We start from the raw sequence: 72,089 nt of genomic DNA on the forward strand, positions 1-72,089 counted from the left end.
ATTTGGGCGTTTCGTTCACGCTCAACGGCTTCTCTGATGAGAATTGGGATATCAATATTTGTCTGGGTTGTGTTTATTTGTGGATTGGGTTGTGGATTGGATTGTGGTTGATTGGTAGAGATGTGGTTAGTAGCTATTGGATGTTCAGGTTTTTGCGTTGTGTCCTTTTTTTTCAAGGTTGGATATTCTTTCTTTACGGCGTCCAGGGATGCTACTATGATGTTGAGGGATGTTGTAATGGTTTCGATGGTAGGGGATGTTTCAATGGTTTCAATGGTATCAACTCTTTCAGGCAGATCCAGTTTGGGTCTGCATGATTTGCAGATATGTGGAAACTCATTGGATGATTTTAGGTATTGAATCATCTGCTCAGGTAATCCCAAGCAGTCATGATGAGTGTATTTTTACACAGAGAACATTTGATGGAGTTTTCATTATCCTTTAGATTTTTGTAGCATTTAAGGCATGTGCAGGAGTCTTGTGGTTCATTGGTGGGGATCATCTTCTCTTTAGGTTGTGGTTTGACGTAGGATAAATATTCTCCTTTATTGTTATTTATTCCTTTCTGAAAGTAAACTAAGGTAGCCCTATATTGTTAAGAAAGCATGAATTACAATGCGATGTATGCTAATAGACTTAGCAGAACCATCAGTTCATAACTATGACAGATGTTCCTTTTTTTTTCTTTGGTGATGGAGTCTCATGAGTTCAATCATGCTGTCTTATTCTCTCTATTCCAAAATAGAGGATTGTGCTCTTGGCAATATACAGTCTAAGGATAGTCTTTTTTAAAAAAAATTCCATAAGAGGTTGACTTAATCCAATGAGCTATGAATATTCCAATTATCCCTTTCTGGCTAATACCTCGATCATATTCACATTACTCTGTTTATTTCCATTTATGATGTGAAATGATCTTTATATATGACTCGTGCCTAATAACATTTTTTCAGCATTTTATGATGTGTTTATTACATTTGGGAAATGGTGTGAATGCCTAAGCTATTGTCTAAAGTATTAAAAGATTAGCAAAATCTTGATTTTTTTTTAAATCCTAGATCTAATAGATTTAGAGATAAGTATTAATTGAATTAATCTTTGATCTTGGATGTTAACTTTAAAAGAAAAATAGACAAGCTTGGTACAATATAACAGAGCATAAATAGAGAATGATTGTCTTCTCTAAGTGAAATGTAGTATATCTTAAGATGATAATATAAAGAAGGGATGCAATTTCATAACAGCCCTTTTTGTGTCTAAGAAAGAATAGGCATTGCTACAAATATAGAAATATAAAGCTAGAATACAGATATAAACATGTTGTTAATCTGCAGATGGGGGCACGATGACTCACTAATGACACTGAGCTTTTCAGCTGGAGACCTGACAGCCAGGGTTCGAGTTCTGCATGATGGGGTGAACGTCTGTTGCTCGCTCCAGCTCCTGTGCACCTAGCAGTTCAAAAGCATGCAAATGCAAGTAGATTAATAGGTACCACCCTCCCATGCACTTTGGGTGTTTAGCCATGCTGGCCACTTGACCACAGAAATTATCTTCAGACAATGCTGGCTTCTTCAGCCAAGAAACGGAGATGAGCACAGTGCCCTAGATTCGAACACAACTGTCAGGGAAACCTTTACCTTTTTAAATCCGCAGTTACTGAATCTCTTTTGGCACTCACGAAAAACTGCTAAAAAGGTAAGTTTTTTACTATCTGCATCTCATTGCAACTCTGTTCCAGTCTTACCGGAGCACACTTTTTTCAGCCTTGAAAAGAACAATTTTAACCTTGTTGTGAGCACGTTTGCTCATTAAGAGGTAAAACATGAAGATTCTGTTATCTCTTTTCCACTGCTTGAGATAAGAACAGGAGGTTAGAATTTTGACCTAAGGATGCCTTTGATCATGAAATGACTTATTCTTCAATTGAAAGAGGTGAAAAGTTCAAAGTTGGCAAACTTCCTTTGCTGATTGGCAAATATAATAGAATAAACTATACAGAGATTGAGGTCAGCCAATGATGGATTGCCTTCAAGGCTTAATAACGAGACATGAACTTAAGTTCCCAGAAAGAGGAAAAATTTATATCTGAGATCTGGCCATAGATATCTTTTATACTAACATAAAGGATCATGGAAAGCCTGTGAAAGAGCAGTTGGATGCCAAAATGCTATTTTATTAAACTTGTATCTTCTTCTGTTTTTTTTCTCCCTCCATTGTTGTTTTAGAACCCATACCAAAATGTTAACAAAGCAAACGATAACATTATAAATTATCCACAAATTATAATCAAAAGAATCCGGCTAAGATTTTGATCACTTTTTCCTGTAAAGAAAAATGAAGAAAAGGAAAAGAGATTCCTGGCGTTTGGTAAGGGTGCAAGATCAACCTTTCCGCCTTTGAACAGATTCTAAAGCAGATTTGATGTAGCCAGTTAATGGGTGTGTAATGCCCGCAATATCACAAAACTTTGCTGCATGTAAGATTCTTCAGTGAGAAAGATCCACCATTGGATTTACAGGTCATAGATAATATTGTTCTTCCCCTTATAAGTAACGGGAATGAACTCAGTCCAAGATGCTAGAATCAAGGTAAAGAGTATCCAGTCTCTTCTAAATGAGTGAGCAAATGTAGACTTTTGATATAAAGTCTACAGATAAGCTCACCACAAGTCTGGGTTCACACTTTCAGAAAGGAGGACCTGAACTTATCATATATATGTGTGTGTGTGTGTGTGTTTTCATAGATTTTCACAGGTACAGGTTTGCAGGTCTTGGCGTGTTTGGGTCTTACACGGGAAAAGACCCAAACATGCCAAGACCTGCATATATGTGTGTGTGTGCGTGTGTGTTCCAGCATAACTCTGGAACGTCTCGAGCAATTTCAACCAAACTTGGTACACAGATGACTTACCCTCTGGAAACAAATACTGTGGGGGTAAGACACCCCTAACACCCCTCGGTGTGTGTGTGTGTGTGTGTGTGTGTGTGCGCACACAACTTAAAATGGCTTCTACTGTACAGCACAGTGGACTCGCCATGGTAACGGCTTCACAGTACTCCAGTACTCCATATGGGGCACCCTCTCATCCCTCCAAGGAAACATCAGGCAATTGGCCAAGTGCAATCAAAAAATGAAACACCAGCGTAGATACGAAACTCCCGAGGAGAGGAATAGAAGACTTGTGATGTTGTGTGAGAGACAGTACAACAGCATGAGTCCCGACTACAGGATTTTCCTGTTTAATACAGGATTGAGATAAATAAATACCCAGGTAATGCCGAGTTATCGGCTAGTGAATTATTTAAATCATTCACCCAAATCAGAGAGTGTCAATGTTCTACCCAAAGGTTTATTGTTTTATTTATAGCACTGGTTTGGGAAATATCCTTTGGTCAGTTTTGCAAAGAAAGACAAACACAAGCCTAAAATAAAACTTTAAAAGTTATCACAGATTAAGGCCAGTTCTTAGAAAAACGGACAATTTCTTCTGTCTGACAGGAATTCCTATTGTGAAATTTTATTTTAAAGAAACTTTATACCAAAGGTTTCCAACCATGCTGCAGAACTTCTGGAAAGTTCATAATGGAGCAGATTACCAGTTCCACCACGATGAGTAAGATACAATGAACAACCAAGCAAAGACTTGGTTATACATGTGAGGGAAAAGTAGGCAGAGGCAGAGTTAAGAGAGGACTCAGCCTAGAATCATTATGTGTCCAAAAACTCTCCCAGGTCCAACCTTCCTGAGAACTCCATTAACTCTTATCTAGCATCAATTTAGGTCTGACTGCTAGTTGATCAGATTCTTTTGCATAAGCTTCCACAATAAATCTTCTGAACTGGAACTTACTCCAGTTCTTGATTCTTCATACATGTCTCATTTAAGGGATGACCAAGCCATAATTGTTTTTTAAATGTTTTTTTTATATTCTAAGCAGTCAAGAATTGATGGATACAAGATGGGAAGCAAATAAATTTCAGAATAAATGGAATGGGAGGGACCTTAGATATATTCTAGTCCCACCCATTGCTCAAGCAGGAGATACTACATCATTCCAGACAAGTATCTGTCCAGTCTCTTTTTGAAAGACTCTAGGGATGAATATCAGACATTAATACAATTGAGCAAGTCCAGAAGTATTTCAGGAGAAGAGTACTACACTCCTCTGCTCGTAACAGAATACCCTATATCATCAGAATTGAAATTTTGGGCTTGGAAAATCTTGAACTACACCACCTATGGTTGGACGTAAGCATAGTACACAAAATTATCTGCTACAATGCCCTGCCAGTCAATGACTACTTCAGCTTCAACTGCAACAATACAAGAGCACACAACAGATACAAACTCAATTTAAACTGCTTCAAACTCAATTGCAGAAAGTACATCTTCATCAACAGAGTGGTCAATGCCTGGAATGCACTACCTGACTCTGTAGCTACATCCTCTAATCCCCACTCTTTTAACCTCAAACTATCCACTGTTGACCTCACCCCATTCCTAAGAGGTCTGTAAGGGGCATGCATAAGTGCACCATCGTGCCTACCATCCCATTTATTCGTCCCTATTGTATTGTTACTCATGTTTATACTTATACCTATTATCTTGTAAGTGATTGACAAATCAAATCAAACAAATAAATAAATGAAGCACTCAAAACTTCTGAAGGCAATCCATTCCACTGGTTAATTGTTCTAACTGTCAGGAATTTTCTCCTTAATTCTAGTTTGCCTCTCTCCTTGTTTAGTTTTCCTCCATTAGTCTCCTATCTTGACTTCTGGTGCTTTGGAAAATAGGTTGACCCCATCTTCTTTCATAATAAATAAGCAAATTCCATGAGGAGAGTCAGAATATTTCAGTTCTGTCTCCTTTTATCAGAAAGTTCTTTTGTCAGTTCTTTCCCTCCAATATTTTTTTCCCCAAGAGGAAGTATTGATTAATGGACCGTGATTTATAGGTGTGTTGCATGAAGAGCCCATTTTGTTCTTCTTGAAAGAGGAAGCACCACATGAGATGTGAAATTGTTAGCATTACAGGTCCTTTTGGACCCAGCCGGTGTGATAGTTTTATTAAAAATGTGCCGATTAGCGGCTTTATTTTCTGCCATTTCCGAACACTTTTCTCTGTGACCTTTTATTGCAAAGGAACTGTGGATCCATTGGGAAAGTACAGGCTGTTATTGGGAAGTTGAATAAATCTTCATAAATTTTTATGGGATATTACAAACCAGAGTTATCTTATTGCTACCCAGTCTGATCCTAAATTGTAATGATTCTGATTATTATTTTTTCATACAGCCATTATTAAGGGAGCTCTGGAGGAACTCCTAAAATAAGAGGGACTACAGAGAGAGCGTCGATTCAGATTACTGTGGAGTTAGCAATTCTACTAGGAGATAAAAAGCCTTTAAGGAATGAAATACTAAAAATTAATCTGATGTTAATGAAGGAAATGAGTTTAGGTTAAGAGCCGCAGACTGAGATTTTAATAGTAATATTGTAATATTTTGTAGAATAACAAAATAACAGAGTTGGAAGGGATCTTGGAGGTCTTCTAGTCCAACCCCTGCTCAAGCAGGTGACTCTTCCAGAAAAATGGTTGTCCAATCTCTTCTTAAAAACCTCCAGTGATGGAACATTCACAACTTCTAGTGGCAAAGTCGTTCCTCTGACTAATTGTTCTAAAGGTCAGGAAATTTCTCCTTAGTTCTAGGTTGTTTTTCTCCTTGATTAGTTTCCACCTATTGCTTCTTGTCCTGCCCTCAGGTGCTTTGGAGAAAAGCTTGACTCCCTCTTCTTTGTTGCAACCCCTCAAATATTGGAACAATCAGTTTATTTTCAGCCTGTGCCATGAGCCTTATATTAACCAGGTACAATTATTATCAATGATTAATCACTTCCTCTTCCAGTCTCTCAAGGCTGTGGCTTCAAAACCAGCTTGATTTGAAAATCACCTTATTTAAAAATAATAATAATAATAATAGAGAAGCTTCAAGGTCTCAACAGCCAAATAGAAAGGAGAGCAGAAATAAACAAATGTAGGTTTTTCTGGGCTTTGAATGCCTTAAACACATTTTTTTTCTGTCTTCATCTTTACCATAACAACATTATTTACTAGGGAGCAAGTGTAAAAATTAATGTAGCAGGACTTTGCTCTCCCCCATTTCTCCTCTTTCTGGGTGTTTTGGAAATGTAATGACCCTTAGATCTGATTTTTATTCATCTCACACCGAACTGCAGAAATTTGAAAGGGAAAAAAAATAATTTAAAATAAGATTTTTTGTGTTGTCCTTTCATGCCCTCTCATATTTTTAAAGCAATTCTATTTTTTTTTTAAATTTCCCTAGATTATGCAGCATGCATAACACTTCCCATTGAATGAAGTTAAGGTGGGATAGTGGAACACTGATAAATTAGTGCTAACACTTCGCTATTGAAGGTCTTTCATATGTGTTCACAATAAAGCATCTCATCTATTCCTTACCAATTCTATGATTCTTAATTCTTACCTTTTAATCAAAATCTTCTCCCCAAGGTAAGGCCATCCTTCCTATCATCAAATCTCTGATGCAGTTTAATAAAGAAAGTAGTATCAAGGTCACCCAAAATCTTTTGTGAACTCAGAGAAGACTGAAAGCCAAATCTCAGCTTTAAGTATGAAAAGATGCAACTTTGCTGACTTCTTATTTTCTTGGGAGAAAATGCATCACAGAATTTGTGTAGATTTGAAAACAGCAAGTCAAGAGTGGAATAGGGTGCCATTATAGAGGCTGCAAAGTCTACAGTAGATGGCAGTGTCTAATCAATCTTGACTGATCTGGAAAAAGTTAAGAGAGTTGAACGTGGTTAATAATGACATGGGAAACCACTACAAGCTTAGTGCTGAAGATTAGATTGGGAAGTTGTAAGTAAAACCACAAAGAAGTCATCCCACCTTGTTACCAAAGAAAGCTAAGAGAAAGAAAGCTGGTGAGGGATTCACACAAAGTTGAATCCATTTTGAGTCGGCCCAATCTTTACTCCTGAAGCTGTAGATGACTTGTGAGCTGATAAACCAAATGAAACAGAATCAGAATAGAGCTGGAAGGGACATTGGAGGTCTTCTAGTCCAGCCCTCTGCTCAAGCAGGAGACCCTACACCATTTCAGACAAGTGACTGTCCAGTCTCTTCTTCAAAACCTCCAATGATGAAGCACCCACAACCTCTGAAGGCAAACTGTTACATTGGTTAATTGTCCTCACTGTTTGGAAATGGTTAACATTGATGGATTCCCTCATTCACATTGTTATAAAGAGTAAATACAAGAACATGCATGTTGGTCATTTAATGGCGAGAACTGTACTTTATTCTTAGTCCTTGTGTGGAAAAATGGCAATAATCGTGACTAGGTTGCATATCTGAAGACTACCTCCCTCAAAAACTTTGCCATCAAAACCTGCATAATTCATAAGCTACATTGCAGAGTCCGACCCAATACATACATAAATTCATAAACACTGAATAATTCTACTTCTCCGTATTTTGCCAGGCAATTATCTAGCCTCTGTTAATAGACAAGCATTTGGGAAAAATGCATAAATATTTACACAGATTTACATTAATAAAGATAGTTTACATATTAGGAGAAACTATAATAATAATAATAATAATAATAATAATAATAATAATAATAATAATAATAATAATAATAATAATAATAATAATAATAATAATAAAAAATCAGGCACTATTTTGATTAAAACAGAAATCAAGAAAAAAACCTCTGCTATGCCCAATCCTAGATTTCAGTGGGTGTATTTGCTCAGTTTTTTCCTACTACTTGGACCTAATTGGTCAGTTTAATTACAAAGATTCTATTAAAATCCTGTTCTTTAAGATCTCTACATCTCTCATCATACATTAAGAAGAAATGTGACTGAAGCAGTGGAAAAAGCTGTATTCAGGAGGAGGAGGAGGAGGAGGAGGAGGAGGAGGAGGAGGAGGAGGAGGAGGAGGAGGAGGAGGAGGAGGAGAAGGAGAAAGAGTTGTGAGGCTAAGAAGATAAAATGAAAATGGAAGAAGCTGAAATAAGTGTGCTGTGTTAGAAGACATCAAAGTTCATACCGTGTTTCTTCAATCACAAAGATAAATAGACCAATTCACTTCTCATTAACAGAAGATTTAGCTTGGTCAAGCACCATTAACTTCCGTGGGCTTAGTTGCGATTTACTCCAGAATAAATAGGAAAGAAAAGAAAGGAATTGGGTGTCAAGATTTATTCATAAACAAATCTTTTTTCAAGGACCAGTCTTTATCAATAAATGTTTGGGTGAAGAGGATCCTATAGGCTATAACTTTCCATCTGTGACAGAAGAAGGTTAAAAATGGTCAGGAGCTAAGATTTTAATGTGACCTTATGTCAAGATAATCTTTCCTGCAGTTCTAAAAGATGGTCAATTGGAAATGCAGAATTAAATGTATTCTGCACATCTTTAGATCTTCCAAAATTGAGGGGCCAACTTCTTGATGGAAAGAAATTCCATTTTTTCAATTTTTACTACAGAAAGTTTTTTTTCCTCCCCAATTATTAAATTACATATTGTATTTTGTGAGCTGTTCTTTGCACATCATGCCATTGTAATGTGGGGAAAATGTAATGTTGTAAAACTCAGCCCAAGAAAAATGGCAACTAAGTAATTTTTCTAAGGACCAATTTCATCCTGTTTGCTTGCTTACTAAGATTCTGCTCCGTTAAACTAAAAGTTGCATTAGTCTATTAGTCTATTAATTTGTCTACTAGTGTATTAGAATAACAGCCAGGAGACAGAGGCTTGAGAGTGATCTCACAATTATTCAAGTTCCTTTATGGCATCTCTAGCACAGACTGAAGATCTGTGCTAGATCTCAGATATCAGAGATGGATTAACAGATTAACAGATAGTCAGAGTTGGAAGGGACCTTGTAGGCCATCTAGGCCAACCCCCCGCCCAAGCAGAAGACCTTACACCATTTCTGACAGATGGCAATCCAGTCTCTTCTTGAAAGCTTCCAGGGATGAAGCTCCCACAACTTCCAAAGGCAACTTCTGTTCCATTGGTTGATTGTTCTCACTGTCAGAAAATTTATCCTTATTTCCGGGTTAAATCTCTCCTTGTTCAGTTTCCATCCATTATTCCTTGTCTGGTTAATCAGCTTTGCATTTGATCTAGTATGAAAAGTGATTTTTCTGAAGTAATGTTGGGGGACAAAGATTTTTTGGCATCTGTACTAGACTTTCTGGGTGGTCCAATTGATTCAGAAATATCTTATTCAATTCAGTGGTTCATACTGAATTGGTGACCTAATTCAGAAGAGGTCTATGGAACAGAGATTCCATCAAATTGCCTTCAGAGCAAATCTTTGAAGCTGATCTTTTTACAGACCCAACAAAGGCCATTCTAGACCATCTTCTCAGATATCTAGGTTTCAAAGCACTTTTAACCTGTTTCTTATGTGCATTGTTTTTTTAAAAAAAATATATATTTAGGAACCTATATTAAAGTAACACAGATGGTAGTGATTGATCTTCTGGAGAGAAGGAACAATTTGCATAGGATCACTATTGATTCAAGATCAGAAAATGACCCATGAATTCCCCTGGGCACATTTGAAGACCTTATGGAACTTTTACCCTCAAGAGATATGGGAATTCCAGCCCCAAGAACGGATTTTGCAAAAATCCTCAAGGTAATCGTGCCTTCCATCGAGGACCTGTATACTGCATGAGTCAAAAAGAGGGCTGTGAAAATATCTACAGACATCTCACATCCTGGACATAAATTGTTTCAACTCCTACCCTCAAAACAACGCTATAGGGCACTGCACACCAGAAACTAGACACAAGGACAGTTTTTGCCCGAATGCCATCACTCTGCTAAACAACTAACTCCCATAACACTGTCCAACTAGTTAATAAGACTGTATTACTATTATTATTCTCATCCTTCCTAGTACCTATCTCTTCCAACTTGTGACTATAACCGTGTTGCTGTATCTTTACAATTTATATTGTTTTATTGTTCCCTAGTATGATTTCATTGCTTATTAGCAATGAAGACATCTTTGAACAAGGATTTATTTCATTGCTTAGTGACTATCACTAAGTATTGTATCTTATGATTCTTGATGAATGTATTTTATTTTTTCCAAGTGTGAGGTCCAATCACACTGACTCTAAAGGTTGATTGTTCTTCGGGATAGGTGTGCAACATTGCAATCACTGCTAGCTTTTTTCTTGTAAACACCTCATTTGGCTTAGTTTGACTTTTAATGTTCTGCTGCTCAAATTCTCCACTAAAATGAAGTCTAATATCCCACACTGCAATGACCATATGGAGAAAGTTCAAGGATAACTTTAATTTCCCTTACTTATCTTTATTGTGGTTTCATTCACAAGAAATTTAAACGTGGTTCTTTTGTGAGTTTTCACTGAACTAATTGCTAAAATCTTTGCAGCACACAAGGTTGTAACTTTCATTTTATAGCAAGAAAAGGAACACAAATAATTGATATAATTAAATTTAGCTTTAACTGTTTGTATTATGGCTTTTATGGATATTTTATAAACCCCTGGCAATCCATGTGGAGTTGGCACTATATAAATATTGGAATAAATGATAAATACCTGCAGTAGTAATACAGAGATTCACACAGAGAGAAAGTGAGACATTCTGATGAGAAGAAGATGAGTTACTGGCTGCAATTACTATTCAATTCGATATATGTTGCAGGAAAACAAGCGTATTTGCTTCAGTAAAACATCTGACATGTGACAAGTGGGTATCATAGATATGGGGGAAATAATTGATGCCCATAAAGGCTTAAGTCAGCTGTTTTACCTCTTTTTCTCCTTAATTTATGAGTTAAAAAAGAAAATGTCACAATGACATAGCTCTCAGTGCTGAGTAGAGAAATTGTCCCGAAGATGTTGACAACAAATTACAATATTGTGCTATAGATCCGTATATTTTTTTCCATGGTAATCACCTCTGAAGCACTCATCCAGCATCACAAAGAGAATAAATCCTTGTTAAAAGATGTCTTAAAATAAAATAAAAAACTTCTTTAAAAAAAGCGGAGAGCAAGGGGAGATTGGAACATTTGCTAACACTTCTAAGCTTAGTGGGAGAAGAAATGTCAGGTTGCCTGATTGAGAAAAGATATAAAGTTTTGTGCTAAATAGAAGAGGAAGGGGGGAATCTTTTGATATGGCATTGCAATATTTTGAAATCACATCCTTTGAAGTTGTTCATATCACTTGCATTATGGGATCAAATTTCATATTTGGGGTGGTGGGTGATCCAAGTCCAGCAAAGAAAACTCAATATATTTAAGGGTTTATTTTTCTTCCTTATGCATTTTCCCCCATATCCCCCTTTCTTTAGGGTGCAGGGTATTTTGCTTATTCCATACCATTCCTTCTCTGTTCCTCATTTTTAAATTAATATACAGGGAGTCCTCAACGTACGACTGCAATTGAGCCCCAAATTTATATTGTTAAGTGAGACATTTGTGAAGTGAGTTTTGCCCCATTTTGTGTCTTTTCTTGCCACATTCGTTAAGTGAATCACTGGTTAAATTAGGAACGTGGTTGTTAAGGGAATCTGGTTTCCCCATTGACTCTTTCAGAAGGTCACAAAATGGGATCACGTGACCCTGGGACACTGAAACCATCATAAATGTGAGTCGGTTTCCAAGTATCTGAATGCAAATCACATGACCATGGGGATGCTGCAATGGTCATAACTGTGAAAAATGGTCATAAGTATTTATTTATTTTTTTTGCAGTGACCATTCTGTGTAACTTCGAACAATCACTGTGATGACCCAGGGAGGGATACAAAATAAACACAGTCACAAAAACCCAGTGAAGTCCTTTTTATTCCTTCACTTTGCTTCAAAGCTCCAAATATCCTTGACTGGAGACAAAAAACTCCCCCACAAGCAGTTACGAAAAGGAGGAAATGCCGTTTAAACTAAAAATGCCTATAAATTATAAAGAGTAAAAGCAACACAAACAACATTGAAGCAATTAAGGGAACCAGGCAAGATAAAGGCTTAAGGACGTCCACAGATATTGGAACATACACTGGGAAGGATGCCAAACTCAGAGAGGAATAATAGACTAGAGATATTTCCATGCTTTGTTTCCAGCACTGGCCCATACGCATGTCCGTCCTTTTAACCAGTTCTCACAGCTGCAGCCCATAAAGAGGATCAAGGCCCTTTCCTCTCCTGTAGACCACTCCATTCATGTCTCTTCCTTATCATCTCCTCCCTGCAGGCCCTTGGATGGAGAAGGGATAGGCCTGGGTCTTCCTCTGACTGCCCAGCCGGCCTCTGCCCACAACCTCTGGAGCCACACTTCCACCCCCTGTTGGCTGTTCCTCCTCCCCCCACAGAGTCAGTCTCCAACAGGGGCATGACAGGTCACTACACAAACTGTTGTAAGTCAAGGACTACCAGTACTAAATGGGGAGAGCAAAGATGTTCAATCTCAATGAGTTGGAAAAGGTCTTCATTTTGAACTCAACCTATCAGGTAAATGTAGACAGGAAACACGATCAGATGAGCAAATTCTACTCTATTGTGAGGTTGCATTAATAGAGTCCTTCAAATCTGAAAGTACAAAGCTCCTACTCTCTCATAAGGTAAAGGTTCCCCTTGCACATACGTGCTAGTCGTTTCCGGCTCTAGAGGGTGGTGCTCATCTCCGTTACAAAACCAAAGAGCCAGCACTGTCTGAAGATGTCTCTGGGGTCATGTGGCCCAAGGCGCATGGAACACTGTTACCTTCCCACCAAAGTGGCCCCTATTTTTCTACTTGCATTTTTACGTGCTTTCAAACTGCTAGGTTGGCAGAAGCTGGGACAAGTAACGGGAGCTCACTCCATTACATGGTGCTAGGGATTTGAACCACCAAACTGTCAACCTTTCTGATTGACAAGCTCAGCATCTTAGCCACTGAGCCACCACGTCCCTCTTCATAATCAACTATAGTGGGTCCATCCTAAGTTTCTTTCTGTGATTGTTAAACAACTGTGTGCTTCTCCTTCTCTCCTGTCTAATTGTTCCTTAGAAAGAATCTTTTCCCCTCATCCTTCATGGTCATTCCCATGTACTATTGCAGCCTCCTACTCAGTGCAGAAACCTAGATTAAAGAATCCCTGGTAGATGGTAGCTGAGTTTTTCAGGAGCTTCTATAGCAACATACTCAAACTGGTATTAACTTAGGAAGCCCCTATGCTTACTGCATATATCGTCAAATAAGTCCATCTGCAGATAAGCTAACCCATAATGTCCCAAAGGTGCTTTTTGAAGAGTCAAATGGGTTTCGTGGTTTTTCTTTGAAGACATTTCGCTTCTCATCCAAGAAGCTTCTTCAGCTCTGACTGAATGGTGGGTAATCCAATCAAAACTGAAGAAGCTTCTTGGATGAGAAGTGAAATGTCTTCAAATAAAAACCAGAAAATCTAGTTGTCTCTTGAAAAAAAAAAAACCTTTGGGACAACCATGACCTGGATGACTGAGAATCTCCATAGACAATTAACCCACAATGTTTTAAGCCACGAAGGACTGAAGATGTGTCACTGACCCAAATTCTTCATGGAACTTTGACAAGTTTTCTGTCTAGGTGAGGGACAATAAAGACAATTGCTTAGAAGAACCTCAGCATATCTTTCTTGATTTTTAGAGCCTAACATAAGCTCAGATATCCAATGTGGACATCAATATTCGGATTTCAAATTATGTAAGCTTGTTCAGCTACATAGAATGATCTGTTGGTGAAGTGCATGACCATCACTGTTTCCCATCTTGGAGGAGAACATTAACAGCAGGTTCTCACAGTCCCTATGTGAAAATCTATGCATCCACAGCAGGCTTAAGTAGGATGCATATCAAGATTTGATGTACTTCACACTCTCTGAAATAACAGTGTGCACTTCAAATGTAGGTGCAATTATGTATTTAAAGGTTACTGAACAGCTTCACACAGAGTCACTTTTAGGTCGGCCATGTCATAGAACCCATTATTAGTTGCCATTACCATGAAAGACAGGCTGAAGGAAAGTTTCCCAGGTAATTGCTAATGAGGGCATGTGTAATTTGGCCCACACTGTTTGATGAATGATGTACTGTATTTTTCTCCTCTGTCACTGGTAGGGGGAGCAGGTTGCAAAAGCAACCTTTTTAAATTGAACAAGTTTAAGAAGAAAAGAAAAAAAGAAAAATTAAAATCAAATTTAACCAAAATGCAAAAGATACGTTGCTATGGAGTCCTTTGGTGCTTAGGTGCTAAGAGACTACACATCCCTTGTGGGAGGAACAAGCTAAATGAACAAATAGTAAGCAGAATTAAGAAGAGATGCAAGAAAAAGCTACTTTGGTCTAGTGCAGGGCTGTCAAATTCACGGCCCTCAAGCCAGATGTGTTACCTGCTGGCCACGCCCAGGTCTAGTTTAGTGAAGGGGGAAAAAGTCTTGATGCGTCATGTGACACTGCCGTGACACCATGAGTTTGACACCCCTGGTCTAGTGGTTAAGGCACTAGGCTAAAAAACCAGAAGAACATGAGTTCTAGTCCTGCATTAGCCATGAATGCCAGCCAGATTGACTTTGGGCCAATCACCAGAAGACTGGGAGTTCTCGTGCCACCTTAGGCATGAAAGCCAGCTTGGAGACCTTGGGCCAGTCCCTCTCTTACAGTCTAATTCACCTCACAGGATTGTTATCATGGGGAAAATAGGAGGAGACAGGTGTGTTGAATATGTTCACCACTTTGAGTTGTTTGTAAAAATCAATAAAGTTAGGAAATAAATTAAATCAATCAATCAAATGAGAATGGTTATTGAGAATGGTCATTTTGGAAAAACTAGAGATGAATTTGGCAGCCTTCTATAAGAGAATTCTTCCTTCCTTCCTTCCTTCCTTCCTTCCTTCCTTCCTTCCTTCCTTCCTTCCTTCCTTCCTTCCTTCCTTCCTTCCTTCCTTCTCTCTTCAATTTCCATAGTTGCCAAACTCAACAAAGTGACTCTTGGCAGCTTACAATTCTAAAAAACATAAAACAATGAAAAAAAACCTAGCTACTATAGAAAACCCTGACTACAGAATCATCAGAGAAGCCATATAAATTGATAAAAGACCTAATAGTATGAATAGAAGAGATGACTCCACCAGACTATCAATCATCTGGAAACCTGAACTCACAAACAAAAAAATCTCTATACCACAATCCAGGCAAGCACCTGGACACAAACAGAACCCCCCCCCAATACCTCCAGCCCAAACACACCCCAGCCAGCTACCTAAATAAAACCTAGCTTCCTAATAAATTATCGGCCATTCACAAGAAACCAAGCTGCACTAAGAAACCCCAATGCACAACACACAATGTTGCCAACCAATCAAGAACACAGCAACTCGAAGACCAATAAAAACAGACCTAGACTCCCAGCCAATCAGGATGAGGAAAAAAACCATTCAAATAAAGCAGAAAGCCAGCGCCAAATTCAAACAAAAAACGGCTGCCAAGCCTGACACACAAGATTAAAAAGAACCCAATACACAAGCCTGAGGATGGCAGATGAGATTCTGCTGAAACGTCGCTATAATAAAAGCACAAATATTAAGACGTGGGAAAATACCCGAAGAAACCTAAATACCATATATACACATATACGTACATACATACATACATACATACACACACATACACATCAACATCAACATCAACATCAACATACATACATACACATCAACAGTTCAATTCTCCTTGTTACAACTAAATTCTCATTCCATTTTCTGCACAACACAATTTAATGATGACTTTCTATCATGATCATTTCATCAAGTTGTACAGCATGAATTGCAATGCGTGCAGACCTTAAATTATTACTTTTTTCAGCTGAAAGATTTTACAATTTATTATTTTTACTTCCTTTTGCTTATCCCCACCCCCACATATCTCTAAATTGGATACAAGGATTATTAAATGTCTTCAAAAGATTAGAAATTGAACATAATACATTGTAGGTCTTGAAATCTCTGTTTGAACAATGTCAGACGGAAATGTGGATTTCTTACCTCTGGTGTGATTAACAAGCAATGCTTTTGAAAGACAGGTTGTTGGGACACAGCATCATTTTCAAAATATTCCAGTGCCTGCTGTTCAGATTTAAATCTATTTATAACCTAATCCAATCCAATTTTAAAATAATTCAATTTAATCTAATCAGTTATGCATTTGGGAGACAATGTATGGGGCAGAGCAAAAATGCCTTATCTAGCACAGTATGAAATCCCCTTCTTAAAAAAAGTAGAAGAAACAGGGGGAAAAGAATTCAGGCACCTGCCAAGAGAAGTAACAAAGAAAAAAAAATAGTAGTGAAAATAAACTTTTGAGAAAGATTCAAAAATGCTTCTAAGCATGCTGGTGTGCTGTGCTATGCACTAAAAATGCTTGCTGTTATAAATTTAGATTGCCCTTAAAAATATCACCATCACTTTTGGATAATATACCATGGCTGACTCCTCTTCTCTTCTCTTCTCTTCTCTTCTCTTCTCTTCTCTTCTCTTCTCTTCTCTTCTCCTCCTCTCCTCTCCTCTCCTCTCCTCTCCTCTCCTCTCCTCTCCTCTTCTCTTCTCTTCTCTTCTCTTCTCTTCTCTTCTCTTCTCTTCTCTTCTCTTCTCTTCTCTTCTCTTCTCTTCTCTCTGTCTCTCTCTCTCTGTCTCTGTCACTCTGTCTCTGTCTGTCTTTGTCTCTGTCTCTCTCTGTCTCTCTCTCTGTGTGTGTGTGTGTGTGTGTGTGTGTCTGTCTCTGTCTCTCTCTTTTTCTGGCTCTCTAGCTCTGTCTGTCTCTCTATCTGTCTCTCTATCTGTCTCTGTCTCTCTATCTGTCTCTTTTTTTCTGTCTCTGTCTGTCTCTCTGTTTCTATCTCTGTCTCTATCTGTCTCCCCCCCGCCCGTTGTGTATGTGTGTGGCTTGTGAAGGTACTAGACCTCCCTCCCCACCCCAACTCCACAATCCAGATATACTCTTTCCATATCACCATGGGTGACATTTCTTTAGAAACGTCCCCCCTGAGGAATCAACGAAGAAAGTACATTCTCAGCTTATTGTAGTGTGCTTCAAAATATTATTGAAATATTGCACTGCCAAGCTGAAATGGTGAGTTAGATGCAGACCTGTTTTCATACTGACAAACATGATACAGAACAATGTGGGTATAATTTCGGAGGCTGGGTTCTTTTCTGGTCCAAATCTCTTATTGCTGAGACCCCTAGGGGTTGGAAGAGAGCAGACAAATTTTTAAATTGATCTGAGGTGATGGGTGAGTGAATTATCTTGCAAGCTGTTCCTTTAATTGTTGTGTAGGTTTCCCCCGCTCGTATTCTGTGTTTCCTTAGTTCCTGTGTTATCATAAGCAAGAACATTGTGTATTTTGGAGCATTTTTCAGCTTGTTTCCACTACTGACATTAGTGAATTCTTCTCTGTTACAGAACAATGTTTTTTTTCAGTGAATTGGTAAGTATCAATAGACATGAGTATCAATACATATGTTATACAATGATTCAGTAATATAAACCAAACATTATCATAATTCTATAGTAATTCAGTAGTAATCCTAAATGCAATTTTATCTCCTGAACTGGAAGCTCTAAGAGTGCATCCTTCAAGGAATTGTGTATCCTGCATGGATCCAAATAGAAAGTTGCATCACATGAATTGCTGAAACCATGGCTATTTGGAGCAAATAAACATTCATCTTGAATTACTACACATGGCCCTGAGCAATCACTTTTTGGCTTTCCAGGACAGTGTTGACCACACCAAATCACAATGACACCACAAGAATCCCCTGTGCAATGAAGTCATCAGAAAATTATTTCTTTCAAAGATTTGGATGGCCGAAGGGCACCTCAACATCTTTGTGTCTTAAAGTCTGGTGAGAGGATGTACCTCATAAAATGGTCATGCCTTGCCCTCTTTGTGGGCAAATCAGTGGTGGGATTCAAAAAATTTTACTACCAGTTCTGTGGGCATGGTTTGGTGGGTGTTGCTTGTTGGGCGTTGCAGGGGAAGGATACTGCAAAATCCCCATTCCTTCCACACCCCACTAACCTGCTTTTCAGCTTCGTTCTCCTGTGCAGGGCAATCAAAGAAGACCCAGCCAATCAGCTGGGACTCAGTGGGAGGCAGAGAATAGATGGGGGCAGGGCCAGTCAAAGGTGCCAGTTCTCCGAACTACTCAAAATTTCTGCTACCGGTTCTGCAGAACTGGTCAGAACCTGCTGAATACCACCTCTGGGAAAAATTCTGTAGGGACATTTCCTAAACACCACCTGATCATGATGATCTAGGAGGACAGGCAGAGCCTGTCAAGTGAGGAATCAAGCTAGACTCCAACATCCAACCCCTCTTGAATTCCATTAACTTTTTTCTAGCCCCAATTTAGTGCTGATCATTAGTTGACTAGATTCTTCTGTACAGACATGAGCAATAAACAATCTTAACTAGAACTTGATATGTGGTTCCAATCCTTCATGCCTGACAAACAACAGGAAAAGGACATCCAATATTTTTTAATTATTTATTCATTTATTTATTTTATTTATTTTACAAAGCAATATTTATTTGTTTGTCAAACATGAACAAGATAACAAGTATAAGCATGAACATAAACAAGAACAAAGGAAGTAAATACAGTTAAATGGGAACAGTAGGACAGGGATGGTAGGCACACTGGTGCGCTTATGCACGTCCCCTTTAAGGACCTCTTAGGAATGGGGTGAGGTCGACAGTTTGTGGTTGATGCTGTGAGAAGTTGAGGCTGTAACAATGGAGTCAGGTAGGTCATTCCAGGTGTTGACCACTCTGTTGCTGAAGTCATATTTTCTGCACTCGAGTTTGGAGTGGTTTACCCTGAGTTTGTTTCGGTTGTTTGCCCGTATATTGTTGTGATTGAGGCTGAAGAAGTCATTGACAGGTTAGATGTTGTAGCAGACAATTTGAACTATGCTTAGATCAGACCACAGGCAGCACAGTTCCAGATTGTCCAGGCCCAGAATTTCGAGCCTGGAGCCATAGGAAATGCTATTGTGAGTGGAGTAGTGGAGTACTTTTCTCAAGAAATACTTCTGAACCCTCAATTGTGTTAATGTCTGATATACAGTGTGGGTTTCCCCTACTTTGAGTTAGGAAGCAAAAGAGCTCCATTATTTCAAATTAGTATTTAAATAATAGAACCAGAAAAACCTGAAAATTCCTCCCCAACCCATCTGAAATCCAATCTTATCCACTGGTAACCCAGTGGTTACAATGCTCTATTACAGGCAAACTCTGCCTACAGACTGGAGTTTGATCCTGATGGGACTCAAGGTTGGCTCATCTTTTCATCTTTTCGAGGTGGGCAAAATGAGGAACTCAGATTGTGGACGGCAATATGCAAATAATGCTTCTACATTGTAAATTGCCCAGAGAGTACTGCAAAGGGTGTATGGCTATATAAGTCTGTATACTATTACTATCTGCATGCTTAATATGATTTCCTCCACATTTTTTTTTTAGCTTTTATCTCTTTTTCAAAATCTTAAGTGTATGTGTTAGTCACCAAAAGGTTAACTGTCTCTCTTTTAGAGAAATCAAAACCATAGTCCATTTTTTTCTTCACTTTTTACATAAAAGGCTCTTTCCTTTAATTCTGTTTAAGAGAAGTATCCACACCGTGGTCACAAGGAACATATGAACTTTGATATACACACATTTAAATGCAGCATTCATTTTGCAATGCACTTCTTTGTTATCTTGCTTTTAGTTTAAAGAAGACCAAGGGGGAAGGGGGAAAAAAAGCATTTAAAGCCCACAACACAACAGTATCCGTTTTGACTGCTGAAAAATTATTGCTGTTGCTAGAATAATTCCCATCGTATTTGGCACCTTAAAATTTTATGCTCTGTATACACATCTCTCGGTGTTTATTTGATCAATTATTTTTATCCTGTTGTTTGGCATTTCTTTATGAAAAAGAATAAAAGATGTGAAGTTGAACTGATGTCGAGTTTTGTCTCCTTTTTTAAAAAAATCCTATCCCAAAAAGAAAAAGAAAAGATAAATATATATATATATATATATATATATATATATATATATATATATATATATATATATATATATATATATATATATATATATAGTGGTGCATATTTTTTAGATCAAAGAATGCCAAGTTATGGCTTGATGTTTGATTTGAAAAATCTGAGCAAGAATAACTCTGTTTGAATTTCCAATCTGTAGAAGAAAAACTGTCAAAAACATGAAAAGGGGAGGGAAAGGGGGAAAAAAACCTATATGCTTGTTGTAGCTTTCCTTTCCAAATGAATTACAAAATTGGACTGCTGCTGTTTTGAACTACCCTAACTCCTATGCCTAGATTTCCATATAATAAAAAGTTAGTTTTCTCCTTGTTCTGTTTCATAAGAATCTTCTTTATCTATAAGGGATGAACCAATACAAGAGGGAACGTATTCAGATATGATTTAGGGATACACTTGTTCTTGCTGGCCTGTCAACCCTGAAGCTGGCCTGACTGAGGCCATTTTTGAGAATTCAGCACTGACACACTGGAGAAGAGTGACAGAGAGGGCAGAGTGGAGATAGTTGGGGTACTATAGTAAAAACAAAATACTTTCTCTTGGGAATCAAGGACATTCCTGCAGGTGTTTGGAAGGAGGGGACTGATGTCACCTAGCAACTGAATTGTATCCTGGTTGGTTGTTTTGGGAAAGTGACAAACATTTATTTTTAATTAGGTGAAAACTGCAGGAATATTCAGAGTCAATTTTCACCAGCCTGTGCCAATATGACATATCTGTGATGAGCCAGAGTGTAACACAAACGTAACAAAATCCAAAACGTAAATAAATGTCCTTTAATGCCTCCAACTTGGCCCCACTGTTCAATAATTCTCAGTTGGAGATAAAACATACTCAAAAATAGTCTTCAAAAGAAAGCAATACATTCCAAACTTACTGAGCAGATAGAGGTGAAATAAAAAACCAAAACAAACTACAATGAAGGCATTTCCATAACGGACCAGGATAAGTAATTACCAAATTCAAGGAGATAACAAGGCACAGTCTGTTGGAAGGACGCCAACCAAGATAACTTCAGTCCAAAATAAAACACGCTTCGCTTCTGGCAACATTGTGTTGTAATTGTCTCTCTTATATACTAGTCTCCCCAGCTGCAACCAATGAGGGGGATCATGGCCGCTTCCTCTCTCGTAAGCCAAGTTGTTTCCTTCGCTGTTCTTCCCTGCATGTCCTTGGATGCAGAGGGGATGGGCCTGGTTCTTCCTCTGACTGCCCAGCTGGCCTCTGTCCTTCCGCAGCCTCCTCCTCCACAACCTCCAGAGCCACACCTCCACTCCCTGTCAGCTGTTCCTCCTCTCCCTCAGAGTCCGACTCTACCAAGGGCATGACAATATCCAATAAACTTATTCTTTGAGCAATCTACATGCCTCCGAGTTTTGTTTGCTATGGGTGTGTATTACTTGGAACCCTGACATGACCTTTATTAGGAGATGTCTAGTAGGACAGAGGTCCCCAAACCCACGGGATTTGGCCAGGACCAGGCCACGGCTCATTTGGAACTGGGCCACGGAAGTGGTGGGCAAGCAAGTGTGTGCCCAGTTCCATTTACACGAGTGATGGGAGAGCACACCCACCACTTTTGAAATGAAGCTGTGCACACCTGGAAATGTTCCCTCTCCTCACCCCCACTGCCAATGGTCAACAAAGCCAGAAAGGTTAAGGACTACAAGCACTAGGAGATGGACTTTGACAGATTGACCTTGCTTATTTCTTGAATTCTCAGTAATGCTGGAGACATCAATTATCACATTCTCTTCCCTTAGTTATGCAAGGCTGGAGTAAGAGGCATCATTGTTTAAATGGTTTTAAAGTTTGTCAAGAGAAATCATGCCTTCGGTAGATGTGAAATCAGCATTTGCTCCCCCAGTAACATCTACATGAATCATTAAAAACCTTTGAGCAAAACATCTTCAATATGAAGATGACTTTCATATTTCTTTTTTAGATCTGGGTTTTGCTCTTTTAGATCTGGGTTTCATTCTCTTTTATATGTGGGTTTCACTCGCTTTTAGATCTAGGTTTTGTTCTCTTTTAGATCTGGGTTTTTCTCTTTTCCAAATCCAGATTTTGTTCTCTTTTTTAAAATCTGGATTTCACTCTCTTTTAGATCTGGATTTTGTTCTCTTTTAGATCTGGGTTGTGCTCTTTTCCAGACCCGGATTTTGTTCTCTTTTAGATCTGGATTTTGTTCTCTTTCAGATCTGGGTTTTTCTCTTTTTTAGATCTGGTTTTAGGTCCAGATTAGTTCTCTGGATGCAGCGACAGGCTGGGTGAGGGCAAAAGAATGAGGCTGAACCCTGGTAAAATTAAGATTTATGATGGAGGGTACTATTAATTGATTCAGGACTTTGCTTGTTTTGGATAGGTTTGCTCTTTCTTCCTTTTAGAACAATACAGAATCTAGGAATATTTCTATGTTCTTCAAGTGTGAGATAGCGATTCGGATGTTGGGATGCAGAGCAGGGAAGGTATGAGTCAAGTCTATCCTCACTATATACTTTGAGGTTCATAAAATTCATGGGGTGCTTTCGAAGCAGATTTCTCTCAAGGAGTTACTCTACCAAAAAAAAAAAAAAAACTGGAAGAAAGAGAGTAAATAAATCTAACAAACAACCTCGGTTGTTGAGATTCCTCTTTGATGTTTTTTTTAAGAGCTACAACCTTGCTAGATGAGAAGAAGCAGCCTGTTCATTGCTAACCTCAGCACTGGCCTACTGTGAAAGTGGATGATCTGTAATATTGAAATGCAAGTCTTTTTTTCCTTCTGTAATCCCAGTTCCCATCCTAGCTGTTGTTTTCATGGTGTCATCGTTTCGAACCCGTCTAAAAGCCAAGGAGACGGTGTTCCGTATTTCAACGAGGCATTTTAGAAACTTAGCTTGAACTCGCTCAGCAAAAATGGGATCAAACCGAAAATGATAATTAAGCCAACGAAAGAAGGAAGTCAAGTAAAGCATTCTGCACCTCTCAGGAAGAGCTCAGATCTAGATAGCTCAATTTGCATATGACAGGCCTCATCATTAAAGAGAGAAATGATAAAAAAAGGTTTGGTGCTTTTTTTTTTTTGCTACGGGATTTATTGGAAAAGGATAAGATACTTGATTGCCTAACAGATTGATGATAACCGTTGATGCAAGTAGATTCGGTTTTGTTTAGCAGTCAGCAAATGGCGTGTGATGGAATGAGATATCCTTCAGATGGATTGAACCGCAGTAGCATTATTGCTTCTGTAATTGCCTTATGCATTGCTATTTGCCTTGAATTATCACCGAGTATTCTTTTCCAGAGCCTCGTTTAATGCTCGTTATGGTTTTCCTGCAAAGAATAACTGCTGCCCTTCTTTAAAATGGAGGTGCAGTCAAAGAAGACAAGGTAATATTCTGAATGGGTAGCATTCAGCAGCATAAAAGGGGGATTAAAATGCTATCATTTAAGGAGAGCCTCCTCTGCAGAGAGATGCTAGCAGTAGTTTAAAGAGGCAGTCAACTCAGATGCAATGCTATCTATAGAATGTTTACATTGAGTTAATTTAGGAAACTGAAACACAACAGAGGTGTCTTTTGATGGGATCCGGTAACATATTTTCGATTAAGAGCCTCTTAGATTTGCTTGGTTGCTGCATAATTGGAGGCACCCCCGATTTCTAATGTGAAAAGCATTTCAGGAGTATAGATTGTTTTCAGGATAAGCACTCCCCATAGCATGCTGAAAAAGCAGACATTTTGTGTATAGCACAAGAAAACAATAAAAGATCTTTCTTTAAATTAGATATCTGCAAACAGTTGGTTTTAATGAAGAGTAGGGGATAAATCTGGCTAATATTGAGCTTTTTTAAAAAAAATCCCTTAGAAAAATGCTTTCTGAGAATTTCCTCCTCTTCGTCTCATACTTTAGAAAATGAAAGCCATTGCAGAATATTCAGTGAATATTCTCTATGCTTATTGTTTATTTGGATAGAGGCTACAATTACCTTACCCAATTACCCAGAATTATTTTAAGAACATAAAGAACACAAGAATAGCTATGATTGATCAGGATCTATAATCATCTAATTCCAATTGTTCAGAACTTTCCCTTGTGAAGCGTGTTGTTTTTTTAATGACCCTGTAATCCTTTGCATCAAGGTGGAGTTGGAGCAACTGAATGGTGCTGAGTGTTTACTGGATGCCCTTCCTAACACCTATGTGAAGCTCACAGCAATTTTTTTTTCTTTGTACCCAAGGAGAAAATATCTGCAGCCACCCAGGATCAAACTCACAGCCTCCTGATTCTGTGTCAAGATTCTAGGCCACTACGCTGCTCTGCGTGGTATAGTTTTATTAATAATCAATTAATTTCAGATTTTCTAATGTCCTTCAAATTTGCTTACTTACTCTCAGAATCTCTCTTTCATGGCAATGTATCTCCACGAAATATGTAATAATTAACTTGGGAAAAATATGGTTGCTGTGGAACTCTTAAATACAGCGTAGTTCTGTTAAACTCTTCTTTCAGGCAAAAAACAACAACAAAAACCCAGCTGTCTTAATTAGGTGTCTCATAATTAAGGAGATTATTAGACTGATTTAATCTAACACCATGTTTTCAAACCAAAGTGGATTTGCACATAAAGTTGCCCATTTCCTGTTCATTGATGGGTTTTATAGAACAGTTTGCTTGATGTAAGACAGAGTAGGTCATGCTGGTCGTGTTACAGAACATTCAGCATTCTTACTGTTCCTACAGGACAAATTTTGTGAGACAAAACAAAGAAAAAGTCAGTCAGATGAAAAAAAAAATACAGGGTAGAGAAACTATATATTATGAAGACAGAGATGGGAACAGGATATCTTCTGTGGAAATATTATGCAGGGGTTCAGGAATGACTCGGTGAAAAAATGGAAGATGGAGTCCAGATTTGTCTTGATATGTCAAATACATTGATTTAACTGAAAGACGAATCCTCCCTTAAAGTGGAAGAACTCCAAATAGGCAGATATTTATACATTTTCTTTGCTTCCACTTGGTCACATAAGAGGAACACAACAGATAAGATATAGAAATATAGAAATTATAGAAATACTCAAGCACACCTTCTGTGGTTTTGGTCACATGCCGAACCCATAGTCTAATGGTTTCCTTTGGAACTTTCCATGGCCTCGAGGGCCTGCAGAGGCCTAAACTTTTAATTCTGCCCTCCAACATATGTTCCCTTTTGTCAACCATCAAACTCAAGATTCAGATAACAGATAATCAGCGTTGGAAGGGACCTTGTAAGTCATCTAGTCCAACCCCCTGCCCAAGCGGGAGACCCTACCCCATTTTTGACAGATGGCAGTCCAATCTCTTCTTGAAAGTCTTAAGTGATGGCGCTCCCACAACTTCCGTGGGCAAGGTGTTCCATTGGTTGATTGTTTTCACTGTCAGAAAGTGTATCCTTATTTCCAGGTTAAATCTCTCCTTGTTCACTTTCCATCCATTATTCCTTGTCTGGCCTACAGGCGCTTTAGGAAAAGTTTGACCCCTTCCTCTCTGTGGCAGCCCCTCAAATATTGCAACACTGCTATCATGTCTCCCATGGTCCTTCTCTTTACTAGACTAGCCAAGCCCAGTTCCTGTAACCGTTCTTTTTAAAGTTTTAGTCTCCAGTCCCCTAATCATCCTGGTTGCTCTTCTCTGCACTTTTTCTAGATTCTCAACATCTTTTTTGTAATGTGGTGACCAAAACTGGATTCAGTACTCTAGGTGTGGTCTTACTAAGGCTTCATAGAGTGGTATTAGTACCTCCAATTGATTCCTGATCAACACAATGAATATGCAACCCTAACCTAAACTTTCAACTAAGCAATGTTTCAGCAATGATCTGAGGAAGAAAAGGTCTAACTTGGAGAGAACCATAGGAAGAATGAAGTTATGAGCCTGGTGAAGGCTTGAGGGCATAAATTCAGAGCAGTACATTTTGGATGGAATGGACAATTCTACTCTCCCCATCTTGCATTCATTTGGAATGATTGGAAATATTGTGTAATTTCTTCTGTGCATCAATCATTCTACCATCAGAAACCTCAAACCTAAGACACAGTGGACTATTCCAGTCCTCAAGACCACACACATTAATTTACTATTCATTCTTGAACCACTTGTGATTTCAGTTACATTGAACATTATTGATCCAAAGTTTAAACTTTGATATAAGAATATTTGATTAGAAAACAGAGTTGGAAGGGACCTTGGAAGTCTTCTAGTCCAACCCCCTGCTTAGACCAGAAACCTTACTCCACTTCAGACAAATGGTTCTCCAATCTCTTCTTAATGCTTCCAGTGTTGGAGCATTCACAACTTCTGCAGGCAAGTTGTTCCACTGGTTAATTGTTTTCACTGTCAGGAAAGTTCTAAGTTGCTTCTCTCCTTGGTTGGTTTCCATTCATTTGGCTTCTTGTCCTGCCTTCAGGTGCTTTGGAGAATAGCTTGACCCCCTCTTCTTTGTGGCAGCCCTGAGATATTGGAACACTGCTATCATGTGATCCCTAGTCCTTCTTTTCATCAAGCTAGACATACCCAAAGTAGACATATATTCCCTCTGATGTTGCTAAATAGCTACTTTTTACATTCTTCCCCACTGTTGGGGAAGGCTGAGTAGCATGGCCATGGTAACATCCCACACCTGCATCTCTTATGTTTTATATATGGAAAAACTATATATAAACCTTTTTAAATTAAATAAACATTGTTCTAATACCATGCCACAGGAAAATGGGCTGTTTGTTTATTTGTTTGTTTATCACAAGTCTATTCTCACTCTAAAAAGCAGCCCTTGAGCTCTTATTATATTAAGTGCGATATTTTGAGATACCTCCTATTAAAATAAAACATTATTAGAAGAAGAAAATTGAGTGTCTCGTATGTCACCACTATTGTGAGGACATTATAATTATAAATGTATTCCCTAAACATGAAAAGCTGGCCATGAAATGACAAATATTTGTTGGGTAAATGTTGTGATAATGAATAATATTCCTCTAGCCATTATGGGGAGTCTGTTCTCTTTTTCCCTCAGGTACCCTCTCCTTTATTGCATTATTTTTCAAAAAAACATATGTTGTCAACAAGCAAACATGATTCCACTTCTTAAAATGACACTACTGGCTTAAGGGCACTCATAGCAAAATTCACTTGTGAATGAAACACAACTCTTTGACATAAATTTAAATAAGCTGGCTGCCTCCTTCGGGTGTTTCCACTTCATTGCTTGTCACATCAAGCAAAGTTATTACACCTGATTAAATACCTCTAACAGATCTTCTGTCAATATATAATTGACCCCACACAAGAAGGTAGAACATGGTGCAGGTATCTACATGCTCTTCAAGACCAACTGCTTTCATCTTGGCCTATTAGGCTCCTCTCCTTACAGGAGGACTTAATTCTTAAAGAATTAAGCAGTGGTTAGAGTGCAGAGGTTAGAGTGCAGTACTGCAGGCTACTTCTGCTGACTGACGGATCCTGCAATTTGGCAGTTCGAATCCCACCAGGCTCAAGGTTGACTCAGCCTTCCATCCTTCCGAGGTGGGTAAAATGAGGACCCAGATTGTTGGGGGCAATAGGCTAACTCTGTAAAACCACTTAGAGAGGGCTGTAAATAACTAGATAGCAGTATATAAGTCTAAGTGCTATTGCTATTGTTATCAACTATTTAGAAGAATTATAAGCCTGTTCAGTTTACAGAATAGAATTCTGGCAAAGCATCATATTTAAACCTATGAACATTTTATTTTATTTTATTTTATTTTATTTTATTTTGTCAAGCAATTATTAGATAACAGGTATAAGTATAAACATGGTTATGAATACATGAAATGGATACGAATAAGAAAAAAAAAGGAAGAAACAATAGGACAGGGATGGTAGGCATGTTGGTGCGCTTATTCACGCCCCCTACAGACCTCTTAGGAAAGGGGTGAGGTCAATAGTAGACAATCTAAGGTTAAAGTTTTTGGGGTTTGGGGAAGAAACCACAGAGTCAGGTAGAGTATTCCAGACATTGACTACTCTGTTGCTGAAGTCGTATTTCCTGCAATCAAGTTTGGTGTGGTTTACCTTTAGTTTGCATCTATTGTGTGCTCTTGTGTTGTTTTGGATGAAGCTGAAGTATTCATTGACAGGTAGGACATTGCAATATATAATTTTATATACTATACTTAGATCGAACATTCATATAATTTGTATCAGAACAATTTCTAAAGGCTTATACATGAACCATAATTATGTCATGAGACAGACTGCAGAAAGAACAATTGCAACCAGCCCGCCTTTCATGGAAGAGCTGTATATTGCACAGGTCAGAAGAAGGGCTAAGAAGATATTTGCAGACCTCTCATATCCTGGACATAAACTGTTTCAATTTCTACCCTCCTTAAGGTGTTATAGGATATTGCATGCCAAAACAAGTAGACACAGAGAAAGTTTATTCCCTTGTGCCATGACTCTGCTGAGCACCTAATTCTCGCAGTGCTGTCTAATGTCTATGCATAATTAACCATGTAGTATGGCTGTAGTGTTATTATTTATCCTTCTTTTTATCTCCTTTACTTTCCCCTCTTGTGGATATTATTATAATTATCATTATTCTGTTGCTTTGCATGTACAGTGAGAACTTCTGCACCAGAGGCAGATTCCTTGTGAGTTTAATCATACTTGACCAAATGAAGTATTCAATGCAATTCAGTTCAATAGAATTATATTTTACCAAAGAGCTGGCTAACTGCATTTTCCCACTATCTATATAAATATTCACATACATCCATTGCATATTGTTTCCCATGTCCAACTTGGCCTGCATTCTAGTGCTTTACAGGGGAAACAGGTTCTCTTTTAAAGAATTCATCTCAATCTAAAGAAGCTTAGACATGCAGATAGCTTTCCCAAATGACACTGATGTGGATTTATGGCTAATGTGCACATGCCTGGTACATCGCTGGAAAACACCTCCCTCAATAGCTCTTACTGTCATAATTCACAGTTGACTGTGCAAACATCCTATAAAGTGTGGGTTCAATTCAGCACCACGGAAATTACTTGCAGTCAGCTGGTAAATCCCAATACAACTCCTTCTTTTCCTCTAGTTATTTAACTGTCACATTCACATAACTTTGCGTAAAGTTGTAAAGAAAACAGCATGTTAGGGATGTATGCATGGAAGCACACACAGAATAACAAAGTTGGAGTTCGCCAACCTTTTGGACCTCAGGGACAACCAAACTCATAATTTTAAATCCCACGGACCACTAGAATGAATTTTGACTGACAGTGGCTTGCTGACATTGGTGGGAAAGTCAGTCCCATATTCCAGAACTGCAGTAGTCACAGGACTGGCCCTTTGGTCATCCTGGAGCAGCTGCTCCTTCACCCGGGTGCACCGGCCTGCCATGGAGGAGCTGCTCCAGGATGACCAAAGGGCCAGTCCTGTGACTCCTGCCGCTCTGGAATATGGGACTGACTTTCCCACCAATGTCAGAAAGCCACCCCGGGGCGGATTTCCCTCCCCCGCCATTGGTCTTACCTTCTACCATGTTTCTTAGAAAATAAGGAAGGGCCTTATTTTCTTTTGCCCCCCCCCCCCAAAAAAAAAATGGCTAGGCCATCTTTTCGAAACGTGTCCTATTTTTTCCCCCACATGCTTCACCTGACCCCTGGGCTGCTTCTTTCATGACCAAAAAGAGTGATTGATGATTAATGATTTTCCATTTTGACAACAGGGATTCATATCCATCCATCCATCCATCCATCCATCCATCCATCCATTTCTTTGTTTATTTACTTGTTTGCTTAGAAAATTTATATGGCCATATAACTGACTCATGGTGACTCTGGGCAGCTTATAGAAATAAAACCCCAATATAAAACCCAATAGACCCCACCCACTGCCAACAATCAATCAATCAATGCATTGTCAGCTGCTCAAACTAGATCTCAGCCTGAGAAGGAATTGATAAATGGCCATATGTGTCAGATCTGCCGTCACACCACTTCAGCCTTCCTTTGCTATGATGGCATCCTGCCATAAAGCGGGAGGGGGTGGAATAGGGGAATATCAGGAGGGGGATGATAGGAACCAGAGGTGGCAATCAAAGATAAAAGGAAACAGTTGAAAGATCCAAAGACACAGGCATGAGAAACAAATACAAATGCCTACCAAAGAAGCACCAAACTTTAGGACTGTTACCAAAACTCCTAATTTGAATACCATTGGACATGAATGAAATGACCATAGGGGGAGGGTGCAGGATAAGGGGAAATCATTGGGTTTATGTGGGAATATTCAGATCTGACTTTGCTTGTGTTTTAACCACTTGGCTTAGTAAAAGTGTACCATTTGCTACAAATGGAGTCAAGGGTCTTTCTTTCTGAAATGCCCAAACGGGGACAGGCCTGACACCAAGTCTGTTCTGTTCTGGTTTCCTGTCCTTTGCCACAAGCCCTCTGTGATCTGAATCTTTATCATCCTGAGACTGCTCTCGGTATCCAAGATTCTTTTCTGGATGAAAATATACAGTAGTTCTCCCTTCCGTTCTTTTTTCTGACTGCTGTAACAGCTTCGAGGCATTTGGGACTCTTTCTGTTTCATTTTTCGTGCAGCTGTGTTTACATTCAGCCAGGCTGATGGCATCACTAATTCTAAACAACGGACAGTTGGTTCCTTGGCTCCTGACATCCCTCACTCTGTGTTTCACATCTTAAAATGGAGAAAAGGCACACAACTTATTATGTTCAGCAGAAAAAAAAATGCCTGTACAACTCTAGAGACTCTGCACAGATTTAAAAATGTTTAGCTAAGATCAAGATTTGGATTCCATTTTAGCTGCATCTTGAAATAGGCCCCAATTAATATAAATGATCATTATCCTCTTCAGGAAGAATTTTGGTTGTAATGAAATGGGTGTAAAGTGTAGATTCATTTTATTTCCGCGCATACGCACACACATGTAGTACAGAGCTGACAATCAGTGAAAAGATTGGCTTTTTTTTGTTAAAATGCATAATGATGGCAGCTGCATTGAATTAACCAATCTGTAAGCGACATGGAGTTAAAACAAAATCCATTTGTCAGCTAAATCTAGTAATGGTTTCTATTATTCTTTGGCAGACATGAAGCAAACCATAAGAATATGCATCACTATGAATTCTGTTCAGTTTAGTAAATGTGTCTAGGCTGGAATTAAATAATAATGTGCTTATGTAGTGTAGGCTTAGAGAAACCTAATTATTCCTGATGCATGTGTCTCACACATGTGCTTATTCATAATTGCATTCTAGTCATTTCTGCAATTATTCATGAAAGAGTTAATAGCACTAGAAATATCACTTAGGTTTATATACTACTTCACAGTCCTCTCTAAGCAGTTTACAGAGTCAGCGTATTGCCGCCAACAATTTGGCTCCTCATTTTACGCACCTCGGAAGGATGGAAGGCTGAGTCAACCTTGAGCTGGTATGGATTGATCGCTCAATCGATCGATGGATAGGGAAGGGAAGGAAGGAAAATAGCAATAGCACTTCGACTTATATACTTCAGAATGCTCTACAACCCTCCCTAAGCGGTTTACAGAGTCAACACCTTGCCCCCAGCAATCTAGGTCCTCATTTGACCCACCTTGGAAGGATGGAAGGCTGAGTCAACCTTGAGCCTGATAGATTCGAACTGCCAAATTGCAGGCATCCGGCAGTCAGCAGAAGTAGCTTGCAGTACTGCACTCTAACCACTGTGCCACCACGGCTCTTACAAAATAAATATATATATATATATATATATATATATATATATATATATATATATATATATATATATATATATATATGCATTAAATTAAATGAGAATAAATGCATCACAAATGAAATACACACACATAGAAACGGAGATTTAAATGACATACTTTAAATCACTTTAACTCTGTATTTTTTTTTCTACAAAAGCTGATATGCATACTTGTACCAAAGGATGTTTCAGTGGATATTTTGGTATATTTCAGTTGCTGGGTATGATGTGAACATATTGAAGAGAAGTCCAATTGAAGTCTGTATATTTGATAGGCAATTCCCATAACTTTTTAAATCCTCAATGAGCATAGTCACCATTTGAACAGAATGTAAACAGTGTGTGGTTTTTGCAGAATAATAAGCCTGGTATGTAGTAATCTTGGGAAATTAATCAGAATATCCTGATGTTAGACAGATGGGGAGTTAGGGCAGATTTTCCAGATGTTTGGGAACCTGGAGAACACAGGTATTCCAGGTTCTCTAACATCTGGAAAATGTGCCCTAACTTTCCAATCTCTCTAATAGCTGGATATTCTGATTAATTTCTCAATGGAAATGGCCAGAGTGGAATGGGGGAATGGCCAGAGAATGGAAAATACAATTCTACAATATCAGAAGATAAGACAGCCCTGCCCAATGTATATCAAAAAATGCAACAGCCATTACAATGTCTTCTTCTCCCTCTCCAACACATCTAAAATAATTTGTCAACTTAATATATATTGTTAACCTGATCATATTGTTTTGCCATCTGTGTCCCTGCTAGCCCCTGATGTAAAATAAGAGAACTCATCGATTGTAGCAAATATTGAGTCAATGTGAAATTGTGGTTCTTCTTCTCCACCTCCACCTCCACCTCCATCTCCTCTCCTCCCTCCCTCCACCTCCTCCTTCCTCTCTTCTGGTTCTGGTTCCTCTTCTGTCCCAGAAAGTATATACAACAGGATGTCATACCCCTGTTGGAGTCTGAATCCGAGGAGAAAAATGAACAGCTATCAGGGAACGGGAGTGTGGCTCCACTGGCTATGGAGGGAACTGGGGAAGGGCAAAGTCTGGCTGGGCAGAGCAGAGAAGAAGTAAAACAAGGGAAAGGGAGTTCAGAGTAAGACCTGGGCCCATCCCCCTCTTCATCCTAGGGCAGGCAGGCAGGAACAGAAAAGAGAGCAATGTGGGTTGTGTGGCTTACGGGGGAAGAAAGGGCCCTGATTCCCTCTATTAGGTACACCTGGGAAGAGAGATTAAAAGAGATGTAAGCTGAGAGCGGCATCTACTGGGAACAAGCGTGAGTTTATCTTGTGTTGACTTCAGTTATCTGCATTCCTGGCATTCTCCCAACTGGGTTGATTTACTGCCATTCCTTCATGTCTGGAATTCCTTCTCTTGCCCTGCCGGATTAATTACCTCATTTTGCTTTGATTAAAGTTTTTGTTGACAACGTTTTGGACTTTAATCTCTGCAGCCAAAGGCTGTTCCTGGAAGAGTTTTTCTCCAGACCAGAAGGTAACCAGGACATTGGGGGCAAAGTTGGAGCTAATAAAGGGACCCCTATTTATTATTTGACTTTATTGCCTTTGTGCCACGCCCTGGGCCATCACACAAGAACACAGTGGCCTCAATTACACATCAGCTCCCCAAGTTCATTGCCCCTGAGAGGATCTCCCCCAAATTACCCGAGAGGAGTAGCTTTCTGAGACCGTCACCAATTACACAGGTTAACTCTTCTGATGTCAAGGCGCCTTCTTGAAATATCTTGATGATCAGCCTTTTATTTTAAGAGTTTGAGCACTGGAAGCCTTGTCAAAGGTTTGGGCCTTTTGTCATTTACTTCAGGCTGAGATGCTTGAGAGATTTATTAAGGGACATGTTTAATGACGCATGCCTGGCTTCTTACAAGGGAGTCAGTCAAATGTCAAAAAACAAATGTGGGAGCCAAGCTGTAAAAACTAACGGGCTGCTATCTCTCTCCCCCTTTCTCCTATCGCATAATGGAACTGCTCACTTCACACTCCAGTAAAAATTGGTTAAGCCCTTCCTAGCTTAAATCAAAGTGTCTTTTATTTGTATCTATTTGGAGAATAAGGTACTGCTAATTAGACGCTAACAACACGATCAGGACAAATTAGCACAGTTTTAATGAAGGCAGTTGGTGATTTAGACATCTTGCATTTTGTTGTTGTTGTTATATTGTCTGCCTGTATGTCTATGTTTCCATGAGTGTTATTCTGACAGCCAGCTAGAGCAGAGCTGAACATGATTCATTCCATCAGTCAAACTCTATATCTACTTAATGATTTACCATCTTCCTTCCTTCCTTCCTTCCTTTCTTCCTTCCTTCCTTCCTTCCTTCCTTTCTTCCCTCCTCCTTCCTTCCTTCCTTCCTTCCTTTCCTCCTCCTCTTCCTCCTCCTTCCTCCTCCTCCTCCTCTTTCTTCTCCCTCCCTACCCCCCTCTCTCTTTCTTTCTTTCTTTCTTTCTTTCTTTCTTTCTTTCTTTCTTTCTTTCTTTCTTTCTTTCTTTCTTTCTTTCTTTCTTTCTTTCTTTCTTTCTTTTCCAATACACGCAATCATTTTTGGTGAAAAGTTTTAATTATAGTTAAGCAATTATAATAAAGCAATCAACTAACCAATAACACACTAAAGGACATAGTGAAGAACTATCTCAACTTCCTTGCCATCTAAAGAAATCAGACTAGAAGGAGAAAAAAAGTAGCTTTGGATACCTTTCCAGCAATCAAAACCAAATTCAAAATCTCATTTGTAGACTTAATCAAATATATCCTCCCATCCCCCCATTATTTATTGTTTCCATTGTAGTAATAAGCTACCAATACTAATTGGTTTCCCTCTGGATCCAATTCAGTTTATGGAGATCCTCAGTCATCCAGGTCATGGTTGTCCCAAAGGTGCTCTTTTAAAGAGCCGAAGAAGCTTCTTGGATGAGAATCAAAATGTCTTCAAGAAAAACCAGGAAGTCCAGTTGCCTCTTGAAAAAAGCACCTTTGGAACATCCAATGCGAAATGAACAGTGAAACAAAGGAAGACATCTCAGATATAAGTGATCAAAGAGTTGTGTTCTTGGCCATGCTAAATTTCTCCTTAGTTCTTGGTTGCTTCTCTCCTTGATTAGTTTCCATCCATTGCTTCTTGTCCTGCCTTCAGGTGCTTTGGAGAACAGATTGACCTCCTCTTCTTTGTGACAGCCCCTTTCTCTTCTTTGTGGCACTTTCTTTTGACAGATTGGGATGTTTGATTGGGATGGCTACCGCTTTGACAGGGATATTAGCTGACAAATCAACAAGACAAGTGGGTCTTGGAATTAGGACCCCCCCCCCAAGCAGAAAATCATAGCATTTCCCTTTGAATATCTTCCCCATGGCAGATGTAAATCATATGCAAATGGGATGGATTTGGTTTTAGGAGTGTAACAAATAGGCCTACACAACTACATTTGACAAAGATTAGTCTATTTGTCTCTGGCTGATCGCTAATAGAAGTCTGTCATGTTCAGAATTCACATCACAAAGCTATTATTTTCAGCAGTTCTGCATGACGTAGGCTCTAAATATTTCTGCTTCTTAAAGAAAGCGATGGAAAAGAAGGGTGGGCATAAGTAAGAGAGGGATCCAGAGATTTATTTTTTGAGATGCTCATAAGTTTCTGACCTATCAAAAAAGGGCGGAGGCATAGGTTTTTATCTGATTTCAGATTGTGTTGGCTGTCAGTCTTTTATACAGAGGTTTGTTGATGTCTTGCTACTGACAGTATATTTCCTGTCAACACAGATGTTTAAGACTACATGGCAAAAAGAAAAGTCCAGATACTTTACAGCTTACACAACCAGACAGGATTAAAACACAAACAGACAGACAAGGTATAACAAGGCAAAATGCAATTCTGCAACCATAGTCTTGGACAAGGAGACTGGCTTTGTAGCACAAGCAGATTTCTTTGTCTTTGTGTAGATGGGGTGGGTGGGTAATTATTTTCCTGGGAGATATAGATTGTAGATGTAGATTAGAATTGTACATAAAAAAAAACTTCTGAAGAAGGAAAGAGCAAACTATTATTGATAGATAGAATTCTTTATTGGCCAAGTGTGATTTGACACACAAGGAATTTGTCTTTGGTGCAAATGCTCTCAGTGTACATAAAAGAAAATATACATTCGTCAAGAGTCAAGAATCATAACGTACAACACTTAATAATAATAGGGTACAAATAAGCATTGAAATCATACCAGGAAACAGTCAATATAAATTGTTAGTATACAAGCAACAAGGATACAGGCATATAGTCACAAGTGGGAGGGGATGGGTGATAAGGAGTAATGAGAAAATTAATAGTGATAGTAGTGCAGACTTAGTAAATAGTTGGACAGTGTTGAGGGAATTATTTGTTTAGCAGAGTGATGGCATTTGAGAAAAAAAAACTGTTCTTGTGTTTAGTTCTGGTGTGCAGTGCTCTATAACAATGTTTTGAGGGTAAGAGTTGAAACAGTTTATGTCCAGGGTGTGAGGGATCTGTAAATATTTTTGCAGCCCTCCTTTTGACTCACGCAGTATACAGGTCCTCAATGGAAGGCAGGTTGGTACTAATTGTTTTTTCTGCAGTCCTAATTACTCTCTGGAGTCTGTGTCTGTCTTGCTGGGTTGCAGAACCAAACCAGATAGTTATAGAAGTGCAGATGACAGACTCAATAACTCCTCTGTAGAACTGGATCAGTAGCTCCTTGGGCAGTTTGAGCTGAGTTGGCACAGAAAGAACATTCTTGGTTGTGCTTTTTTTTGCCAAGTCAATCAACGCAATTATGAGCATGTAGAGAATATGGTGATTTATTGCCTTGGGCAAGGGCTAGAGATAACATAGGATATCATTTGTAGATAAGGCTGGAGAAATAAAAAAAATGAATCAACCTCTAATGCCATGGAGTTCACTGGCAGATATTAAAATACACAAGCATCATTGAGTTATAGCAACCTAAGTTCCTCTCCTTTTTTGCTAAAGCACCTGAGGGAAGGGCAAGAAGCAACAGATGGAAACTAATCAAGAAGAGAACCAAACTAGAACTAAGGAGAAATTTCCTACAGTGAAGAGAATTAATCAGTGGAACTACTTGCCTTCAGAAGTTCTGGGTGCTCCATCACTGGAGGTTTTAAAGATGAGATTAGACAACCATTTGTCTGAAATGGTATAGGGTTTCCTGCTTGGATTAGAAGACCTCCAAGATCCTTTCCAACTCTGTTATTTTGTCCATGTATTATGATCTCTCTCACACACACATTATAAAAAGAAGAGCGATTTTGGTGGCAAGGTGGTAGTGCAAATGCCATTGAGTGTCTATGGAGATTCTCAATGTCATCCAAACCATGATTTTTCCAAAGGTGTTTTTTCCAATTAAATCCACTTGCCTTTTGGAAAAAGCATCTTTGGGACAAATGCCACTGAACCATGTCCAGGATGAGACAAACAGAGAAAACTAGTCTCAACAAGACAGTTGTGTTATTAGCAATAGCAATAGCACTGAAACTTATATACCACTTCACAGAGCTTTACAGTCCTCTCTATGTGGTTTAGAGTCAGTATATTGCCCCCAATAAACTGGGTCCTCATTTTACCCACCTCAGAAAGATGGAAGGCTGAGTCAACCTTGAGCCAGTGAGATTTGAACTGCTGGCAGTGGGCAGAAATGAAATGCTGAAATGCTGCATTCTAACCACTGCACTACCAGGGCTCCTAATAGCAAGAGCACTTAGATTTATATACCACTTCACAGTGCTTTTATAGCCCTCTCTAAGCGGTTTACAGAGTCAACATATTGCCCCCAACACTCTGGGGTCTCATTTTACAGACCATAGAAGGATGGAACGCTGAGTCAACTTTGAACCTAGTGAGATTTAAACTGCCAAATTGCAGGCAGCCAGCAATCAGCAGAAATACCCTGCAGTACTGCATTCTAACCATTGTGCCCCCACAGCTATTGGTGGCCATGTTTCTTAATGTCATTGACCCCGAGGCATCTGCACACATCTACTTCTTATCCTGAATTGCATACTTAAAAATATCTGTCCTCTGCAAAAAAATTGCATGCCAGGTACAGAGGTGAGTTAACTATTTTTGCAAACTAAACTCTGCATTTTCCAGGAATGGTATCTGCTGCAGCACTGCCTATTTGTTAGCGGTACGTTTAATGAACAGTTAGCTGGAATGCCACTGCACTACACATCATTTTCTTACTGAATAGGAAGGTGTTTCAAAGAGCTGTTTAGAGCAAGCTATTGAGCTGAACAAATGGAAGAATTGCTCTTTGATGAGCCATGGAAACAGGGCATTTCTTTACAGGCTTTGAAGAGCCTAAAGTCGTAGGGAATAAAATATCCTAATTCTTGGTCAAATAAAGGTGCTGGAATGAGATCACTCCTAATCAACTTCTGCAGATTCTTTCTTTTTCTTTTTTGGGATGAAACTGTCTGGCAGGCAGCAAGCAGAAATAATGATGGCTTTGTGGCACTGATGAAGAAGAGGTGAGTTACAGAATGTTGATTCACGAAGGCGTACAATTAGATGAATTGGGAGCTGACGCGCTCTAGTTTAATCACTGGAAGAGGTGGAAGTCTTTAGTGTAGCCTTCTCCAAGGCTCTCTACCCTAGAGCACCACACCCTAAGATACCACACTTTATAGATAGTGTGTACTGGCTAGGAACAATGGGGAAGGGCTACAACAACCAGCTCCTTTTTCTGTATTTGGGCAGTGGTCTGGTTGGCTTGGGAAGAGTCAATATATTCAGCCATGGGGAAAGGATATTTCAGTGATTTTAGCCAGGGTGAGAATTTCTTCACCTTATCTTTGAGACACACCACACCTTATTAAACTCTCTCTCTCTCTCTCTCTCTCTCTCTCTCTCTCTCTCACATCTATCTTTGAAATAATAGAGAACACTTGTAGGTTGGGATTTAGATTTTGCCAATGGTTTTCTCTCCAAGTTTGTTTCAATTTAGTTTCTGAACATTTTGTTACCAGACTAGGCAACATCAGCAGTGGGATTTTCTTGTCCTTCTCCTCTTTAGCTTAGATATGTCTTGGGTGCTAGTGTGGTTGGTTATGTGATTGATTGTTTGTTTGCAAGTAAATTTAAATTCTGAACACCTGATTAGTTATCTTGTTGATCGGTCATTCGAATGGTCTGGTTTCTTACATACTCATATCATCATCATCTCCTTTTAATGACCCCATAATCCCTTGTGGGGTGGAGTCTGAGCAACTGAATGGAGCTGAGTGTTGACTGGCCAGATGCCCTTCCTGTCCCCAATGCAGAGTTTTGTTCAGCAGATATAGTCTTCATTGTGCCCAGAGAGAGAAATATCTGCCTCTACCTAGGATCAAACTCACAGCCTCCTGATTGTGAGGCGAGAGCTCCACCTCTAGGCCACCACACCATTCTTCTTACCTATTCATATGCTGGATCTAAATCAACATGCTTGTTAATTGTTCTTTTGGTAGAATGTCAGGTTTCAAAAAAATTCATATGTGTGGCAGACGTTGGCCTAGCCAATGATTTTTGTTCCTTCCCAATTGAACTAGTGTTGTTTATTATCAATGTGGTTTGAGATCAAGGGTTTTGGCAATTGAAAGCTTCATGAATATCAGCTAGCAGTTAAAAGGCATGAACAGAAATCTCTGAGCTCAAGATAAATAGTATAAATAGTATAGATAAATAGCCTCTAGTATGTTAGGGATGGGGTTTGGGACTCTCCAATGCAGCCCAGGAGGCCAACATGGCCATATTTATGTATTTTCATAAATAACATAATTAATTTGCACAAATAGCATGATAAATCTCAACATTAGTGATAAATATTCACCATGCTGACTTGGGATACTATTGCTGTGTTTCTTTCTTTCGTTTTTTTTTTCTTTTTTTGAGGCAGTGAGCAAGTCATATCATCTCTCATGGTGCCTCCTGGCACATTAAGGGGCACTTAAAACCCATATTCTTGAGCCAGTGCATGAATTTTGTGAATCACTAGCCTGTTGGCATCTTTCCTTAAGGCCTTGTTTTTCTCCACAATCTTGCAACAAGCTGGATAGTACCAGCACATACAAAGCCTCAGTGGAGAACACCCCAAAGTCTACTAAATCTTACAAGAACAAGTCCCTGGATGAATGCAATTAAAGCACAAAGATTTACCGGCAGAACTTGTGGCTGTCTTTGGTCTAATGCAGGCAGCAAAGGGAAATAAAATAAAATAAAAGTAGAGATTTCAAAAACAAAGACTGCCGAGCTGAGAAATGTTTGTGTCTTTTCCAACAACACATCTAAGGCAATGTTTCCTCTACCCACGTGAGGAGATAAGATTGCCAGCCACCTTGTTCCTTAAATGGCACCAACTTTTTATGAAAAGGATTTTTGAAGTTAGAATATATCACTGCTGAACCAATAAAGCAGGAGAGGGCAACTTTCTCCAGGCTTATGGGGAATCTTCCTCTTTGACTGGTGTTGCAGAAGAAGGAACAGGACTGAAAATGGATGAGGTCCAAGGCAGAATTATGGAGAGATTCTGAGCTCTTAGTTGTATATCTTGTTCCTCAAGAAATGACCAGTAATCCCTATAGCTACAGATAGTCCACTTCCTTCATAGCCAAACATACAACTGTTTTTTTCATAGCTATTATTTCACTGAGATGTTGCCAGGCCCTGTTTGACAAATCTGGAAACGTATCAAGAAGATGAAGTTGGCCAAGCATCTCAAACATGTTTTGTTTGTAGATCCTTACAACCTGCATTCTGTGATTTCCACTCTATACCTTCTCCCAAATGTAAGATGAACAGAATTCAGGACCAACCACTTGCTAGAGACTAAGATTTCAACCAGCATTAATCTCATTTCTTGGGAATTAAGTCCTTCAAGCATTGTGGCAATCAAATTCCCGACTTTGTTCAATTTACCAAGATTTCAGCTAGCTTTCGTGGGCTAGATGTTTTATTTTCCTAAGAACATTCCAAAATCAGAAATGAGGAGGTGATAAACCACCTGAGAAAGCCAAGGCAAATCATCAAAACCATTAAAAAGCGAAAGTTAGAATATTTTGGACATGGGATGTGACACCTGGAAAAATACGGCATACTTCACTCCAGGGAAAGTTTGAAGGCAAATGAGGTCCAGGCAGAGGAAGAACATCATGGCTTCAAACTCTAAGGGACTGGTTTGGAGAAAACTCAATAGCACTTTTTTCATATGGTAGTTGATAAATATAGGATTGCCAGAATGATTGCCAACATCTGATGACGGATATGGCACAAAAAGAAGAAGAAGGACATTCCAACTTTTGAATTTTGGGGAAGGAGTTGGAATGTTTTTTTTTAGGACTTGGAAATTAAACCCTGGATTTTCTTGAAAAATATACCGCCATCATAAGAATATGGCAAGACTTATTATCCTTATTAAGCATTATGCCAAAAGCAGATCTCCTTCTCAGATTCTACATCTGACAGGATTAATCCCAATCTCTCAATATGGCTAGTGATATTAGAGTCCTTCAGAATGACACTCCAAGTTCACATTGAAAATTTTTTATTATATAATATAATTTTTTTATTGGCCAAGTGTGCTTGGACACACAAGGAATTTGTCTTTCATGCATAAGATCTCAGGGTACATACAAACAACAAAGTGAAGTCATAATCATAAACCATAAGATACAATCATAAACACAAGATACAAACAAGTGATAATCATAAGATATTATGCATTTATGGAAGACTTCTGGTAAAATTTAAATGTCTTCTCCCACAAATTCATTGTTCTGATGGGGATGAACAACCTGGATAATTTATTCTTTCTGAGAGTTTTCTAGGTAATTTTTCACACTGGCGAAAATCTTAACCTGTTTCACCGGCTGGCAAACTGTTACATAACCTTAGTACCCCCATTAGTAAAGCAGAGAAAATGTCTTTTTCCCCAAAAAAATTTCTGGAGCGATGAGGTAGATAGTAGTCATTATCATCACCTTAGACTTCTTGTCGTGGAATAGAAGTTGTGAGTTCTCCATCACTGGAGGTTATCAAGAAGAGATTGGACAACCATGGTATAGGTTCAAAATGATACCATGTTAAACAGAGAGTTGGTCTAGAAGACCACCAAGGTCCCTTCTAACCCTGTTATTCTATTTCCTATGTTTGTTGTCTAAACCTGTGGCCCATTTCTCTGCCTTACAACATGCATACACCCAGAGAGAAAAATATATTTTATAATGTTCTTCCCTGTTCATGAAGTCTACACCTTTAACACAATAACAGAGTAACAGAGTTGGAAGAGACCTTGGAGGTCCAACTCCCAGCTCAAGCAGGCTATGACCCTATACTATTTCAGACAAGTGTCTCTTTTTAAAAGCCTTCAGTGATGGAGCACCCATCTGAACAACCTCTGAAGGCAAGCCATTCCACTGGTTTATTGTTCTCACTGTTAGGAAAGTTCTCCTTAGTTCTGAATTGCTTCTCTCCTTGATTAATTTCCACCCATTGCTTCTTGTCTTGCCTTCTGGTGCTTTGGAAAATAGATTGACCCCTTCTTTTTCATGGCAACCCCTCAAAGTTAATTTATTAAGAGCTACTGTATTAGGGTAGTTAAGATGTGGGGAAATCTAAGTTAAAGTCAGCTTTCAACTATGCAAATTCACATGGTGACTGTGGGTCACTCGCTAACTTTCAAGCCAATTTATCTCAGTGATCTGTTTGAGGGAATAAAATGAACAGATTTCTACCTAAGCCACCTCAAGCTCCTTAAGGAATGGTAAGATAGAATTTTAGTGAATAATCAATACATGGTTATTTGCCCTACTTCCCTAAATCTCATATCAGCCAGTCAATGTTTTACCACGGTGTGAAATACCTCATTTTATTGCATCCTCAAGAGTTGTTGGTTTAAATAACTTCACAAAAGACAACTTAAGCTACTGTCAAAAACCAAAGAAACCCACACAGCAGTTTGAAGCCATAACATTTTCAACAACTTTGCTAGATCCTATAAATATCTAGATAGCCATAATCAAATGCGATGAAATACTTCTATATCCAGTAAATGGGATTAATTTTGCCTTTTTCAATTGTGCTAGGGTCAAGTTCTCTGGAGGGCTAAAATATACTGATGTCTTGTTTTTGTTGTTGGTATACTCTTTTTTTTTTTAAATTCAAAACCCATTTTTTGTATATGTGACTTGCTAGTAAAACATTCCATTCCATTCCATAAAATGATTCTTTTTCTTTAAAAATCTTAGGAGACATTAAACTTGTAAGAAGTTTCCAGTAAATCTGAGTATCAGTCTTTTTATTTTTCATCTTTGTGTCTTTCCTTTTTTGGGTGGGTGGGTAGGGGGTGTTATATTATTAACTAGAATGCACCATCTTCTATTGATTGGCCCAAAGTCACCTAGTTGGCTTTCATGCCTAAGAGGGATTAGAGCTAGAACTCACTGTCTCCCAGTTTTTAAATTGGTGCTGTAACCAACTGGTGCTATAACCACTACACCAAACTTCTGATATTGGTAAGGAAATTATTGTGGTTATTGTCATTCTTATTAAAGTCTTAAGCCTCCCTCTTGTTTCCTTTCCCTTTGGGTTTTCCCAGTTGCAATGTATGGCTGTGAAAGTTGGACCATAAGAAAGGCTGAGCGCCAAAGAATGGAGGCCTTTGAACTCTAGTGCTAGAGAAGACTCTTGTGAGTCCCTTGGACTGCAAGGCAATAAAACTGGTCAATCCCAGAGGAGATCAACCCTGACTGCTCTTTAGAAGGCCAGATCCTGAAGATGAAACTCAAATACTTTGGCCACCTCATGAGAAGGAAGGACTCACTGGAGAAGAGATTAATGCTGGGAACAGTTGAGGGCAAAAGAAGAAGAAGGAGGTGGTAGAGAATGAGGTGGCTGGATGAAGTCACTGAGGCAGTTGGTGTAGGCTTAAATGGTCTCCAGAAGATGGTAGAGGACAGGAAGGCCTAGAGTAACATTGTCCATGGGGTCACAATGGGTCAGACATGACTTCACAACTAACAACAACAATAACAACAAACCACTGTGCCACCACAGATACCTGAAAAATTTGCAGACTCCAGAGAAAAAAATGCAAGATGGATGGATGGATGGGTGGGTGGATGGATGGGAAGGAAGGAGGGAGGGAAGGAAGGAAGGAGGAAAGAGAGAAGGAAGGAAGACTCTTGGTCATTCTTTTCTCAACAACAACTAACAGGATAGCCAAAAGCTAATTGGGGGCCATAAATTCCCCATTCCTCTTTTTAAGGATGAACTCAATTTGCTTGATATGTGAAAGTAAACACAAGTAATCCTTGACTTACATCAGTTCATTTAATGGCCATTAAAAATAACAACGGAGCTGGAAAAAGTGACTAATGACCGTTTTTCCCAGTTACAACCTTAGTAGCATGCCCATGATCCCCTGATCAAAATTCAGATGCTTGGCAACTGGTTCATATTTATGACCATTGCTGTGTCTCAGGGCCACATGATCCCCTTTTGTGACCTTCTGACAAGTCCAATCAATGGGGAAGATGTTAGTAACAACCTGGTTACTAACTGATCAACTGCAGTGATTCACTTAACAACTGAGGCAAGGAAGGCTGCAAAATGAGGCAAATCTCACTTGACAAACATCTCACTTAACAACAGAAATGTCGGGCTCCACTGAGGGTCAGAAGTCGAAGACTACCTGCCAAGGATATTTACCAACTCCGATGCCTTGTGAATGATACGGAGGGTGTTCTAATTTGCGTGAGGTAAAATATGCTCATTGGTGCAGTTCTCCTCATTCCAGAAGATTTGTGTTGTGCAGGCGTGTGTGTGTGTGTGTGTGTGTGTGTGTGTGTGTATGTGTGTGTGTTTGTGTGTGTGAGAGAGAGAAGGGGGGCAGAATAAATTGCAATGGCTGAGGCACAAAGTTCCTAGCAGTCGCGGACCTAAAGATGGATTTTCATCATTGTTGCTTGACAACGAATCATCCCAGATTTGCAGAAGGAAGAAATGATTTAGTGGGCGAGTTATCAGCACCACGGCTGTTTGAATGACCTGCCACAAAAATGAACATTTCTCCGTCAAGAGAGCGGGACAAATGTTAGACATGCTAAGGCAGTATATATCAAGGTGTAACAGAATGCCATGGACATCATAATGAATGTGTGGTTGGTGAGACAGAACAGAGGAAAGAGGAAAGCGAGAGATTCATGGGGTTCATTTATCTGCTTTCCCTCCCCTCCTTATCTTCTTTGTCCTGATGAACTGAACAAGTTGAAGAATTCAGAGAACTTAAATTGATATCTGTTCCATTTTTAAACCTCTCCCTCTCTCTCCCTTTCCCTTTCCCTTTCTTTCCCTCTCCCTCTCCCTCTCCTTTTTTCTTTCTCTCCCTCTCCCTCTCCCTTTCTCCATCTCTCTCTCTCTTGTTTTACAGCTTTTCATATATACCTTCTCAAAAGAAACAGAAACCTATGTAAATAAACAGCATAATTATAGGCAGAAACAAAAGAAAACTTGGCCAAACAAATCTCTCTCTCTCTCTCTCTCTCTCTCTCTCTCTCTCTCTCACACACACACACACACACACACACACACACACACAGAGAGAGAGAGAGAGAGAGAGAGAGAGAGAGAGAGAGAGAGAGAGACAGACAGAGAGAGACAGAGAGAGACAGACAGAGACAGACAGAGACAGAGACAGAGACAAGGGAGAGAGGAGGAGGGGAGAGAGAGAGAGCAGCAAAAAAAAAAAAATCAATGAGATTCATGTTAATAAAGCAGATTAGATAGCAATCATGGACAAACTGCACTAAGGTCAAAGATATGGATCTTTATTTGGAAAACCAGTGTCTTGGATTGGAGGGAGGCAGTAGTGGTTTGGTACAAACCAGAAGATTTAATTTTTTTCACTCACAAAGGTACAAACATTGCATCCATACACACAGTGACAATAGCTTGATTTTCACAGCACCTTAAACCATAATGCAATGAATTAAATTTTGTTTCAACTCTAGCCTTGTGGTCTGGATATAAACTATGACTTATGTCTTAGCAAGACATGGTTTATACCCTTAGCATTGGCTATGTGGACCCAGCCAATGATGGCTACATCAATCAAGCATGCTTAGCAAATTAAAGGATTATTATAGTCCAAGAGCCCAAGCAAAATAGAGTGCAAAAAATTGGCTTATTTTATAGCTGACTCCTTCAATTCATGGTTGAAGAACTCTAGAGCCATGGGCTTTAGAGCCTTTGGTGGAAACGGGCACGCAAAAGACCAAAATACACCCTCGCCCTCAATGAACATCAAGATTAATGGAAATTAACACCAGAATTAATGTCAGTCCATCAATAAAGCAGTAAACAATATCCCAGTCAAGGAATTACCATCTCAGACAAACAATCAAACAATCAACAACAACCCAATCAAGGAACCACCAAGACCATTCCCACCAACACTGACTGGGCAAGCCACTGGCACATAAACAGAGAGCAAACCCCATTCTCTTCCAGCACTGATGGTGTTACCTAGTTTGGTGACGAAATGTCTGCAAGAAAACAACCAAGCTCAGAGAGCCCCAAGGACTCCACAATTCATTTCTGCAAGATTACTACTATACTGAATACTATAAAATGTACACTTATTCCTAAACATATTGTTTTAAATCTTTCTGCAGTTGCCACTGGCAATTCCAGGCTACCCAACATGGAGTTGATGATTCCTATCCTAAAAATCTAAAATTACTGGGTTTGAAAGGTGGGGCTGATTCAAATTCCTTCTTTACAGATGTCCATTTTGCTTCTCAGCAACCTTTTGGTGGCTGTGTGGTTAAATAAATAAAGAAAGAAACACAACTTTTACAACTGTTGAGAATAAAAGCAAGTTGTACCAATTCAAGCAAGTTATAAAACGTTCATACAATCTGAACACACACACAGGAAGAAATAAGTGTCACGTCCTCAAACCTATTGCTATTGGTTCATCTTTGGAAACCTGTCCAAGTCATTTGTGATCCAAAATCTTCAGCTTGAGATTCAGAGGTAGATGTTTGAATTCCCAAACTTTCTCACCTAAGACCATTTTTGTTCCTTGATGATCGCAGTGTCGTTTTTAATTCTTCGCTCATTTTTATTCCTCGCTTCAAATATTTTTCTTCAGAGTGACGTACCACTTCCATGGAATCTTATACCTTGAAAGGAAATCAGAACATGTTTTTTTTTTTAATTTGATATCCTCATTTATACCACTCTGGAACATATATTTTTTTCAATCAATCACTGATTATAAGTCTTCTAAAACATCCCAATATAATTCCCCAACCCTTTTCAAAAGTCAATATTAACAGATGTTGTTTGCTTGAGTCTGAAAGTCTTCCAGAAATATATTGGTGTCAAATGTCTCCTCCTATGTTTTCATAAAGTTTCAAATGCATAGAATCAATATCAGCAGCTGTTCTCAATGCTTTCTTTATTTAATTTTATTTTTCACCCTCCTTCTCCAGGCATAGCAGAAGTGCTTCCTGCAGCATAATTTTGAAGGAAAATTGAAACCATTGAGTCTATGACAGCTATCACTGTTGCCAGAGCCTGCACGCCTGTCAACTCCTTGAGATATACATTGTCTTCATCTAATATCATTGGAGACCAATAATTAAGCAGAAAAGAGAGTTTTAATTAGTGCGTGATGAATGCTTGTCTAAATCAATGTAATGCAGGCCATATGTGCTGGCGATGTCTATATCACTGCTAGATTAACATTTCTAGGGAAACATCAATGAGAGTGTGGGAGATGGCTAAGCTAATGAGAGGAAGAAAAAAAGTCTTCACATCCATGACTTGAACATAATATTATGTTATTTAAGTCATTGTGTTTTCTTTAGCAGCCTATCGGTTGTATTTCCAAGGTGATTAAGAAAAGGAGCTAACACTTCAACATGCAAATGAAGGATGAGCATATGTGAGGGGCACTTTGGCTGTTTCTCATTTTTCAGCACCATTTTTCTCTCTCACTGTGTGTTTGAGTATAATCCACACACAATTATTTCTTTAAAGCATTGATGAAAGTGCATTTAACAAGCTTTTAGGAGAATTGTTTGCTGAAAGCATTTTTTTTTTTTTTTGAGTAAAGATTCCTTACCGGGATAATTGCTTCGCAGAAAATTCTGCCTGATGGTTGTTGTTGTTTTTCCCCCAAAAGGGAACTGGAATTTCTTGATGTTTTCTTTGAAAACATTTCTCTCATCATCCAAGAAGTTTCTTCAGTTCTAACTGGAGAACTGAAGTGGACATTCCAATAAGCATATAAAATCCCACCTTGCTGATTTCCCTGGACTTAATTCCAATGCATCAATCGATAGATCAAGGAAGTTGCTTAAGATGGACAATCTAGAAGGTGCTTTTTCAAAAGGCAACTGAACTTTCTTTGTTTTTCCTTGAAGATGGTTCCCTTCTCAGAAGCAGTCTGAGCTTCTTCAGTTCTGGCTGCTGCTTGGATGAGAAGCATTGCCTTTTGAAAGAGCTCCTTGGGACAACCATGATCTGGATGACTAAGAATCTCCATAGACATTAAGATGTAGAAGACGAAAAAAAAAATATCTTGCTGAATCTCTCAAGTGACTGATCACTGGCTGACACAGATGTCTACTTGCCTGCAGAAAAAGTTGCCCATCTCAAATAACTTATTAACTTCTTTTTGTTTTCCAAACATTTTCCTCTGCTCTTGAAGATCCCGCAATGCTTGTTCTGAATGCACAACAAACCTTATCCAGAATCAATGACCTAATAATATCATTGTTTCAGCTATATTATCTTTAAAGGTAAAGGTAAAGTTTCCCCTCGCACATACGTGCTAGTCATTTTTTGGCTCCAGGGGGGCGGTGCTCATCTCCGTTACAAAGCCGTAGAGCCAGCGCTGTCCAAAGATGTCTCCGTGGTCATGTGGCCAGCATGACTAAATGCCAAAGGCACATGGAATGCTGTTACCTTCCCACCAAAGTGGGATTTTTCTATTTTCATGGGTACATGCTTTCGAACTGCTAGGATGGCAAAAGTTGGGACAAGTAACAGGAGCTCACTCCATTACGCAGCACTAGGGATTCAAACCACCGAACTGCTGACCTTTCTGATTGACAAACTCAGCATCTTAGCCATTGAGCCACCATATCCCACATGTTGCTGCTGCTGCTGTTGTTGTTGTTGCTGTTGTTGTTGTTGTTGTTGTTATTATTATTATTATTATTATTATTATTATTATTATTATTATCATTATTATTATTTAGCCCATTCCAAATGCCTGCAACCAGATCGTTGGGGAAAAGGAGAATTCAGAGAAAGCTTTCAAATTATTCCCATTTGAGAAGCCACTCTAACTACTGCGAGTTTCCATTGGGGGAAAAAAAAAAACCATACACACACAATGGTAACACAGGGGAACACTTTAAAATGCCAGGGTGATGAATGGTAATTAGGCAGCACACATAGGTTAACAGATGAATTCAGAGCCTTTATAGCACTAAATGATTAGATCTGTTAGCAGAACAGATTTCTGTTACACAGCCTGCTCCCTGCCGTGTATATCTTAATCTGCCTGTGAGCGTATGTGCAAAAAATAAGGCTTGTCCTTCAGCGCCACAATCTGATAAACAACTGCAATTTTTATTTCGGTATAAGATGGAAAATGCAGAACGATCAGGCAGCGTGATAAGGCCTAGAGCTGGCCCAGAGGTGAGCACTTGCCTTGAAATTGGTGTCATTTCAGTAAGAAGAAGAAACACATCAAATGGACCAAACTGGGGAACAAAAGCTGCAAAAATTCTCCTCCAATTAGGCCTCACAGAAGGGCCCTGAGTGTATTATTCATATGTATAAATAGTAGTTTTTTATATCATTTGACCCAAAGGTGCTTTTTCAGGACGCAACTGGATTGTCTGGGTTTTGGTTTTTTTGGGCTGTGTGTGTGTGTGTGTGTGTGTGTGTGTGTGTGGAGATGTTTTGCTTCTTATCCAAGAAGCTTCTTCAGCTCTGACAGGATGTTGGGGAATGGAAGCATTTATATTCCTTGCAGACAGCTGGTCATTTGCTTCCTTTTAGAGGGTTGTTGAGGCCACTTGGAGGTTTATCTGTGTCCTCAGGGTCACCTGAGTAGGGCAAACGAGGAAAAGAAATAAGGCATATCAAAATATGTGGTTTTGTATATGTCTGCATATCCTAACGTTAATGTCTAACGTTTTATCTTGCCTGCCTATCAGAGTCATCTGGACAAAATTTAGCCCACCTTATGTTTTCAAACTTTTGTTCTTGCAAATTGGAACCAGCACTGAGTCACTTGAATTACCTTCAGCGGATATTAACATCTTGAATTATTTCTTTGCCCTCTTCGTGATATATATGTTCTCCCCTCCAATATTTATTTGAAACAGAACCCAGCAGGAGTGGATTCACTCTAAATCTGCAAGAAAAATGTTTTTTTTCCCTCACGCAAAACAATATTCTTTCCAATCTTAGTTGAAGTGAGGATGGGACGTCTTAAAAAAAAAAAATGAGGCAAAACTTTTTATTTAGCATGTTTTTCTCTGCCAAGTGAATAGAAGATAGAAAATCACTAAGCCTGCCAGAATTTATCATACTGTGTCTCCCAAAGTGAAAACAGGTTTTTCTGTAAAGAAAGGCAAATGTTGTGTTTCGTCTCAGATAATATTTTGAAAGTTAGCTGCAGCTATATTTGTGGCTCAAGAAATTTGTTACTGCAGACTGATTACATACTTTTTTAAAAAAAAAAGGGGGGGGGAAGAAACCTTCTGAGACCTTCTTAAAAGTAATTAATCAGCTTTGCAAAATTCAGAGCTTCCTTTCAACTCAAGCTCACAATCCTGCCACCTTGGGGAATAATTTTCTTGTTTTCCTAGCATTTTCCCAAACTAATTATTGTACCTCTAAATAGGAGATTTGTTCATATACGGCTTGATTAATTAGATATGTTATTTCTCTATCAGGTGAAAAATCACCAAAGGATTTTGATGGTAAGTTTCTAAAAAAAAAACAAAAAACAGCAAGGGCTGTGTAAGGCAAAAAGCAATTAATTCCCAATTAAAAATCCATTTGACATATTTGAAAGATTAATACACAAATTGGATTTGTAACTAACAAAAATAATTAGATTTTCCATTTAAAAAAAAAAAAGGAAAGGGAGGGTGAATCAATAATTCCATTTGATAGGTTATTTTGGAACCAAACATGGTATGAAGAAATACAGCTAAACAGGTAGGAAAGTGCCAATTTCTCAAGGCTTGCTTAATTTGCAAAGAAGATACTCTGGAATTGTTGCAATTGTTGACCTGAAAAATAAATAAATAAATAAACAATTAAGCTGATTATCTGAATCTTTGCATGATATATTTTCATCAGGCAATATCTAAAGGTATCCCAAACGTTTCTGGCCACCAAAAGGAAATAGAACAAAAAGTCAGCTTACAAAGTCCATGCATGTTAACTAATGTGACTGGGAGCGAAGTTACTTCAATGAAGCCATTGGCAAATACTCTTAACTGTAGCTGTTACTGTATGAGTTTCTCAACCTTTGACCCCTTGAAGATGTGTGGACTTCAACTCCCAGAATTCCTCAGCCAGCCAGTGGTTAGTATGCAGTACTGCAAACTAATTTTGCCAACTTCCAGCAGTTCAATCCTGACCAGTTAAAAGTTGACTCATCCTAAATTGACTTAGTAAAATTAGGACCCAGATTGTTGGGGACAATAGGCTGACTCTGTAAACTGCTTAGAGAGTGATGTAAAGCGTTGTGGATTAGTATATAAGTGCTATTACTATTGTTTTTTCTCTGTTTCCTCTCTCCTCCTCCTCCTCCTCCTCCTCCCTCCTCCTCCTCCCTCCCTCCCTCCCTCCCTCCCTCTCTCTCTCAGCATAGAATGCAACATTGCAGACTAACTCTGCTCACAGTCTGGAGTTGGGCTCCAGATTGACTCAGCCAGCCATATTTCCAAGGTTGGTAAAATGAGGACCCAGATATGTTGGGGGCAATATGCTGACTCTCTTAACTGCTTAGAGAGGACTGTAAAGCACTGTGAAGCAGTATATAAGTCTAAGTGCTATTGCTATTGCTGTACAAGTTAAATAAACAAACAAATTTCTTATTGTTTCTTTTCTTTTCTTTTTATTTTTCTTATATGTATCCATGTATTCATAACTATGTTTTTATCTTGTAAGCAATTGACAAACCAAATAAATAAAAATAAATTAAAAAAACAAATAAATAAATAATCCACATTATACCATTTTGACGTGATTGTGGCTAGCTACAGGCACCCATGAGTCCATATACACATTTTATCTCTGTGCATTTCAGCATCTTAAAAAGATTTGAATGTAAGAAAAGCAAATAAACTGCCTTAGGCTATATTTGGCAAATGGTACCATAGACTTCAAATCAATACCAATATGTACAGCCTGAGATCATATTGGTGCAAAAATGTGTACGCTTTTATTTGAGAAGGTCTAGAAAAGTAATGAAAATATTTATGTCCTCAGCTCCTCTGCATGTTTTATTTGTTTAGATTCATATTCTTATTTTCCTCCAAGAGTTCCGCGTGCTAATGGGGAGCTCCCCTCTTTATTTATTTATTTATTTATTTATTTCTGCACAGAAATCTGTGGAATAGGTGAGGAGATAAAGCAAACAAACTTCTCAAAAGTTTGCACGCTCCACTTTGAAATCAGAAAGGGTTTTCTTCACACTCAGAAGGATGCTGGAGAACCATATGGAGATGAACGGTTGCAATCTGTTGTATGTCTGATCAGGAGGGATAATTTTGGCTGCAAAATTTGTGGGAAAAGAAGCAGCCTGACAGCTGACAAAATGTTGCTTTTGGAGGATAACCTCCAATTCAAAATTGAAAAAAGAAGAAGAGAGAGAGAGAAGAGGAGGGAGGGAGGGAGGGAGGGAGGGAGGGAGGGAGGGAGGAAGGAAGGAAGGAAGGAAGGAAGGAAGGAAGGAAGGAAGGAAGGAAGGAAGGAAGGAAGGAAACCACAGCTATCATTTTTTTCCCCATTTCTAAGTGGGTGTCTCTAAATTATAAAAGTTTGTCATGAAAGTCATTTCTGGCTGGTGATATCTTAGGCTGGTTTTTTTTTAGCTGCTTCTTGCATTCCTTTATCTCAGTTTTCAAGCTGGAGAGATTATTTGCTCTATTGAAAAAAATATACTTTTCTTTATTAAGGTAAAAAGCAAAGATTCCTCTCGCACATACATGCTAGTCATTTCCGGCTCTAGGGGGCAGTGCTAATCTCTGTTACAAAGCCGAAGAGCCAGCACTGTCCGAAAACGTCTCCGTGGTCATATGGCCAGCATGACTAAATGCCAAAAGCACACAGAACACTGTTACCTTCCCACCAAAGTGGTCCCTATTTTTCTACTTGCATTTTACATGCTTTCGAACTGCTAGGTTGGCAGAAGCTGGGACAAGTAACAGGAGCTCACTCTGTTATGTGGCGCTAGGGATTCGAACCGCTGAACTGCCAACCTTTCTGATTGATAAGCTCAGCGTATTAGCCACTGAGCCACCGTGTTCCTTTATTACCTTATTTATCACTTGCTTTATTACCAAGCATTTAACTATAATTTTAAAAAGGCCCCTTTTACAACCTTGTAAATCCCTTAATTTTGGGCAGAATCAGGGTGACTGAATGGAGCTGAACATTTACTGGCTGGATGTCCTTCCTGATGCCTACATGGGGTTTGCAGCAGATATTTTCTTTTTGCGCCCTGAGAGACAAACATTTGCTGCCACCTAGGATTGAACTCTCAATCTCCACTCATCTTGACCACTAGGCCACCCCACCGCTCAAGGATTTTACCAAGTATTTACCTATTATTGAAACCCCCAACTCCTAATTTTTCTCACACTGATCCATGTTCTCTTTGAACCAGGCTTTTATCAATCATAAAGTTGGGGTAGGATTGAGGACACAGTAGATCAAATGATTTCTCTGAATCAAGGCCTGGGGTTTTGATATTTGATCCAGTTGATTTTTATTTAAGTGGTTTGTAAGAGTTGAGCCCGTATCTGGATTCTACTAAAACCGCTAGCAAACATATTATTTGTTCACATCCTTTTAACAAAAAATAAATCTTTCTATAACAAATCAAAAATACTAATGGAATTTACTCCCCACCTATTAGTACTATGATTATCTCTACAGCTGGAGTCACAAAGATCACATCCTGTTAAATTGCATCATCAAGAGAAAAGAAACAATTAACTCTGTAAATATCAAATTCAGTCCAGTTACAGCGTAGGCAATGCTAGAGCAAATAAATTGTATGTAAATGAAATAAATAAAGCAAATTATGATATTCTTCCCCCCCCCACCACCGTGAATAATAGAGTGTTATAGCACTTTCAAAATTTAAAACATAATCCTAACACCTCCAGGACTTCTTCTGCATTCATAACAACTATATTAGTTCCAATAATTTCTTTCAAAATGAAGAATGCCAGCATTAGAATCAGAAATCTCGGTCAATTAAAAGCTGCTGCATAAATGGTGAGAAAAGAATAGTTGTTATGAATAACAAAATAACAGAGTTGGAAGGGACCTTGGAGGTCTTCTAGTCCAACCCCCTGCTCAGACAGGAAACCCTATAATCATTTCAGACAAATAGTTGTCCAATTTCTTCTTAAAAGCCTCCAGGTTTGGAACACCCACAAGGCCTAGAGGCAAGTTGTTCCACTGATTAATTATTCTATTAGGAAATTTCTCCTTATTTCTATGTTGGTCATCTCCTCGGTTAGTTTCCACCCATTGCTTCTTCTCCTGCCTTCAAATGCTTCAGGAGACTAGGTTGACCCCCCCTTTTTTTGTGGGAGCTGCTAAAATACTGGAACACTGCTCCCATATTACCCATAGTCCTTTCATTAAATATTGAAATCCATGTATATTTTCCCCATATGAAATAAATGTGTGCAATGCATGTATTTTAGCAAATTACATAAAGAGTACCTCCTCAAAGTCACTTAGACTCCCAAGATTCAATTTTCAAACAAACACCTTTTAATCTCAGCTCCTGTGTATTTCACTGTAGGACAAAGGTTAAAGAAAAACAAGTTCATTTATAATCATCAAAAATGAATCATGTCTTCAATTAAAGTCAGTCAGCAAATTGACCAAGAATCTTCCCTAATGGTGAGGAAACATCTCTTGAACTTTTAAACAATAGCCAGGTCTTTCAAAGGGCATGAAGTGAAGGAGATAAGAACCCCATCATTCCTTGATTTATGGGTCTCAGGTTATAATAGTTAATTTCCATAATATCTAGGAAGAACTGGAGATGGTTTATTTGGTTGTTTATTTGCTTGCTGTTAGAGGTATACCCAGAAACACAATTATCTACGAATGCCCATGGTTGAGGATGGATTTGAACTGGTTTTACCTAGTTGTAGTGCACTATTATAACAATGACAACATAATACTGTGTTGGACCAGAATATTGTAGAATATTATCTTCTGAATGTCTTTCCTCTGAGGTATCAAGGAGCAACTGACTCTCAAGTATTTGATCACCTGGTCAAGAAAAGTTTTGGATTGATACCGGTTGTTCTAGTGATGTGTCATACTGCTCATTTCCATGTTCTAAGAATCACTTCTCCTCCAGTAGTAGGGTAAAGCCTAGGAGATGAAAGTCCTCAAGGTAAAAACTTATGTGAAACTAGGATTGTATTGATCTTACTTTTACTTTCTTGAATATAAGAGGTATTCCAGCTAAGCTTGGGGCATTTCATATTGACTGGAAGGGATTAAACATTTTCTACTCATGATGGTTTTAATATGGAACCCTTAAGACATTGGGTAAGTAATGTGAATGGTAACTCATATTATACCCACTATAATATAACCTACCTTCCTTCCTTCCTTCCTTCCTTCCTTCCTTCCTTCCTTCCTTCCTTCCTTCCTTCCTTCCTTCCTTCCTTCCTTCCTTCCTTCCTTCCTTCCTTCCTTCCTTCCTTCCTTCTTTGCACAGCTTTTTTTAAGCTTTGTTTGATTTAAGCTTTGTATGACTGCCAAGGGACAGATAAATTCCCTTTGTAGCCTATAGCTGATCCAGAGGCTGTCAGATAACAATCCTTGATATAAATAATCATGGAATCCTTTTCTCAATAGATAAACTATCATAGCTCATAAATCAACTGCAGAAGTAACTACCGAATTCCTCATGCTTAAAGGGACATTTGCAAAACGTTCATCTGGTCATTTGAAGGCAGTTGACCTGATCCTCACCGTCCCTGATTAATATAAAACTCGGAATGTCTTCATTTTCTGGAGTTTTCCAAAATTTTGGCAGCATGCACTACACAATTTGAAAGAGACTTTTATCTTAAATATAAATGCAATGTACTTTATTATTATCACCATCAACCTGCCTGAATAGATAAGCAAAGATGTTCATGCTTGCAAGTAGCATTTAAGAGCAAAACAATTTATGGGTATAGTCACAGTACCTTGTCTCATGAAGCAATCTGATTTAGAGGAGTGAGAAGCTAGTAGGGAAAGGTGGCAGCTTCAAACAACTGCTGGTGATCACTGGGAAACTTCCAGCACTGCTTGAAATGAAGTTGAACAGGAATAGGAGAAGACTGGATAAAATAATCTCTCTGATCTGTACTTTGAAGAATAACAGATGTTTTGAGTTCAGAAGAGCAAAGAAACTAATGTTTTGAGAATCCAGTTGAGAGGTGGGAAGGGAAGAGAGAGAAGAGAAATAAGACTTTCCGAAATTGGAAAGGAGGAAAAGTAAGAAATCAGATCAGATGCAGACATTATAGGTGGCAAAGACTTGATCAAAATGCTGGAATTCTATCACCGTAAATCTTTGTCTTGACAAACCCACTAACTTCAACCCAGAGATTAATCACTTGGTATTTACCATTTTTATTCATACTTCTCACTTCCAGATTTTCCTTTGCTCTTTTCCCCCAATTCTCTGGCTTTCTGATCTCAGAGATTATATCAACAGACCTTATTTTACTTATTCAATGTATTAACTTTGTGGGTTAAAACCTCAAGAAGATCCATGTAGAAAGTAAACCATTTTTCCTTACAAAAAAAATTACCATTAAAATTAGCATGTAACACAATAACTTCACAATCACAGAAACAGTCCAACAAATTCATAAATAGAAGGTGAAATTTATAGCTCAACGGGGCTCTGTTTTCAGTAATGTTCAAAAAATTAAGTTAAACCAATATCAGAGGAAGGGTGTCACAAAGACCAGAACACCTGTACATCTTTGTCTCCTGAATATGAGAGACTAACAGTATATTCTTCCATGACCTACATGCCAAATGGGTTAATGCTGAGTGAAGATGGACCTGGAGAGACCATCAGTGGTGTCTCACTGCAAAACTCCAACAGTGCTGATCATATTCGGACAAGATAATTTGCCAAATAATCCTAGCAACTCCAAATCTTTCTTTCACAATTCCAATCTTTATCAACTCATGAAGAGAAGAAGCCGAGGGAAAGAATAAAGAAATTCCATATATAAAATGCCTGATGTTTCCTTTTTAAACATAGTTCATCCGACACCTTGTTCTGCATGTCCCTTTATGATGTGAAATTGTGTTCCCGAACTCTGTGCTGTTGGCAGAATTTAACTTGCAGCTGCAGACAGCTCTTCACAAATGTTTATTCATAAGGTTTATTCTGTTTCATGTCTATCTAGTATTCTGCCAGGATGGATTTTCAACCCTGCTTGCACCAAGAACATTATAAGAGTGACAAAATTCTAAATCTGTGCCGTTTATAAAGAAGCATGCTAGTTCGTGTAGAGGTGGTACATTGCAAAGTTAGAAAACTTCCCTCCTAAGTCTATTTGATGTGCCACTTTGTGCTTCTAAAGAAAATGCATCTTCCAGAGGAGTAATGAACAACTGACTGGAACTGTACTATAGCAATCCCTTGATATAACTGGTCTTCCACCAAAATAAAGGTTGAACTTGGGTTGGTCTTGAAGAACAAGAAGAAGAATCGTACCAAACCAATGATCAAATAAGATCTTCCAGCCAGGCCAGGAAACTAATTTGAGAAAACCTCTCAAATAAATTTCTTTCTACTTCTCAGAAAAAATAAAGCGAGGGAAGGAAGAAGCATATTTTGACTTGTAAAATAACAAGAGTTGGAAGGGACCTTGGAGGTCTTCTAGTCCAACCCCCTGCTAAACCAGGAAACCATATACCATTTCAGACAAGTGGCTGTCCAGACTCTTCTTAAAAGGCTATGGTGATAGAGCATCCACAACTTTCTCAAGTTTATCCACCTCTTACATTTTTCCTTCCATAACATATTGAATAGAATTTGGAGGAACATATTCTAACAAAATAACAGAATTGGAAGGGACCTTGGAGGTCTTCTAGTCCAACCCCCTCTCAACCAGGAGATCCTAAATCACCCCAGACACATCCTTGTCTACTCTTTTCTTAATAACCTCCAGTGTTGGAGCATCCACAACTTCTGAAGACAAATCATTCCATCAATTAATTGTTCTAACTATCAGAAAATTTCTTCTTAGTTCTAGGTTGCTTCTCTCCTTGATTAGTTTCAATCTATTGCTTATTGTCCTGCCTTCAGGTGCTTTGGAGAATAGCTTGACTCCCTCTTCCTTGGGGCAGCCCCTGAGATATTGGAACACTGCTATCATGTGATCCCTAGTCCTTCTTTTCATTAGATTAGACATACCCAATTCCTGCAACTGTTGTTCATAGGTTTTATCCTCCAGTTCCCTAATCATCTTCATTGTTCTTCTCTGCTCTCTAGAAAGAATGCAGAGAAGAGTGTTATTATGTTATAATAAAATAATCTTGATTTATGTGGAATTGGTTTCTTACTCTAGATTAATTCATAGGACTCAGAAGACTCTTAATCCAGCCTGTCCATATAAAGGTCCAAGATATTCCAGTGACCAAATACTCATGCTTCCATCTGTCTTTCCCCCATAATAAATCCTGGCTAGATGTTAGATGATATCTTTTCTTCACAGAAGATGTAAAACTAGCATTCTGACGATGCTGAACAAAGTGAAATAACATAAAGCAACTTTCCCCCCCATTTCTGTACAGCATGGAGATCTGCTGAGGTCAAACTAACCTAACCTCCCTCTTATGTTCATCCTTTTTAAAAAAAATCTCAATATCGAAGTAATAGACCAAGAGAGTAGTATCAAGCTAAATTATTCATATAGGTTGGGATCATTTTTATTTATGGATGGAAGGCTGGCTGCAAAGAAAAAGAAGAAGATGAGGGGAAATGTTCATTTCCTGTCCCAGAAAGGTATTGATAAATTGTTCTGACTTCTTTATGCATGTGATGGATAGAAAAATCCTACAGCATGCAGGAAATAATGGCTACATAACCAATACTCTTCTCCTAAAATCTATCTGGCTGCTGAAATAACTTCTCAAGATGTTCTTCTGAGCAAGATATTTTATTACTCTTTAGCATCCAGTCTTATTTATTTTTCAACAGTGAAGTTGCTGGTGTGGGGAAGCAGGGGAAAATAACCAAGACTATAATTCAACTGGTATTCTACAATTTTCAGTTTTTATGTCACGAAGATACACTTGCAGTGCCTGAAATCACAGAAGGGATATTGAATATGATTTCTGTTCTGCTAAAGATAGAAGATCTTTGGCTTTTCAGACTATATTTTTTCAAAATAAATCATTACAAGATCATTTTCAGACAGCAACAAAGCCTATAGGTTGGTTAATTGATATAATTTTCACCAACTGGAGGATTGACTGTATCATTTAGCATATAGGTCACTAATGGACGAAAACAGTGATGCATTAATTCTGGAATGTTTGTATGTATGTGATTATATAATTTATCTTTGATTTATAGCAATATTTTCCATTCTGCTAATTTCTCTGCTCGCAAATACAGTGGGGAAATTTAGAAGGCAATTTGTATACACCTCTGTGACTTATTACAGTTATGCCTCTCCCCAAACCAAAAACAGGATTCTTTTAAAATGAACATTGTCTAAATTATGAAAATCACCCTCATAAAATATAGTTATGGCCACTGGCTTAGACAGGTTTGCATGGGACGAGACTGTTTTGTCTACTACTGTTGGAATTATAGACAGAATATGTTAAATACCAACTGCTGCGGGATTTAACAATGGAAGGGATGGGTAAGTGTATATATTGTTGAAGAGCAACAATGATGATTTGGAGACTGGAGGCTAAAATATATATAAGCTGGTTACAGGAATGAGATATATCCAGTTTAATAAAAAGAAGAACTATAGGTGACATGATAGCAGCGCTCCAATCTCTCAGGGTCTGCCACAAAGAAGAGGAAGTCAAGCTATTCTCCAAAGCATCTGAAGGCAGGAAAAGAAGCAATGGGTGAAAACTAATCAAGGAGAGAAGCAACCTGGAATTAAGGAAATAATTCCTGACAATTAGAACAATTAATCAATGGAACGACTTGCCTCCAGAAGTTCTGGATGCCCTATAACTGAAGGCTTTTAAGAAGAGTCTGTACAGCTACTTGTCTGAAATGGTATAAGGTTTCCTGCTTGAGCAAGGGGTTGGACTAGAAGACCTCCAAGGTCCCTTCCAACTCTGTTATTATGTTGTCCATAATGTTGGATAAAATGAACTTTTGGTCTGATCCAGATCAGGATTCTTCTTATGTACTTAAATTCTCAAGCAAACTAAAACAGCTAGGGGTATCTTTTTCGTGAGGTAGAATAACTTTGCTTAAGTCTTTGGTTAGAAAGAAACACGTACCAATTATTCATCCTGAATATTTTGTGACTACAAGCACAGCTTATCTACAATTGGTGTTTTTTTTCACCACGATGTGCCCCAAAACTTATCCATGCTGTCCAAAGGTAAAAGAGGAAGGAGATTAAATATGTTTCCATTGAGCTAAAATCTTGTAACTGCTTAGAGGAGGAGAAAACATTTTTAGTCCTGTCTTTGTGTTGGACTTTTAAGTTGATGAGAAATGAATCTTCTTTAGTGGAGCACCAACTAGTCATACATCATTGCAATTTTTCCCCCCGCTTTCCGTTTTCTCAATTACTGGGGTTTGTGAAGTCAATCCCATCCTATGGCTGTTGGGAATAAAGATAGCACTTTGTATTATGATATGCTGTTTATTCTCCACATGCTCAGATAATCATTCATACTGTTCTATTGAGACACATCTAATGCATCATCATATTTTTTTAGAGGGGTGGTGGTGGAGGGAGAGAATTACATTGCCAGAAGGAGAAAGAAAGAAAGGCTAGAGAAAGTAACAAAGCCTCTTTTGATTTCAGCTTAAAATGTCAGCACTAGAGCAAATGCATTCAAAAAGTCAGCTTATGAACACTTAAGGTGTTTCTACAAGACAAATTTATATCAATCGTGTACCGTGGGCTTTATTTAAAGGAACCTGAGAACTGAAGCTTGGTGTAGGTAGTGAAAATACAATTTAAAATCTATTCTCTCCAATTTCCATATCTTTCTGCGAATGCAGCGAAAGACAGAAATATCACTCTGAATTTATTTTTGAACACTGGTTTTGCAAATAGGCATTGTGCTGTATGCAAAATTTTCTTCTGGCTATGTTTTTATTCTCTCTCTCTCTCTCTCTCTCTCTCTCTCTCTCTCTCTCTCTCTCTCTCTCTCTCTCTCTGTCGCCCCCACACACAAATTCCACAGAAGTGAGCAATCCATGCTGCAAAATATCTCTTAACATGCAGCTAAATATTTTATTGTTCCTGTCCCTGCCAGATTATGGATGCCATAAGCAAGCAGAGAGAAAGTGGATGATAGATTTCCCAATATATATTTTCTGTCCCCCTTTGCTTCTCCACTCCCCTGAAGTTGATGGCAAACAATTTTCTTCTGCAACTCTATTTTAAAACATTATTTTTGAAATGTCAGTGGGACAATTCCCAACACATATGAAGATTCACTTGCAATTAAAACTCTTGAATGGCATCTCTAAATGTTCAATCACAACAGATGTCTATATCTGGATGACTTTGTTTGGCCTTAGAACCTATATGAAGCCAAATTTGGTGATAACATGGATTGAATTCCTGAAGAAACTCAGGACAGTATGATAAATCAGGAAGTCATGTAAGAGATACCCTATTTAGAGGTATAATAATTAGTTTGGGGAAATACTAGGAAATAAGTAAAAGAAACAATGGCAAACTATTTCTGCAGTGTTGCCAGAAAATCAACAGAGTTGTGTCCATAAAGTCACTGTGAATTGAATTTGAACTGGAGGAGAATTGATACTTTTAGAAGTTCCATAATTAGATATTGGTAGACTTTCCTCTAACTAAATAAATACCTCATATGTATTTTTAAAATATTTATTATCCAATAAGCAAATATTATTCAATTACCTTGAAAAATTAAGAACGTTTAAAATCTCTAAGGATCAGTAAGATAAACATACGAGCACATATATAACCGCATATGCACCCTCACAAACATCAATCAATTATTAACTTCCCATTTATTTTCTGTAACTTCAAGTTTCAGTAAAAACCATTTGGTAATTGTTAGCTTGAGAAATGGAGGCAGCAATTTTTTTACATTAAGCAGCAGCCAATAAATAACACAGGACAGTTTACTGGAGTATATCCAAGATGCCCTACATACCCAGAGATTAAAATGTTAGTACTATGACAATATGCTTGCTAATTGAGGTGTCACATCAAAAAAGAAAATACTTCAGTTTTTGTTGGAATGCACATGGAATCTACCAGTAGCCAAACATTTCATTGAAATGACTGGTCTAAGGAGAATCTTCCTAACAGTGAGAACAATGAACCAGTGGAAGAGCTTGCCTTCAGATACTGTGGGTGCTCCATCACTGGAGACTTTTAAGAAAAAACTGGACAGCCACTTGTCTGGAATGGTACAGTGCTTCAGGAGGAGTTAGACTAGAAGAACTCCAAGGCCCTTCTCAACTCTATTGTTATTCTATTCTATCCTTCACTGGAAATGCTAGCACTGATAAGACCCAGTCCTTGGTGGATATTTGACAAAATTAGCTTGGCAAGAACATTCAAAGAAGATCCAGTTAAGATAAACCTCAGATCTATTGAATTCTGAAAGGGTTATGAGAAGAAACGACATTTTAAGCCACCTGTCTTTACAAGTCTCTGTATCTAACAAAAATAACACCACAATTATGAAATGTGTGTCATAATATCACACTGCAAATTTTCCCCCCCTCATATACATTTTGTCACTTGCCCTCTTTTGTCAATGTGGAGTTCCATAAATCTTAGAACTGGAAATTTTCAAGGCCATTACTGACAACAAAGCACTGGTATAAAATGATCCCATAGTCTAGTCCAAGTTTTAAGTCTTACTTCCCTCTACCTTGGACAAAAGTATTTATTTCTTGATTTGAAACATTTATACAGCCACCCTCCTTACAACAGTTTCTAGGGAGCTCCCCATCAAATGAATGAAAGTTGAAGTGGATGGCTGAGAATCTCCATAGACTTGCCCACAAGATATCTAGTATTTAGTAGTTTTAGTATTTATTTGATTTGTCAATCACTTACAAGATACAGGTATAAGAATAAATATAGTTTTGAAGACATGAGACAGATACTTATAAGAAAAATAAAAAGCAATAGGACAGGGATGGTATGCACGATTGGTGCACTTATGCACGCCTCTACAGGCCTCTTAGGAATGGGGTGAGGTCAATAGTAGACAGTCTAAGGTTAAAGTTTTTGGGGTTTGGGGAAGAAACCACAGAGTCAGATAGAATATTCCAAACATTGACCACTCTGCTGCTGAAGTCATATTTTCTGCAGTCAAGTTTAGTGCAGTTAACCTTGAGTTTGTATCTATTGTGAGCTCTTGTATTTTTATGATTGAAGCTGAAGTATTCATTTGCAGGTAAGACATTGCAATGTATGATTTTATATACTATATTTAGATCGGACCGGAGGTGGTGTAGTTCTAGGTTGTCTAGGTCTAGAGTTTCAAGTCTGGTGGCATAAGGTATTCTGCAATGAGTAGAGGAGTGGAGAACTCTTGTGAAATATTTCTGGACTTTTTCAATTGTGTTAATATCAGATGCATGATATGGGTTCCAGACTGATGAGCTGTATTCAAGTATAGGTCTAGCAAATGTTTTATATGCTCTAGTTAGTAGTGTGATATTACCAGAGAAGAAGCTAGGTAGGATTAGATTAACAACTCTTAATGCCTTTTTGGCTATGTAGTTACAGTGGGCTCTAGCACTTAGATCATTAGAGATGAGTACTCCAAGATCCTTGACAGAGTTTGGATCATCAACAAGGTCTTGACTATTCAGCTTGTATTTTATTTTCTAATTTATTTATTTTTTGCCAATATGTAAGACAGAATATTTATTTGTTGAGATTTGAAGTTGCCATTTGATTGACCATTCTGATACATAGTCAAGATCTTTTTGAAGGGTAGCAGTATTGTCTGTGGTGTTGAATAGCTTTACATCATCAGCGAAGAGAATACAGTTGCTCTTAATATGATCACAGAGGTCATTTATGTAGAGTATGAAAAGAGTTGGTCCTAGAACACTGCCTTGGGGGACACCACTGTTGACAGGTACAGAATTTGATAGGACACTCCCAATTTTGACCATTTGTTGTCTGTTTGACAGGAATGCTTCTATCCAGTTATGCCGGTGTCCAGAGATACCGTAAGATTTTAGTTTTAGGAGTAGTTTGTCGTGTACCACTGAATCCAAGGCTTTACAGAAGTCTATGTAGATTGCGTCTATTGCTTTGCCTTGATCGAGTTGTGTAGTCCATATGTTTTTGCAGTGTAAGAGTTGCAGATTACAGGATAGTTTTTTTTCTGAAACCAAATTGTTTATTGGAGAGTAGGTTGTTTGTCTCTAAGTGGAGGATGATGTATTGGTTAATAATTGATTCCATGACTTTACAGGTGACGCAGCATAAAGAGATTGGTGTGTAATTTTCAACTAGGCTGGGGTCTCCCTTTTTGAAGATGGGGATGACTGTGGCTTGTGACCATAGTTTTGGCAAGGAGCTGGTCCTGAAAGATTTTTCAAAGATTATGCTTAGAGGTTCGGCTATAGCAGTGCATAGCTTTTTTAAGAAGTAGGCACATATTCCATCCGGTTCAATAGATAGGGATGGTTTTAGATTGTGCCGTGATTTTTCAACAATGTCTTCTGTAAAATCGACATGTATTAGATCATTGTAGTTGTCTGTGATTCGACTAGGAAGTACTGGGCTTGATCCATTGCTGTTTACAAATACTGAGCCAAAGAATCCAAGTCCAGTCCTCCTCGAATTCCATTGAGTCTTATCTACTACCAATTTGCTTTGACTATTAGTAGTTCAGATTCTTGTAGAGAATGTTTGTATGCAATAAACCTGTATTCATTTGAAACACCCTGACTTCTAATTTCCTGTGGTTGACATTGATCAGTTCAAAGAGAATTCCAAAAGCTGATGAAAGACAAAACAAGTCTTGGAAATTACTCCCCCTGCCCCAACAACAACAAAAAAGATAGCTCTGGGTTAATCAGTATTCCCTACTTGAGTTTTTTAGAAGCATGCCAACCCCTTCAGGACACACATCATCTGAAGTTCAGTGGAACTGAAATGAATTTCATTTCATTTAATATGAAATTTATACTGTTCTACCCTTTTCCTTTATCCCAATGTTCAGTGTGGTTTAAAGCAATAAGAAATCGAACATTTTTTAAAATGCAGAAAAAAAGTAAGGCAGCCAAAATTAAAAACCAAAATGAAATTGAATCATTAAAAATTAACAATTCAAAGTATAATAACAGAATATAAGAAGAATGGAAGCCAAGCACCCTTTCTTAGGTAGTGCATTCCATAGGTTGGGAACCAAATGGAAGTTTCTCTTGATAGGAAAGTAGGAGGACTTCCCCTGCAAGATGGAAACCTTAGTACTGGTAGAAACTTTTCAAGTTAATAACTCTGTGTGTTCTCTTCTATATTATTAAGTGACTGCTGCTTGATGGATTATTTTCACTCTTGAACTTACCTCTGGTCTACCATATTTTTTCTCCCTAATTAATTAGGCAATTATTGTGATGGTTCTCCAACTATATTTTTCTTGGGCAGGGACTGAACTTACTCAAAATGAAAGCATGTATGGCATGCATTAACTTGGAAAGTGGTCAGGGTTCAAAGGTCATTTCAATGCTACTTTGGCAGATGCTGATGCTGGCATTTCTACATTTGTACAATAATAAAGATCTCTATGGATCATTACATTCTCCAAGTCGCTCAGTATTCCCCAGGGATTTAATCCCATTACTTTATTTATTTATCATCAAGGTTTTTTTGTATGCTTGTACAAAATATTGGTTTTAACTTTGTGGGCCAAGTGAAATGGGCTGCTGTAGAAGATGGATGGATGGATATATCAATGGATGGATGGATGGATGATTGAATATACAAGGTCCTCTATATCCACATGAAAATGTCATAGAAATCTATATTCTTGTTTGCATTTTTCTCCTCCTCCTCTCTTGGCAAAGGACAGGCTACCTACAAAATGTCCAGTACCTTAGCTGCTGGTGTCCTGTCCGTTTAAGATTTATTCTCAGCCAACCCAGCAACAGGTGGCTATCAAAGGTAACCAGAAAGGCATCAGGATATGGTGATGTTGCAGTTGTCAGACTGAGAAGGAAAATTATTTCTATTGGTTTGGGAAACTCAAACAGCCTGAAGACAAACAGAAGAGGTATTGTTTTTCAGAAGAAGGAGTCACAATGAGAAGGAGAAGAAGAACAGGAGTAGGGTAGAATTGTGGAAGAGTGCTAAAGAGTGAGTTAAACTAAACTAGCCTTTGAGTGCATATGTGTGAGTGTTGCCTCGAGGCCTGTGGAGTTTACAGATTTACAGATTAGGAAGGGAACTTGTAGGTCATCTAGTTGGCTCACTTGGAGTTTTGAAGTCCACTAACTTGGGTATATATATAATGTGACTTCTTTCTACTCCCTTTTTTATGATTTTAGGTTTTCTATGAAAACTAGTATCCTTACTTTAAAACATTAAGAAAATGTTAAAAATGCATCTGACTCCCTCAGAATCCTCACAAATCTACAACTAGATAGCTTCCTACTTGCTCAATGGCTCTTGATAGACGAGGGCTGCCAGATGCCAATCATGTTACATCTGCTTGGATAATAGTGAAGGAAACCATCTAACTGTATCCAGAGAAACTTCAGTTAAATGTTGAACTGCCAAGAAGAAAATCTTGAGGAGGTCTAAGTATGTTTTCTTGCTTTTGAAGAACGGATGTTGTTTTAGGCTGGCAACAAATGTCCAATTGTCTGGCTTCTGGAATGTGTTGGGATAAAAATACACAGATGTTATTACATTATTTTTTTTTAAAAAAAAATACTACTTGCATGGAATATTGTCCATTAAAAAAAGGCTCCCCCAAATCAGGAAGTTATAGTGAACAAAACAGTGCATTTTGCTAATCATGATAATTTAAAGATTCTAAACACAGATTGGTTGGTTGTTGTTGTTGTTTTTTTAAATCTCCAGGGTAAAAAGAAAAACATATACTAGTTAAGCCGACACATTTTACAAGCATGATGCTCTATATATAATACAACCCTCATTGTGGTTTATGAACTATGCTATTAGTCGGGAAGCGGGCGTAGAGCAATAACTCTATTGGGTGTTGAATTGCTGTTGCCCTACATCCTTAAACTTCTTTCCAACTGTCACCATATTTTTTTCCAAATGGCAGTTATTTAATATTGCAGTTAAATAGGACCGCATTATGTGCTTTTAGAGGCACAGTAAATTTACAAAGCAAGGCTAAAGAAATGAATATGGGCCTGAAAATTGAAGATGGGATATAAAAAAGAAAAAAAACAAGTTAAAGACTTTATCAGAGTGAGATCTGCTGAACAAAAAGTGTAGGGTGGGATCTCAGGGGACCTCGGACTTCTACTCTGTGGGGGTGTCTAAACTTTGTCCTGTTCCCTACTTTTGTTCAACATCTACATGAAGCAGCTGGATAAGGCAGTTTGTTGGCATGAGGTGTAACATTAATATGCTGGATGATGCTTAGTTTTATATCTCACAGAAACATAGAATAATAGAGTTGGAAGGGACCTTTGAGGTCTTCTAGTCCTGCTCAAGCAGGAGATCATTTCAGATAAATGGTTGGCTCTTTTTCAAAGCATCCAGAGATGGAGCTCCCACAGCTTTTGAAGGCAAGTGATTCCATGGGTTGATTGCTCTAACCATGATATATTTTCTCTTTAGTTCTAGATTCTTCTCTGCTTGGTTATTTTCCATACATTGTTTCCTGCCTTTTGGTGGTTTGAAGAATAGTTTGACCCCCCGCCCCTTATCTTTGTAGAAGCCCCTCAGATATTGGAATACTGCTATCAGGTCTCCCCTAGTTCTTCGTTTCATTAGACTAGACATACCCAATTTTTGTAACCATTCTTGTACATTTTTGCAGCAGTGTACAATTTTTTTAAAAGTCAAATGTATTATATATATGTGTGTGTGTGTATGTGTGTGTATTTTGAATACTGTATATTGTCCAGCCATTTCATTTTACAAAGAAAAAAATAACAGATATACTGATAGTAATAATGATAATACACGTAATAATTATAACCATATTTATAATTATATTAGCTTATTTACGATCACATTAATTATATGGCATACTTAAAATTATGAACAACATTCATATTTTACTTACAGATAACAATGATCTTTCTTCATCTAATTTCTACCTTTTATCTCTAACCATTGATAAAACCTATTCCACGTTGAATAATACTCTGTATTTTCTTTGTCTTTTATTTTCAATGTCAATCTATCCATCTCTGCACAGTCCAATATTTTCCAAATTATATTTTGATCTGGTGGTGTGTTCTCATTTTTCCAACATTGTGCAAATACAATCCTCACAGCAACAGTGTACAATTTGTGGGTCCTTTTGAATATGCAGCTCTTTAGAAATTTTGCTAAAATATTGGTAATATTTTTAAAAGCAAGGCTGATTCTGGAACATTTAGGTTTCATACAATTCTGGAACATTATATGAAATCTACCCCTATAGCATTTATACATATGAAAAATTGTTTTTTTAAAGAAGATAAAAGCTAATACAAACAAATATAAAGAAGGAAAGAGAAAAAGCAAAAAGAAAGCAATAAGTGCAAGTAAAGGGAAAAAAAGGAAAGAGGAAATATAGAAAGCAGTGACTTCTGACATTCTTCACCGCAGTTAGAAGTACAATTATATTTTAAGCTCGCTCTCTAAAGTTACATCATAATGTTCTTTCCATAATCTATCCTATTTAATCATCCAAACCATAAATCACCAGTTCATTTTTTTGGCTGTAACATTTTCCCATCTTCATATGCAAACACATGCCCAGTTATTGGAGACATAAATCCATTCTTTATAGACAGCTTGAAAACAAACAATGTTTCTATTGGGCATGGATTGAATAACTTTGTCTTCTGCAAAATTTATTTCACAGTGTCATTACCAGTGAAATTGCTGTTGTACTTTCAATCCATTCTATTAAAACCTCTCTCTGCATGAACTATGTCGAACAAAGAACAAACATTTGGGCATACAGTTGAAGTCCAAGGAAGAATGAACATGCTACTACAGTTAAATTCATTATATGGATTTGCATTCCAGACCCAGCACTTGGAATTCTGCAGGATGTAGGATTGTATAAACAGGGATATAAAAAACAGCAATTTGGATCACCTTTTGGATAGAAAAAGTTGCATATAAATTGAAATAACAGTAATAGCAATAACAACCATAACTTATCAATTGTCTAAATATGTTAGAAGTATATAAAGAAAGCAAGATAACTTGCAGTTCTTCAAAAACTCACATTTTTGTATGCATTTTTGCCTGACAAAAGTATTGCTACGACTTGTTTTCTCTAACGATGCATTTTTCTTTGTTGCTGTGAATATATTCTGTGAATATATGTTTTACCACCCACTTTCCTCTTTAAATTTCCAATAATATTTGAAAATGTACAATGCCAACTGCAGAGAAATGCTATTGTTATGTGTGTAAAATTAGGAACATAAGATTAAAATATCAATCAACAAACATTCTTCTCTAACCCTAAGAACAAAGACCAAGAAAACAATGGAATGCTATTGATAATAGTTCCTCAAGCAAGCATGTATTGCCAACTGAATATAAGCATGAAATTATAAAAAGTGAGATGTTTTGATGTTTGTCCTAGCTATAAAATACTAGAAAAGAGTCAAAATGTAACAAAAACCTGAAATCTGTTAAGAAATCCACCGAATACTTGCAGGGATTTGGGGTGAGTAGAAGGCCCCACCATTTTTCTTACACAGTTTTAGAACTTTCACAGGATCTGATGTTCATGCTCATTTGAACATAAGTAAAAAAATCTAATTCACATCTGCTCTAATTTGAGATCTGGATGAATCATCCTGCATTGATCCAAATAGAGAACAGGAAGATGTTCTGGAGAAGAGAAGGACAGATCCCTCAGGTAACATATAGTCCCTTTCATCTTTGGAAGTAGCCTCTAAAAGTTGTCCCTAAATCCAAATTAAGAATTTGACAGAATAGAAAACGCTATTGACTAAAAGCCAAATGAGGCCACAAGGCCAGAATATGTTATGCTCCCCTGATGTGGAAGAAAAACAAGGGGGTTACCCCATTATTATAACCCACTTGAAAACCTTCATTAAATTCCTGAGCAGGACTTGAAGAAGCTATATTTTTCTGACCAAATGATTTCCCCCCCCCCCCTCCTATAATCCAAGCTTCTTCACCGGGCTTTAAATTTCCATTTAGACAAGAGGAAAAAGGGAAAACAAGGTTCCCTAAAGGATTTTCTTCTAAATAATGGACCCCATAATTTGGCTTCTTTAACTCCATTTTAGATTGAGCAATTCCCTGAAGAGCTGTACTCAAAATAATGGACTTCTTCAAACCATGTAGTGAGATCACCAGCTGCTAGGTAATGTAGTGTGTCACTGTTAAGGGGATAAAACAAGCATTGTTTTCATGAATGCTATTAGTGCTTACCTCTTGGGCTCTTAAGTCTGGAGGCTGCCAAGGTCCATCAGTGTACATGTTGACATCCACACTTGGCAAAACTTTCACACAACTCCACATTGAACAGACAATACATATTACTGATATTTCCCCACAGTAATCTAATACGGATTGTCATGTCTGCCTGCATATCGAGTTGGGATAGGAGATGCTTAGAGCCTTAATTACAAAAACATTATTTCTACCATAGGCCACCTCCAGCTCTACAGATTAACAGAAGTAAGCCAATGTAGCTTAATAGGATTAACATCAAGATAGGTATTGGACGGAAAAGAGCGGTGTGGTGGCCGAGAGGTGGAGCTCTCACCTCACGATCAGGAGGGTGTGAGTTCGATTCTAGGTAGGTGAGTTCAAGTTTCTAAGTAGCAGCAGAGAAAATATTACCTAATGTGAACTCCTTGTAGGCGTCAGGAAGAGCATCTGGCCAGTAAATGCTCAGCTCCATTCAGTCCCCCTAACTTCACCACAATGCAAAGGTTTACAGGGTTGTTAAAAGAAATTTTTGGACTGAAAAATAAAGGTATTTATTTATTTATTTATTTGATTTGCCAATTGTTTACAAGATAATAAGTATAAATGTATACATAGTTGTGAATACATGAAATGGGTACATATAAGAAAAATAAAAGAATAAGAGAAACAATAGGACAGGGACGGTAGGCACATTGGTGCGCTTATGCACGCCCCTACAGACCTCTTAGGAAAGGGTGAGGTCAATAGTAGACAGTCTAAGGTTAAAGTTTTTGGGGTTTGGGGAAGAAACTACAGAGTCGGGTAGAGTATTCCAGACATTGACCACTCTATTGCTGAAGTCGTATTTCCTGCAATCAAGTTTGGTGCGGTTTACTTTGAGTTTGTATCTATTGTGTGCTCTTGTGTTGTTATGGTTGAAGCTGAAGTATTCATTGACAGGTAGGACATTGCAATGTATGATTTTATATACCAT

The sequence above is a fragment of the Notechis scutatus genome, chromosome 10 (assembly GCF_049901735.1).
Source record: "Notechis scutatus isolate UNSWTSFEM ecotype Mainland chromosome 10, rNotScu1.2, whole genome shotgun sequence".
NCBI classification, from domain to species: Eukaryota; Metazoa; Chordata; class Lepidosauria; order Squamata; family Elapidae; genus Notechis; species Notechis scutatus.